The sequence below is a fragment of the Adiantum capillus-veneris genome, chromosome 24 (assembly GCF_014529385.1).
Source record: "Adiantum capillus-veneris isolate H3 chromosome 24, ASM1452938v2, whole genome shotgun sequence".
In the NCBI taxonomy this organism is placed as follows: Eukaryota; Viridiplantae; Streptophyta; class Polypodiopsida; order Polypodiales; family Pteridaceae; genus Adiantum; species Adiantum capillus-veneris.
In genome coordinates, this window is record NC_140954.1 from 131,880,589 (window position 1) to 131,952,677 (window position 72,089).

The following is a 72,089-nucleotide window of genomic DNA, read 5'->3' on the forward strand; positions in this document are numbered from 1 at the left end:
GTAGAGCCTATTAAAACTAACCCATTACGTATTTGCACCCTCCGTCATGATTTAGCCATTCTCCTTCAACCCATGCTCATATTCGTTGTCTTCAATATATGCAATGGCAAGGATAATCATTGCTCACAACGTTAGCTTCAATGGGTTCTTAATGATGCAAGTTGCATCCATGAAGCTCTTCAGCAGTATGAGGTAGAGGCATTGGGACAAGTGGGTAGCCAAACTATACTTCGAATAGGACTAGCCTATGGTTGGGCACATTGGACAGAGTAAACAAAGAGAAAATTCAGTAACGGTAGCTATGCAGGCAGGTGTATGTTGCTATTTTACCCTCGAACCTTGTAAAATGAGTGCAAATGTGAGCTATCATTGCAGCGCAGCCTATGTTTAATAAGTGGAAATGTGAGCTATCCTTTGAACTATGCTAAACATTGTGAGGAAATTTTGACATTTCTGCGAATTTTTACTATTTTACACCTTCCCTATGCGTTTTCTCACATGATTCTGTGCTATAGTTCAATGTTGCAGTGTGGATCATATATGATGCAGGTCATGGTTGATAGTCGATCAAAGCAAGCTCGAGGAGTTGGTGCCGAGCAAGAAGGGAACAACCAAGTTGGACAAGGAAGTTAAACTGAGGTTGGGCATGCTGATGTGTTTTTTGTGTAGCGTGCAGGAGCTACTTGCTATCGGCTCATATGTCACACTATCACCTCCCCTTGACACGTGGTGCTCTTGGGAGCATTTAGTGAGTGAGAGGGACGGAATTTTATTGAGGGCATCTGGCGAGTGAGAGAGAGAAAGACTTTATCGAGCCCATTCGACAAGTGAGAGCGAGAGGGAATTTATGGATAATACTAATGATGGGAATTTATGGTGGCGTTTAAACTTACTTCGCACGAGGAGTGCTTCAAGTTGCGAGAAAGAGAACTAACTCCTGAGAGCGACATGCACCACAAGCGCAAGAGAGAGATACAAAGCAAATCCTGCTCCAAGTTTGACACGCGAGAGAGAGAGAGAGAGAGAGAGAGAGAGAGAGAGAGAGAGAGAGAGAGAGAGAGAGAGAGAGAGAGAGAGAGAGAGAGAGAGAGAGAGAGAGAGAGAGAGAGAGATTGCCAATGCATGTGATGAAGGGGGAAAGAGAAATCTCTTTGATCATCCAAGCTACAATTATTGATCCAATCATTATGCCTAATCACTAGGATTCAAGGTGATATCTCATGAGTCATGAGTGGTGGCATCCGCTTCTTCCTTAACGGGTGGTAGGCTCCAGTGCTGTATGTGCAACCACGAAGCCTAAAGAAGGCTGCCTCAGAAGCCGACAGCTTTTGGAGATCTGGTTCAACAACTCTCAATAAGTTTCTGGATCCAAAAGTGGCTGCTTCTGTATGCTCAGTCTACAATATTTCGATGTCGTCGTAGGTGATGATGACGATGGTCAGAATTGGATGACCCAAAAAGATGTAGTTTGCCCATTAACGAGGGCCTAGCTCGTCGGGGTTTGACGGCCTATATCTACATTCAATCAATGGTCATCGCCATGGCTTGCAAGAGGTTAAGAGCACGGAGGTGCCTTGATCTTCGCCTATAACATAGGGGGCCTTGGGTGTTTATAGGTAACTTGAAACCTGTAGTTTCGAAGTTGTATCTGTCTGCAACAATATATTGAGGTTAGGATTAGCGCCCTTCATCAGTGAGAGGGAGAGATTGTGATTTTTGTGGGTGGGTCACAGTGTGTGTGTGTGTGTGTGTGTGTGTTTTGGGGGGGGGGGGGGGGGGTGGGGCTCATTGCGACCCGACGATTGTGCACGAGAGAGAGAGAGAGAGAGAGAGAGAGAGAGAGAGAGAGAGAGAGAGAGAGAGAGAGAGAGAGAGAGAGAGAGAGAGAGAGAGAGAGAGAGAGGCCGCCGGAGGTGGCTGGTCATACTAGTCATTACTAAGAACACACTGAAACGAACGTAGTGGAAATTGCACTATGTGGTGGGAATGGCACATTCCCTCGTATTATAAAAATTGGGGAGGACTACTCCCTTGTGCAAGGAGACTTGCATGTTTTCTTTTTTTTCCAAACATAAAAAGGGGACGACATCTAAAAGTGAACATATTTCAAACGATCCGTATCGTCACTTTCTATAAATTCTAACCCTTCTTATGGTTCTTTTGCGAGGTACCCGGCTCAAAATTGTTGCATCACGATTGTAGTGTACTTGAGAAGGTACCAATTAAAAAACAACAAAACTTGTTTTGGTGAAAGGTAACAAGCATACACCCTCTCTCTCTCTCTCTCTCTCTCTCTCTCTCTTTCTCTCTCTCCATTTTCTTCTCCAGAAATATATATACTTGTTGAATCTTCGAATGACACAACCACACTTGCACAAATGAATAGAGTGACATTGAATCAAAGAATTGATACGATTTAAAAGCTAAGGATATATTTAGACATATCAAAATTGGGACATCAAGATCGTGGTGTTGTAAACACAGAACCATGTCACCTTAAGGTAATAGGGAAAACAAAGCACAACCTCTCTCTCTCTCTCTCTCTCCTAACAAGTCTTGAGTTCCGGATAGATATTTCAGGTCTCTTTGGATAGTTTCCCACGACGTTAAAAATTCTCATCTTCTTCTCCTCTCTCTCTCCAAGCTTTTCTCTTCTAGGTTCTTGTTTTCTCCTCGTCAGATAGATCTTTAAGGTCTCTTGGGATAGTTTCCTACAACTCTAAAATTCTCTTCTTCTTCTTCTTACATTCGGACTCAGTTCAATTTAATACAAGGGAAAATTACCAAAATACCCCTCTAATTTGTGGAAATTCCCAAAATACCCTTGTATCTATTTTTGTTAGATTGTTCAAGATTTTCTCATCTCTATGCCTTTTTACAATTGAGATCTGGTTTTGAGTGCTTAGCATGTACTTTATCACAATTACCTAACCAAAAAAAGGCAATTATGTTTGAAAATAATGAAGCAATTCATCTCCAAAACCTTTATAACCAACTCAAATTCTATTTTTAGGATCTTGCATTGATAGACAATCAGTCTTCTTATGAAAAGCTACAACTTTTTTTATTTTTTGGAAATATTTATTCTCACAACTAGGGGTATTTCGAGACATTTGGAAAATTTGAAGGGCATTTTGGGAATTCATTGGGGGTACTTCGAGAATTTTTGAAATTTGAGGGGTATTTTGAGAATTTCCACAAATTGGTATTTTGGTAAATTTCCCTTGATACAAATGTGGCTATCGAAGCACTGTAGTTTGAGCTACGCAACACCAAACGGCTGCATGTATGCAGCACAACAGCAAGTGTGATTAGGGCCTATAAGGAGTGGGAATTGGTACAGACAGAGACTGGCTTTGGTCGAACCGTTTCAACGATTTGAAAAAGTCTGAAAGCGAAGGTATCCTAGCAAAAGTCATACACAACTAGCCCACACACACACACACTCTTTTTTTTTTGTAACCACACACACACACACACACACACACTCTACAGAGAGTCACTCACTCTCTCTCTCTCTCTCTCTCTCTCTCTCTCTCTCACACACACACACACACACACACACACACACACGCACACAAACACAAACACACACACACGCACGCCCACCCACACATGGAGCGCTCTGCATACAGAAATTTGTTCTTTTTTCCATAGAAAGCAGAGAGGACGGGCCGAGAGCTGATCATCATGTTTAAGAAGCTTTTCAAGAAGCCCAAAAATGAGCCCTCTGCTCTTGCTACGCTCGAAAGACTCCACGAGGTAACGTTTTTCTTGACCCTGGCTTTTCCAGTGGTTTGCAAGAGCGTTAGGTGGGCTCTTTAAGAATTGTTCTGCATGTATCATCCTGAAGCGTTTCATTGGTAATGGAGCTGAGCATATGTTTGCTCCTGGGTGTGCGCATGCACCCCTATTCGTACTGCCTTTTCTTCAGAAATACCGAATAGAAAACAAGGCAGAGCTCATACTCAAACTATTATATTTTCCAAATGATGAAATCTCAGGAATATGAAGTTTTTGTATGCCTGTTAACTTAGGGCCATGATTCTTACACATTGGCACCGGTTTGAGGGTCAAGCGCCAGAACTTTCACCTATCTGGCTCAATGGGACATTACTCACAACTGATGCTGCCGATGCCCATGTGGTGAAAACAGGGCAGAAAAAGAACACAAAGTGCAAGGCTCTGTGGCGCTTTGGGAGTGAGGGTGATGAATTGGCAGTGGACCATAGTGGGTTGTAGATCAGGGAACGTCAGAGGGCTGAAATGGCTGCCACCAATGGATGGCGATTAGTTCCAAAAATGCCAAAGATGGAAGATGGGGACGATAAGGATACAAAATTGCAGAGTAATAGCAGTAGTGCAGAGTGTCCAATGGATATGAGTGCAAGGCTACGGGTGTGTGGTCTAAGAAGTTGGGAACCATTTGTCGCAAAAAGTGGACGCGACAAATGGTGGACCGGCATGTTCCTCTATCCTAAATCTACATGGTTGTATTGCCAGATGCTGAGCGAAGTGTAATTGTGTTCGTCAAACCAATTTATGTGTCATGTGTGCATTGCGCTTGAGCCACGTTGACAAGCTGTTGCTATAAGTCAACATCTGTCTTCGTTAGCTTAGGATCTAGCCTGGAATTTTGTGAGCCTCTAAAAAGACATGCATGATCAAGCAGGTCATAGTTGCATACCCTCACTTGCACAATACAGTCACTTAAGCATTTATGCATACGAGCAATCACTTAAAGTCATTTATTAATAAGTCATGACATTTATAAAAGGTAGGTAAAAGAGTCACTTGGCTCCAAGTTTTTAGGACATCAAAAGCCGATACTTGTATGGGCATCCAGTACCCACCACACCTCAGTACCTAGCATTTCCATCGTAAGCACCCTATCATCATCATCGTTTTTGCATCAGCTCAGCCCAGCGTGAAACCGGCCCATATGGCGGTAGACTTTAGCTTTCACCCGATTCTTTACTTGAAAAACTTTACTCGAACTTTACGACACAGAGGAGGAACTTCACGAATAAACGTGTGACTAGAATAACACTTCAAACAAACCACGGTTTGGCAACTAGAGTGCTACCAAGCAGACAGCAACACCCTGTAGGCCCCAAAGACTGGCGCCCCTTTCGGTATTTCTTAATTCTTATTGCAAGTAGACGATCCAAACACTTTCACCTTACTCTCACCAAGCTGTCCAAACCTGTCCATGGCTGTAATTGCAGGTTTTTGACCCATTTTCGCCAGCATAACGGCGCAAAAACCTCTGTAGGTCAAAAGTACACGTCAAGGACACTTTCCCTTGCGATTTGGAAGCTTTCTAGTGAGCTGCAGGTCAATTTCAGCATGCTGTAATAAACTGTTTTGTCACTGTTAGGTGCCCAAAGCCTTGTTTAAGCATCCCAAGTCTTTTCCTGAGGGTCCCTTGGCAATGTCTTGCAATTTAGGTGTGAAACCCTAAACCTGCAGAAAAACACAGCATGCTGTAATTTTGTGTTTTGGATCATTTTGGGCAGAGCGAAGACGGCAACCCGTGTCTTAGGTGCTCCCGCATGCAATGGGACAGTTCCCCTTTGAATTGGATGAATTTTCTCGCGAGAAAACTCTCTGATTTCTCAATCCTTCATGATGGATTTGTGCGTACCTATGGGGATTAGCAATTAGCTAATCCGGTACGTGTTCAGAAGGCTCTTGCCTTGGCAAACATGCATGAAATCCCCAGAACTGTACATGGTCATTTGAGAAGCCCAACTAGTGGGGCAGTACCATATGTGCAAAGGGGAGAGAGAGATGTGCAAGAGCAAACCGTCGCGCTCACACACTGTAGTCACAATGTGATAAAATCAGCCTCTCTTTTCAATTTGGGGGCCCCCTCATGGATGAGGCTTCTCGAGAGAGTGTTTCTACTCTCCTACTGCCATGTGTCCAGTTTGCCTCTTTTCAATTAATTTCCTAGTACGCACCGACTTATAATGTGTAGCGAGGGGCTTAAATGACTTTAGCCTTCTTGAGTGCGGGTGAAACTCTCGGCCGTCGACCATTTCACACTGGCCACACAATGTCCGGCCCTTTGTGGCTTCAAAAAGAGGGTCCCAAAAATTAAAGAAAAATCAAGGGAAAGAAACCAACAACTAAGGTTAGTGGTTGCAGTAGATCAGCCTAGCGTTTTGCACCAACATTCAGTCCAACGTTTTGTAGCTCATTAGCATTCAACACTCAATATTCAACATTTAGCCATTGTATCAACATTTGTGCAAGTAATCTAAAGCAAGTACTTGCTTTGGCAACAGAGCAAGGGGGCTCTTGAGGGTGGTTGGTACCCGACATGCAATGTCGTGTCTCTCTCTCTCTCTCTCTCTCTCTCTCTCTCTCACACACACACACACACACACACACACACACCGCTCATATGCAGGAGGTAATGCTAGAGATTAGAGTGGCAAGGGAAAAAGGTAAGATTGCTTTTTGCCGAGCTGGAAGAGTGGTGATATTGGAGCCATGCTCCACATGACGGTGTGAGACCTATGGGACCACACTCAAAGTTGCTACCTGGAATTGTAATGGATCTATGCGTCTTGACGTGGGTGCTTTTGAGGAAAGTTTTAGTGGGAGAGACATCATCTTCTACTCTGAGACACATCAGGCCCTTGGGCAGTCTATGCCTTACATTGGTGGATACAGATGGGAGACCGCTTGTAGACAGGAGACACGATCAGATCACAAAGGGCGGGGCTCAGGAGGAGTGACAGTGTTATTCAGGGAGGAGTTGCAGCCATTGATACATATAGCTCGCAGGGATGAGCAAGCTAGGTACATGTGGGTGGGACTGAGAGCAAAGATAGACAGACATCTTTACATTGCTAACTGCTACTTTTCCCCAAGTACGTCAGTGTATGCACCACCTAGAGGACAGTCCCCCTTTTTTATTTTGGATGATGACATCTGGGAGTTCTCTAGAGATGGTGACATCATCATTTTAGGGGACTTCAATGCTAGGACTGCCCATCATCAGACAATTTTTTATGATACTTCAGAGGAGATGCTGAGAGAGCTGGGTGTTGCGGAGACGGGCCTATCTAGACTATCACAGGATGGGGAACATACTGAGTATGAATGACACTTGATAGACATGGGGACTGCACATGGATTGGTCATCTTGAATGGCCTACAGAGATTTCGCGATGCGGGAGGTTTTACATGCTTTCCACACAGACATGGAGCCAGCACAATGGATTATGTCATGGCATAGCCGAGTCTCATCTCTAGTATCCAGGATCTCACGGTTGGACCTTGACATGTTGGTGTTTCAGTGGATCATGCTCTTGTGTCGCTGACCATCTCTTTCCAATTTAGTGTAGCACACAGGCCACAGGTAGTAGCCCCTACTCGCTACACCTTCACGCGGGAGACGGACTGTGTATACATAGATGGGATCTACAGATGCCTGTGTACAGAAGAGCCAGGGCGACCTCTGGAGGAGCTTACTACTATACTGACACAGACATTACATGATGCAACAATAGAGGCATACCCACACACCCAGCCTGAGCAGAGACGCCGTTCTGGGAGCATGCCCCAGAACAACTGGTATGATAAGGAATGCCGCGAGATAGAGCTAGACTTCAGAGGGAGGTGCTTTTGGGGGACATCACTCACAGATAGTCACAGATTGACTTCTGGCGCCTAGTGCGGCGAAAGAAGAGGGCATTTTTGGCTCGCCTAGAGTAGGACCTATACCATCTATTCTTGAGTCAGGACTCACGTGAGGCATGGCGTGTTAGGTGCAGCGGAATGAATGTTGTATTTTCTCAAGATTAGTAATCTTTACTGCTCAAGGTTCCTTTTAGTTCTTAGGGAAAGAGAGAGCTTTCCGTCTTATGGAGAATGCTGTGATCACGAACAAAGTGGGTGGATATTGTGCGTGCAAGTGAATGAGACTGAGAGAAGGAGAGAGAAGAGATACGACACCAGAGACGTTGTAAAACCCTCCTCCGAAGGCCCCACTCTCGTCGGCGAGAGTGGTCTACTTTGATTGCAGAAAGGTGTACAATGCGTATGCAATGGACTGATGCAATGGGACTATGCCGATGACGACGACGATGGTGACGACGGCGACTTGGGCTGAAATCTGGGATCTTCTTGATGCTGAGTTTCTGGGACTGTTTCGGTGGCTGAAAATGACTGTTTTGGGCTGTGTTCTTATGGCTGAAAATGGGGAACCATCTGCAACCTTTTTGGAATGATCTACTACCTTTGCTAAGGCTGAAAACCTGCGTTTCGACTGCTGAATTTCTGATCCAAAAACGTTGGAATTTCTGATCCAAAAATGCTGGTTTTTTTAGGGTTTGATGCGTTTTTAGGGTTTGCTGAAAACGCTGGGATCTGCAGGTATTCCAAGGCTGAAAACGCTAATGAAGCTGAGGTTCTGCTGTGGATTGAAAACGCCAAGGGGAGTGGGAGGATGGCGCGGGGTCATAAGGGGGGTACTGCTGAGAAGTTGCCTGTTGAGCGGGAAGCTCCTGCTGCCTCTTCTGCCAGAAAGTGCTAACTTGGGTTTGCTTATATATTAACTTAGCAAAATTGCCCTACCTACTTTTGTTGGAAAGTCACTTAAAAATAATAAGTGAAAATACCAATAAATAGAAAAATAGACTAAATGCACTGGAAAATTCCCCTAACTGATGCTAATGGATTCTGATGGGAATTCCAATGATCATGCTGTGTGCAACCGGAGGATATGCATCTATGCTAAGTGACTGGGCATGCACGGTCTACGAATAGACTCACAAAAGTGCCAGATCATTGCTAATCTAGACTTGATTGAACTGAGTGAACCCTGCTGTGGTGTAGCTTGTCCACGGACACATAGGGTTGGGATGTGTCACGTGACATGGCGGCTCTTTCATGAGCACTCTTCCCTCCCTGCCATTACCTCTACAGAGGCATGGGGCCAATATGCGTCATCTCTGTACACAGTTCTTGGACAGCCGCCCCCTCCCGACCCCCCTCCCCGATTTATGCCCCCACACGTGCTTTTTTCACCGTTGAGATGGCGAGGAAGGCCATTGACAGGATGAGGACTGGGAGACATATGAGGGCTTGCCTGATACTTAGGGCCTATCTACTATTGTACCTATCTTCAAGTCGGGAGACCCTATGGAGCGTGGGAATTATTGCACTATCATGATCGGACACACATTGGCACGGTTTTACGCATCCATTCTTGAGCAACAGCTGAGCAGATGGACAGAGAGAGAGAGGATACGTGCAGCCGGGCAGACAGGGTTCAGGAGAGGTTTTTCTACTCTTGACCATATCTTGACACTCACAACCATCATTGAGGAGGGCAGATCACATGGGAGACGTATCTATTGTAGCTTTGTGGACTTCCGCAAAGCATTTGACATTGTACCCAGAGCTAGATTGATGCGCAGATTACAGGAAATGGGAGTACTCAACAAAGTTCATTTGGGGGGTCATGGCATTATACAGGTCACTAGTGGGGCATGTACGCACCTCAGAGGGCCTATCTACAACTGTTCACTCCACTATTGGGTGAAGCAGGGTTGCCCGCTCTCTCCTACTCTATTTGGTATGTATGTGGATGAGGTTTCTGACTACATTGAGAGAGATGGTGATAGAGGTGCACAGTTGGCAGGGACATGGATTCCACTATTGTTATATGCTGATGATATTGTGTTGATCTCCGACCCTCCGGAGGGGATCCAACGTCACTTGGGTGCTTTGCATAGGTTCGCCCATGAAAGTGGTTTGTCTGTCAACCTTGGTAAAACCAAGGTCATGGTATTTAATACCAGCCGAGTGGATCAGGAGGTCAACGCCTGCATTCACATACGGCCAGGAGACAGTGGAGTATACAGATGCTTACACTTACCTTGGAGTGGTTTTCAGTGGACCAGCATTTTCATTGAGGAGAGCAGCAGAGACTAGACTAACCAGAGCCCACGCAACGTTGGGTAGATTGGAGAGGATGTGTTCACAGGTTCAGTTTCAGGAGCCTCGGACGAAGCTCTGGCTTTGGTGGCTTCTTCTGCTCTATGGAGCTGGGATTTGTGGACCTTCATTGGACCATCACGGGAGGACAGGTCGCACTGATGGATGGGGGGACATGGAGAAGCCACTAGTCTCTATGATCTCGCGGCTCATTAGAGCCAAGGCTTCAGTACCACTTGCCATTATCTGGCAGAGCTAGCTGCCTCCCCACTAGTGGTGGAGGCGCTCACCAGATCTGACTCCTTCATACACCGCATGTGGGAACTTCCGAGAGACAGATATGCCCGCCTTGCACTTGAGTCCTCTCGACAGTTAGCCATGCAGGGAGATGCAACATACTGGTATGGGGAGATGACATCATGGTTTCAGGCGCATGTGTTCAACATAGACAGATTGCCCCCCTTCCAGTACTCATTGGATGCACCATCTCTGACTCTTACACAGTCCGAGATCACCAGGCTCATCCGCTAGGACCTGACTCAGCTAGACATCAAGAGGACATGGATAGAGCCAACATAGGAGTTTAGCACGAAGACGGCTTTCTACAGAGAGCATCTTCTCCAGCTTACGGAGGACGGTTTTGTGACGAGGCGCAGATACATGGACACCCACTTGTCTCATGAGATACGATGTGCTATTGGCCAGATACGCACATCTTCACACCAGCTGCGGATCGAGACTGGGAGATACAGTGGAGTACCGGCAGAGGCCAAGACATGCCTCTTGTGTGACATGGAGCCTGAGACAGAGTTGCACTACACTTGCCACTGCCCCGTCTACTGCGAGATACATGGCTGCTTCCACTGCTTGTTCTGAGAGGGCTTCGGACCACTCTCCAGAGTCATGCGGTACGAGGATCAAAGATGTGTCACGTGACACATCCCAACCCTGTGTCCGTGGACAAGCTACACCATAGCAGGGTTTCCGTCAAGTCCAGTCAAGTTAGATTAGAAGTGATCTGGCACTTTTGTGAGTCTATTCGTAGACCGTGCATGCCCAGTCACTCAGTATAGATGCATATCCTTTGGTTGCACTTTGCATAAGCATAAGCATTTCCATCAGATTCCATCAGAGTCAGTTTGCGGATTTTTCAGATGACTTTATCCTATTTTTCCCTATATTTAACATTTTTCACTTATTTATTAAGTGACTTTTGTTGGGTACTCAGTAGGGCAAATTGGGTAAATAATATGTAAGCAAACCCAAGTTAGCACAAATTGGCAGATGAGCCAAGGAGCACAGCAGGCTACCAAGCAATAGGTGTTCCCTCCCTCTCTCAGCAAGACCCTCTCCAAGCCATCTTGGTGAGGCCCCTTCCACCCGCAGCCATCAGCTTTTTTGCTTCTTGCATACCTGGTGTATCCACCCCCAACAACCATCGCCATCATCCTCATGCTCCTGGCGTTTCCCCCTAGCTCCAACATTAGCGACCTCATCCATTCACTAACGCTAGTAGGACACCTCATCAGCGTTTTTGATCATCCTTGGAACCCCTTCTAAGACCAGCATTTTTCAGCCAGAACCTCCCTGCTGTACCAGTGTTTTTTCAGCCAAAGAACTTCTCCAAAAACGTAGCCTAAAGTGCAGGAAAATCAGCGTTTTCCCCTCAGAAATTCAGCCATTGAATCGCAGCAGATACTCAGTGTTTCAGCCGGCAGTAGTACCTTCAAAAACGCAGCAGAATCCTAGGTCCTTCAGCGTTTTTCATCCTCAATTCAGCCCCGACAAAAGCAGTCATTTTCAGCCACGAAGAAGGTCACAGATTCCAGCCTAAGTCGCCGTCATCATCACCGTCGTCGTCATTGGCATAGTCCCATTGCATCAGTCCATTGCATTCGTATTGTACGCTTTTGTGCAATCAAGTAGACCACTCTCGCCGACGAGAGTGGGGCCTTCGGAGGAGGGTTTTACAACCTCTTGGTGTCGTATCTCTTCTCTCTCCTTCTCTCAGTCTCATTCACTTGCACGCACAATATCCACTCGCTTTGTTCGTGATCATAGCACTCTCCATAAGACGGAAAGCTCTCTCTTTCCCTAAGAACTAAAAGGAACCTTGAGCAGTAAAGATCACTAATCTTGAGAAAATACAACATTCATTTTGTTGCACCTTACAAGATGCTTGGGGTCTGTTTTCGCTGGAGGTACGCAGACATAGAGAGAGGCTGATGAGGGGAGAGGCTAGCCAGTCTCAAAGACGGATCACAGACTTCTTTAGAGTAGACACTGGACACCTGAAGGAGCTACCAACACAGGAGAGCTCGTCGCCTCACACCAGAGGCACACTAATCGACCGAGCTAGGGAGATCCAGACGCCCACGACTGCGGAGGACTACACATCATCGACGGAGGTTGCATCAGAGGATTTGGATCACTTTGGCCCGACATGCACGACGCACGGTCAGGCTATTGACCACGGAGGAGATTGATGAGATCTGCCAGCGACCGATGTTGGATCTTTTGTGATTTAGCTATCCCTCCTAGTTGCTTAGCTCACACCTAGTAGTTTAGGATTCCATAGTATTTTATTTTGTCATTTTTGTTACTTTGACGTTGTATCAGATCCACCACATTGTAACTTTTTGGTCTCATAGGTCACTTTGGCCTTTTGAAGACGTTAATATAACATTTCATTTCATTTCTCTCTCTCTCTCTCTCTCTCTCTCTCTCTCTCTCTCTCTCTCTCTCTCTCTCTCTGCCTCCTCTCTCTCATTGTGTTGAGTTCTCTCAAGTGTATTATAGTTGAAACCGGCGTGTTTAATCCAAAAAGGGCGGTAGACCTTAGACTTAAACCTTATTTGCTTTCACCCATTTAATTCGTCGCCCACTTTACCTGTACTTTCAAGACACAACAAAGGGGAAAGGGATACAGGTTGCCAGACTGCACCTGTATGAGAAGACTGACACCAGACTGACCCCTAAATTAGGCGCCCCTTTCGTATTTCTTTATTCTTTAAGAGAGGGAATAAAAGCTGTGGTTGCCTACAAGCTGCCCCGCACAATCTTGGGTGAATTTCAACTATCCTGGCTTGATTTCGGCAGCATAACTCTACTAGGACCCTTCACAGTCAGTATTCCCACGCATTGGATGACTTTCCCGACGCATACGGACACTTTGCAAAACCTAGCGAGAATCTGCCGCATGCTGAATTCTCTGTTTTCTGCCCCGAAAATGCGCCAGATCACCTGTACAGTGGTCCCCTTGTGTCCCCGAACCTCCTGGGGATATTAGGGTCCGTTTAGGGCCAAAACCCTAAACCTGCAAAAATACACAGCAGGCTGTAATTCACTGTTTCGGGCTTCGTTTTGCGTGCCGGTCGCATCCGTAGCAAGTCCCCGAGCTCCCGCATCTGTAGGGCTACTTGCCCTTTCAATCGGACAAGATTTCGCACGTGAAACCTCTCGGAATCACCTGTACCTGCGGCGGATTAGCTGCTAGCTAATCCAGTACCTGTGCAAGAGGCTCTTGCCTCGGCAATCGTGCATGAACCCATACAACTGTACATTGGTCAATTGAAAAGCCCACTAGAGGGGCATCACACACTGCCATAGGGGAGAGAGAGGGCAGTGTGTAGCGTGCAGGGCATCACTCCTGGCACCGCACTGTACATAAGAGGGAAAGGAAGCACTCCATAGCTCTCAACCTGTGACAAAATGCAAGTGAAGCCCTCTCCCGGCTTAAAAATCAGCACCTATTTTTCTGTAGGAGGAAAGTCCATGAGAAATTGACACTTGGTGCATTTACAAGCATTTTCCCGTTTCGGGGTTGCCGCCTAAAAATGTCCCGACCGGTTGCCCGGTTGACTTCACGGTAGAGTAATAAAATGTTTCCCTTGTCATTCCGGAGATAATGACGTGAACACATTTTCAGGTCCCAAAATAGCAGTTCCCTAAATTTTAGGAGATGCTGCCGTTGTATCTTTCTAGGCCATCTGACCCTCTTTGTACAGTGCAGCCACACCAAGAACTGAATGTAGCCTCTGTAGCAAAGGATTCCACTTTGGTTAGTCAATGACCCCACTTTGGCTAACCATAGTCCTTGTCCAACCTTAGTGCTCTCTTGCCCTCAGGCCTGGACTCCCTCTGAACAGTTCCACACTAGCTATGCAATGCAGGGCAGTTAGATTTCCCGAGGGGTGTTTCCAAAAAGTGAAAATGAATAAATAATAAGAAAGAAATCAACAGAAAAGGATAGATAGTAGTCACACGTTGGTGACATACCCCCCTCTTGAAATCTCAAACGTCCTGGTGTGTATTCAACACCTGTCGACACATGTACGACACATACATGCTCATTGTCAACTTTGGTGTATTCAACACCTCGTCGACACATGTATTGCCTGCGTGTGAACCCTGTCCCAATGACATAGTGGTAGCTTCGCACTCTGCCATTTCTTTGAGTCATTAACTTTCCAATAACAAAATGGTAGCTACGCATTTTGCCACTGTCTTTTAGTACACGTTGGATCCAGTAACACTTTCGAGCATACCCAAACCGACAGTTTAAGAATGCAGTTACACATGTACTCTTTAATAGAAGCAATTACTGTATCCTTGACAAACTGACAAGAAATACTCACTTCTAAAGCTCTAACCACACTTTTGGACATTCCGTAAGAGCAATTGCCAATTGACAATCTGTACAACTCTAACATTCATGTAACATGTACTTGATTTGAGCTCACTTTAAATACCATGTACATCATTTCTTTCAGAAGCCATTGTCACACTGACAATCCATGTAGCTTTGAAAGTCAAGGGGTCAAGGTAGGTTGCAAATCGAAGGCTTCAAGGTAAAGTGATAACACAGTTGGTGACTCTGCAAGTTCACCTTCTTCCATCCACCTAGCATCCATTGGTGGATAGTTTCTGAACTTCACCAAGTAACGCCTAGCAACCTTGCCTTTCACTTTTCTTTCTTTATGTGCCAAAATCTGTTCCGGGACCAAGATCTCGTCAAGTTCCTAGACTTCCTGTTGATCTTCAGCTGGCATATCTTCTGGCACATCACCATATCTTCTGGCACATCACCCACATAGGGTCTGAGAAGACGCATTGTGAATCTTCCAACTCTCAGGCAATTTCAGCCTATATGTATCATCATGAACCCATTTTTGAGAAGATAGTGTTCATGATGTTGTCCATCCATTAGCTGCTCGAAGACCCTTGCAAAATCTTCATCATTTGCATACTGTTCCCTCATATCATCAAGTTCATGATGATAAGGAATTGACACAGCTGAAATTTGTGGCTTCCTCGACAAGGCATCAGCCACAACGTTCTTCTTGCCTTCCACATGCACAATCTGAAAATGGAACATGGACAAGATATTTGCCCATCGCATATGCTTCTCAGATAACTTTGCCTGTGTCAAGAAGTATCGCAAGGTCTGATGATCCGTTTGGACAACGAAATCTGCACCTAGCAGGTAGTGTTTCCAACTTAAGAGCGCATGAATCACGGCCTGCAATTCTTTTTCATAGACTTGCATAGTCTTTTCTGGCCCTTGCAAGATTCTACTCTCATAGGCTACTACCCTGCCATGTTGCATTAGCACTGCACCAATGCTACTACCACAGGCGTCACACTGAACCACAAATGACTTCCTAAGATCTGGCAACACAATGACTGGATCTGAAGTCATCTTTTCCTTTAAGAGATTAAAAGCTGAAATCTCTTTCTGTGTCCATCTGAAGGTACTGCCTTCTTTTGAAGAGCATGTAAAGGTGAAGCAATCTCAGCGAAATTTCGGATAAACCTTCTGTAATAGGAGCATAGTCCCAAGAAGCATCGGACATCGTGCACCGTCTTCAAATCTGGCCATGACTTGATCGCTTCAACTGTTGCAGGATCCATTCTGACACAATTCTTTGAGACAATGTGTCCCAGAAAGTGAATCTCTTCCAGAAAAAATTCACTTTTCTTTGCATTGATGAGCAACCTATGGCTGCGTAGCTCTTTGAACACAATGGCCAAGTGATGCCTATGCTCCTCTTCATTCTTTGAGTAGACTATCATGTCATCAAAGAATGTACCAACAAACTACTGGTGTGGACATAAAATTCTGTCCATCATCCTATTGAACGTAGCAGGAGCATTTGTGAGACCAAAGGGCATCACTAGAAATTCGTAAAGGCCAAACGTTGTTCTAAAAGCAGTCTTGTGCACATCCTCTTATCTAATGCGGATCTGATGGTACCCACTCTTTAGATCTATCCTGCTAAACATAGCTGCTCCTTCTAATTTGTCTAGAATATCGTCAATTCTAGGTATAGGGAACCTATTCTTGATGGTATTCTTGTTCAGTGCACGGTAGTCGATGCACATACGCCATGAGCCATCCTTTTTCTGCACCAACAACACTGGAGAACAGAATGGAGATGAACTGGGCTGAATCAGCCCCTTTTCTAACAGCTCCTGTACTTAGCTCATTATCTCTTTCTGCTGAGCCGCACTAACCGTGTACGGAGGCTTATTTGGTGGGCTACTGCCTGGCACCAAATCTATCGCATGGTCCTCGGGTCTCTCTGGCGGTAATTGAGACGGTAATGAATCGGAAAAACAGTCACTATACTGTTGTAAAAACATTGACCTTTCTTTATCTAACACAGATAAATTTGACTCATCACAATTTGACACTTCACGTGCTAAAACCAAGTACGCAAAAAGATGCTTTTTCATTACAGAAGTAATAGTAGAAGCTGATACAGTGGGAATAGACACCCCTTTAAGCTTTACATCCAGAATGTGAGTCTTTCCTCTGCTCTGTACAGTGATCTTTTTGTTGTAGGCATCCATGATTCCCTGTACACGAAACAACCAAGGAATACCTAGCAACACATCACATCCGTCCAGTGGCATGATGTAAAATTCTTCAGCATCTACATAGGACTGGATATGTAGGCGCAACTTTCGGATGATGGGTGTCACAGCCTCTGTATTGCCAAGACATACCAAACCTGCCTTTGCTGTATACCCCATCTCTTCAGGTCTGATTCCCAACTTTGAAGCCAATTCTGGGGAAATGAAGTTGGCTTTGGCACCTGGATCAAAGAAGATAAGGACTGTTTGATCCCTGACCTTTCCCCATGCTCTGCAAAGCTCACTTACATCTAAATTTGGCTTGTCGCCCACCATATCTGGCACTAGACCAGCCATGGGCCTCTTTTCTTTCCTGTCCTCCTTATCTTCATAATCAGTTGGCCTTTTCTTTTGAGGATAATTGTAAGCAATGTGGCTAGGCTGCTCACAGATAAAGCATTTGTTCTCTGACCTCAGGACCTTCTTTTGCTCTTCTGACTTGCGAGGAATACGTCTTTTCCATTTCTTTGCTGTTCCCTTTTCTGATTCAGCCGTAGCTTTGCCTTTCCTTGCGTTGGCCGGCTCCTGAGTCGCTTTAGGAACCTCATTGGGAACGTACTTCTTCGCTGAATTTTTCTTGACTGATCCTTCCTTGACGCCAATATTAAATTCACAATCTTCTCCCTTGAGCAAACCATTGCCAGTGTTTGCTACCTCGATGAGTTGCGTCAGAGTAGTGACTTTGGTCTTCGTGCAGTACTTTCTCAATCCTTTGGGTAGGCCACAACAGTATTTTTCAATCTGTTCTGTCAATGGCACAAACCTATAGGAAGTTACTGGAAGTAGAGCTTTCCAAAACTTCCGATTGTAGTCATCCAGATTCTTGCAAGTGGTAGCATTAAGCTGGTGCCATTCTGTCATGACATCTGCTTCAAAGTCATCAGATAACCATGCTTTTGCAAAAATCTACTTGAAGTAAATCCATGTGGACGGAGCTTGCCCTTGAAGCAATAAAGTTGTCCACCATTGTCCCGCATTCCCTGTCAAGAAAGTGGCTGCCTTGTGGACCTTTGAAGCCTCTGTAAAGTTTCCCCCTGCATAGGCCTTGTCAAATTGCTGGAGGAATGAGGGAGCCTTCTTCCTGTCATCAAACCCTGTAAAGGTCGTGAATGTCACACCTTTGCCACCTTCTTTCTACGGAGTTGGCCTCTCCAGCGGCGTTAAGTTGTCATATGGAAGTGACTGAAACATGGGAACACTGTTAGGGTTCATTTGTGTTCCTTGACCGCTATTAAGTTGACCTGGTAATGCCATATTTGGCTGTTGATTTGTAATTCCAGCCATACCAAAATTTGCATGTGGCATCCCAAATTGCCCTGAATGCTTTGAAATCCTGGTAGCATACCCGTGACACCATACATGGGGTTAGGCATCATTGTTTGAGCACCCCCGAACACTGTTCCGGGGGTGTAAAATTGATTTCCAGGTGCATGACCATCCATGCTCTGGAATACCAATCCACCTCCAAAATAGCCAGGGTGTACTGAAGGTGGTAGGAAGACTTGTTGCATAGCCTGTAGGTGGCTTCCCTGCCCATTAGAACCAGCTATAGGTTGTTGAAAGGTGACTGGCTGAACTGGTACAGCTTGAAAGACTGGCATTTCAGCCACCTGTTCTTGCACCTTAGGCACAGGTTGTGGAGTGCATGTTCTCCGTCAAGTGTACAGGTGTTTCCATTGACTCTGCAGTATGAATCACATGTGCTTGAGCCTTAACAGGCTTTTGACTATGACCCAGTGACTCAACTTGTTGAGATGGAAGAGAAGGTTGCAGAAAGGCTAAAAACCTCGGGTTCTGCATTACTTGTGTGAACATAGCCACAGCAGTAGCCAACTGGGTCTTGAATGTATCATCATCCGTTTGTGGTGGTCTTGGAGACTCACCCACTTCATGTGTTTGTTGACCCTGCGAAGAGGAAACCTCTTCAGTCACATCATCTGGTCTGTCAGCCGTAATTGCAATTTCCTGTGTCTGGTCTATGATCCCCTGTGTCTTCAAGCCCAAACTGACCAAGGCTCACTTCTATGGGAAAAAGTGATTTAATCCCGGCGATGGAACCATGAAACCGGCCTGTTTAATCCAAAAAGGGCGGTAGACCTTAGACTTAAACCTTATTTGCTTTCACCCATTTAATTTGTCGCCCACTTTACCTGTACTTTCAAGACACAACAAAGGGGAAAGGGATACAGGCTGCTAGACTGCACCTGTATGAGAAGACCGACACCAGACTGGCTCCTAAATTAGGCGTCCCTTTCGGTATTTCTTTATTCTTTAAGAGAGGGATAAAAGCTGTGGTTCCCCACAAGCTGCCCCGCACAATCTTGGGTGAATTTCAACTGTTCTGGCTTGATTTCGGCAGCATAACTGTACTAGGACCCTTCACAGTCAGTATTCCCACGCATTGGATGACTTTCCCGATGCATACGGACACTTTGCAAAACCTAGCGAGAATCTGCCGCATGCTGAATTCTCTGTTTTCTGCCCCGAAAATGCGCCAGATCACCTGTATAGCGGTCCCCTTGCGTCCCCGAACCTCTTGGGGGTATTAGGGTCCGTTTAGGGCCAAAACCCTAAACCTGCAAAAATACACAGCAGGCTGTAATTCACTGTTTCGGGCTCCGTTTTGCGTGCCGGTCGCATCCGTAGCAAGTCCTTGAGCTCCCGCACCTGTAGGGCTACTTGCCCTTTGAATCGGACAAGATTTCGCACGTGAAACCTCTCCGAATCACCTGTACCTGCGGCGGATTAGCTGCTAGCTAATCCAGTACCTGTGCAAGAGGCTCTTGCCTCGGCAATCGTGCATGAACCCATACAACTGTACATTGGTCAATTGAAAAGCCCACTAGAGGGGCATCACACACTGCCATAGGGGAGAGAGAGGGCAGTGTGTAGCGTGCAGGGCATCACTCCTGGCACCGCACTGTACATAAGAGGGAAAGGAAGCACTCCATAGCTCTCAACCTGTGACAAAATGCAAGTGAAGCCCTCTCCCGGCTTAAAAATCAGCACCTATTTTTCTGTAGGAGGAAAGTCCATGAGAAATTGACACTTGGTGCATTTACAAGCATTTTCCCGTTTCGGGGTTGCCGCCTAAAAATGTCCCGACCGGTTGCCCGGTTGACTTCACGGTAGAGTAATAAAATGTTCCCCTTGTCATTCCGGAGATAATGACGTGAACACATTTTCAGGTCCCAAAATAGCAGTTCCCTAAATTTTAGGAGATGCTGCCGTTGTATCTTTCTAGGCCATCTGACCCTCTTTGTACAGTGCAGCCACACCAAGAACTGAATGTAGCCTCTGTAGCAAAGGATTCCACTTTGGTTAGTCAATGACCCCACTTTGGCTAACCATAGTCCTTGTCCAACCTTAGTGCTCTCTTGCCCTCAGGCCTGGACTCCCTCTGAACAGTTCCACGCTAGCTATGCAATGCAGGGTAGTTAGATTTCCCGAGGGGTGTTTCCAAAAAGTGAAAATGAATAAATAATAAGAAAGAAATCAACAAAAAAGGATAGATAGTAGTGACAAAAGTAGCCTTGTGTTTGTGTGAAGTGCTAGATCTGAGCTAAACTTTTAAACCCTTCCATTGCACTTGATATTATACAAGAGAGTTCCAAAATTGAAAAACCTAATCTAATGGACTTGTTCGGATGCACAAGTCTTGCAAATAGGCTAACAAAATTATGCTCTAAGATTTCCTATGCAAGTCCTACAAACTAGCTCACAAAATTCTCGGTACTAAATCTCCATGGCTACTATGATGGATGGACTAATCATATTAATGTTTGTTGCCATATTGTTCAGAATCACATTGAGAATGGTCATATCAATTTGGAGTATTGTCCCACTCTAGACAATCTTGTAAAGTGTCTCACCAAACCTCTCGCGCAACCTTGTCCTGGCTATCTTCTTCTATGGCGGACTAGAGTTGGGACCACTCATTTGGCGATGAAGGGGTCTGGAGATATGGCATCATCAAATGGAGCATCTTAATTTGCATCTCGTGGTTTTATCATGTATGGCCAATTTGGCGCTGGATATGTATTTTAGCCTTTTTAATGGTGACCATGGTCGGCTGAGCTGCATCCAGGTTGATTGTTGGATGCAGCTGCCGATTGTGGCCTCACCAACATCCTCTCTCCCCCCTTACCCCCAACTGTTGCTTGTTTGGGACAGAGATATCCAGAACGCGGAATAGGAACAACGACATGAATGGTGGAATGGTTGGGGGGCATAAAATGGGAACGGTGCGGAATGGGAGGCAAAAAAACACCTGAATAGTAAATGATGCCTTATATATATATATATATATATAGATAGATAGATAGAGAGAGAGAGAGAGAGAGAGAGAGAGAGAGAGAGAGAGAGAGAGAGAGAGAGAGAGAGAGAGAGAGAGAGAGAGAGAGAGAGCGCTTTTTAACGTCTATGTGAGGCCGAAGTTGGCATATGAGACAAATCAAATATACATGTATGTCCTTTGTCTATCGGAAAAGAAAAAATAGTTCAAACGGGTACAGAATAAAAGAAAAGGACTTCTGGTCATAGTTACATGGGACGGCGGGTCGGGGTCGGGAACGGGGACGGGGACGGGACGGCAAAAGTCAAGAAACGGGGATAGGGGTCGGAACGGCAAAAAAAAAAGAAGATTTTTTTTGGCATTTTTTGACCTACACACATGCAACACACATAGAGCATCACTTTGACCACAAATTTACACTAATTAGACCAAATAACATGAGTGATATAGACGCAAATGTGCTTATAAAACATCGAGAAATGAGGACCAAAGGGTGGCTTTTATAGCCATTGGGGTGCTTCAAAGTTCAAACATATGGCTATTGGAGAGGAACTAGCCACTAGAAATGATCAATTTTTCAAATTTTTTAAAAAGTCTCCTGCCGTCCCCTACTGTCCCCTGCCGTTCCCTGCCGTCCCCTGTCGTCCCGGGGACGTTTTGCCTGCGTTCCGGCCTGACAGCCCTTTTGCCGTCCGTCCCCACCCGTCCCCGCCCATCCCCGTCCCGGAATCGGGCGTCCCCCGTCCCTAGGGTCCGTCCCCTCCGTCCCCTGTAACTATGCTTCTGGTGGATGATGGGATCTATGGGGATGGGTGGAGCTCTAGTACTAGGAATATGTGCATGTCTATATGCTCAGGGTAGTACAATCATGCAAATGCATCAATCTAGCTAGCTCCATCCTGTGCTAACAATCAACAAGCCCACACCCCACTTGCGGGAATGCTCACAAATGGTCCCTCGAACACCAAAACAATGTTCCCGACATTGGTCAATGAAGGGAACGCCTCGGAACGTTCTGCCGTTCCATAGGTGCAGTTGGTACCAGAATGGAACGGCTAGAACGACTGGCCATAATGGGCAGTTTTGAAAAACAGACTTTTTAAGAGTGACCCCCTCCCACTTATAAAATATCCCTTCCCCCCACCCCTTTCACACAAGCTATCAAGCTCTCAAGCTCTCAAGTCTAAACATTTGTCACTGCACTTGTCTCATGGGATACAATGTGCTATTGGCCAGATACGCACATCCTCACACCAGTTGCGGATTGAGACTGGGAGATACAGCGGAGTACCAGCAGAGGCCAAGACATGCCCCCTGTGTGACATCGAGCCTGAGACAGAGTTGCACTACACATGCCACTGCCCCGTCTACTACGAGATACGAGGCCGCTTCCATTGCTTGTTCAGAGAGGGCTTTGGACCATTCTCTAGAGTCATGCGGTACGAGGATTAGAGATGCCTGGGTTTGTTTTTGCTCGAGCTGTGCAGACTCAGAGAGAGCCTGATGAGAGGAGAGGCTAGCTAGTCCCAGAGACAGATCACAGACTTCTTTAGAGCTGCCACTGGACACCCGGAGGAGTTACCACCATAGTTATCGGGGAACGCCCCCTAGCCCCCGTTCCGGCGTTCCGGGGGGGCAGTTCCCTTCCCGAATGTTCCAAAACGTCCCGAAACGTTTGACGTTCCGGGTGGCCAGTGCAAACCGGAACGGCCGTTCCGGAACGTTCCGAACGCCCCCAAAACGTTCCGGAATGCCCCTGGAACGGCCAACGGCTACAAACAAATTTGGCAAAAATTGAAAAAATTGAAGTAAATGTTTGGGCTTCTTTTTGAAGTGTGCAAGGCCTCAAGGACTCATAAAATGCACCCCCCTCCCCCTTTCTCTCCACAAGCTAATCCGCAAGGCTCAAGCTCTCTCCCTCTCACACTCTCGAGATCTCTCCCTCTCAAGACTCACTCTCTCAAGGCTCAAGGCTTTAAGCCTTCAAGCTCTCTTCCTCTCCCTCCCACTCTCTCAAATCTCTCCCTCTCCCTCTCACTCTCTCGAGTCTCTCCCTCTCTCTCTCTCTCTCTCTCTCACGTCATCTAGTCATAGCAAGATTGAATGGTCTTCAAAACGAGTTTTTTGTGAATATTAGAGTCAAAGCACTCTAATACTCCTTGTATTTAAACACAAGAAGCTAAAAATGCACTATTTGGGTGTTTTTTATACCTCCCGTTCCGCGCCGTTCTCGTTCCGAACCCCTAGCCGTTCCCCCGTTCCGCGGGGATCCCGTCGCCGTTCCCGTTCCGCGTTCCGGGTAACTATGGTTACCACTGCAGCAGAGCTCGTCGCCTCACACCAGAGGCACACTGATCGACCAAGCGACTGAGCTGGGGAGATCCAGGCGCCCACGATTGCGGAGGACTACACAGCATCGACAGAGGCTGCAGCAGAGGATTCGGATCACTTTGGCTCGGCATGCACGACGCCCGGTCAGACTACTACCATGGAGGAGATTGATGAGATCCGCCAGCGACCGATGTTGAATCTCCTGTGATCTAGCTATCCCGGCTAGCTGTTTAGCTGCTCAGTTCACACCTAGCAGTTCAGGATTCCATAGTATTTCATTTTGTCATTTTGTCATCTTGTTACTCTGACTTTCTATCAGATCCACCACATTGTAACTTTCAGGTCTCATAGGTCACTTTGGCCTTTTGAAGACGTTAATATAACATTTCATTTTATTTCATTTCTCTCTCTCTCTCTCTCTCTCTCTCTCTCATATCATCTATTCTTGAGTCAGGACTCACGTGAGGCATGGCGGCTCTTTCATGAGCAGTCCCCCCCCCCCCCCCCCCCCCCCCGCTATTTCCTCCACAGAGACCTGGGGTCAGTACGCATCATCTTTGTACACAGTACCTAGACAGCCACCCCTCCCCAACCCCCCCGACCCATGCTCACACACATGTGTTTTTTTCACCGCTGAGATGGTGAAGAAAGCTATTGACAGGATGAGGATTGGGAGAGCATATGATCATGATGGCTTAGTCGCTTAGCATTTCATGCATGCCAAAGACCTACTAGCAGAGCTTCTAGCAATTATGTTTAACCGTGCCATGTGTGAGGGCCTACCGGACACTTGGAGCCTATCTACGATCGTACCTATCTTCAAGTCAGGAGACCCCATGGACCCTGGGAATTATCGCACTATTATGATTGGGCACACACTGGCACGGTTGTATGCATCCATCCTTGAGCAACAACTGAGTAGATGGGCAGAGAGGGAAGGAATGCGTGCAACTGGGCAGGCAGGGTTCAGGAGAGGCTTCTCTACTCTTGACCATATCTTGACACTCAGGGTCATCATCGAGGAAGGTAGATCTCATGGGAGACGGATCTATTGTAGCTTTGTGGACTTCCGCAAAGCTTTTGACACAATACCCAGAGCTAGATTGATGCGCAGATTACAGGAAATGGGAGTACCCACAGAGCTCATTTGGGGGATCATGGCATTGTACAGATCAGTAGTAGGGCATGTACGCACCCCGGAGGGACTCTCTACACCGGTTCACTCCACTATTGGGGTGAAGCAGGGCTGCCCGCTCTCTCCTACTCTTTTCGGTATGTATGTGGATGAGGTTTCTGACTACATTGAGAGGGATGGGGATAAAGGTGCACAGCTGGCAGGGACATGGATTCCACTCTTGTTATATGCTGATGATATTGTGTTGATCTCCGAATCCCCAGAGGGAATGCAACGTCAATTGGATGCTCTGCATACATTTGCCCACGAAAGTGGTCTGTCTGTCAACCTTGGTAAAACCAAGGTTATGGTGTTTAATACCACCCCACAGTGGATCAGGAGGTCAGCACCTACATTCACATACGGCCAGGAGACTGTGGAGTACACAGACGCTTACACTTACCTTGGAGTGGTTTTTAGCGGACCTACATTCTCACTCAGAAGAGCAGCAGAGACTAGACTGACTAGAGCCCACATAGCATTGGGTAGACTGGAGAGGATGTGTTCGCAGGTTCAATTTCAGGAGCCCCGGACGAAGCTCTGGCTCTTTGACACCTTGGTGGCTTCAGCATTGCTCTATGGGGCTGAGACATGGGGACCTTCATTGGATCACCACGGGAGGTCGGGTCGCACAGACGGATGGGGGAACATGGAGAAACCTCTCGTCTCTATGATCTCGCGGCTCATTAGAGCCAAGGCATCAGTACCATGGGCCATTATCCGAGCAGAGCTAGCGGCCCCCCCACTAGTGGTGGAGGCGCTCACCAGATCAGTCTCCTTCATAAACCGCACATGGGAACTCCCCAGAGACAAATATGCTCGCATGGCACTTGAGTCCTCTCGACAGTTAGCCATACAAGGAGATACAACATGCTGGTATGGGGAGATGACATCATGGTTTCAGGCGCATGGGTTCAGCATAGACAAGCTGCCACCATTCCTGTACTCATTGGATGCACCATCTCTCATTCTTACACAGTCGGAGATCACCAAGCTCATCCGCCAAGACCTGACCCAGCTAGACACCAGGAGGACATGGATACAACCAACACAAGAATTGGGAACGAAGATGGCTTTCTACAGAGACCACCTTCTCCAGTTTACGGAAGATGGTTTTGTGACGAGACCCAGATACATGGATACCCATTTGTCTCATGGGATACGATGTGCTATTGGCCAGTTACGCACATCGTGTCACCAGCTGCGGATTGAAACTGGGAGATACAGCGGTGCCCCTTGTGTGACATGGAACCTGAGACAGAGCTGCATTATACATGCCGTTGCCCCGTCTACTACGAGATACGAGGCCACTTCCATTGCTTGTTCAGAGAGGGTTTTGGACCACTCTCAAGAGTAATGGGATACGAAGATCAAAGATGCCTGGGTTTGTTCTTGCTCGAGCTGCGCAGACACAGAGAGAGCCTGATGAATGGCGAGGCTAGCCAGTCTCAAAGACGGATCACAGACTTCTTCGGAGTAGACACGGGACAGCCGCAAGAGCCACTCCCACAGCAGAGCTCCCCCTCGTCTCACACCAGAGGCACACTGATCGACCGAGCGATTGAACTGGGGAAATCCAGGCGCCCACGACTGCGAAGGACTACACAGCATCGAGGGAGGCTACGTCAAAAGATTCGGAGCACGCTGGCCAGGCATGCACGACGCCCGGTCAGCCTACTAACCATGGAGGAAATTGATGAGATTCGCCAACGACCGATGCTAGATCTTTTGTGATTCAGCTACCTCAACAAGCCGCCCATTTTTGCTTAGCTCACATCGACCAATCTAGGATCCCATCGTATATATCTTTGTTTTGTACTGTTGTTAGGTTATTTTGTTACTCCGACTTTGTATCAGATCCACCACCTTGCAACTTTCTGGTCTCATAGGTCACTATGGCCTTTTGAAGACGTTAATATAACATTTCATTTCATTTCTCAAAAAGACAAGGCTGTATTACTGGGTACTATGGGGCCTTGAGGTGCTCAGGTCAGCCTGTCCTCACGGAGCTGCACAAATGACAAATCAGAACATATGTACAAGGACTCCATGTTCAGGGTGGCCTGTAAGAGTCATATAGAATTAATTTAGGGCGGTGGAGAGTAATGCTTGGTAATCTGGCGTTGTGACACGGAAAAGAAGGTAGTGGTGCGTGCCCACTGTATCAACAAAGCGTAGCGGGGCTCCTCTGCTGCACCTGTCTCTCTCATGTCGTGCGAGATCATATGCTCAAGTACATCTTTTCTGATGGTTAGCGCCCAAGGCCCCATGGTTTTTGCAAATATGAACCTGAACACATACTAAGGGGCACCAAAGTGGTTAACTGCTCACCAGGAACAGATTTTTGCCCAATATTAGTGTTGAACAGTGATATGCAGAGGGTACGTTGATATTCGTCGTTTAGAGCCAGCGACTCTGGAGAGGCATTTTGCTTCACGTAAGCTACTCTCTCTACTCTTTTTAGTCGTGTTAGTTTTCAAGATGAAGCTGCACTCATTACATAATTTTGTTATTCATTGCAGTGGCAAAAGTTGGTTACAACTTGAGAACTTGCATATCACATACATAGCATAGGAACCTTTGTCACTGAGTATCGACCATTTCAATATGGCATCAGTGCCCTGTTTCATCAAGTTTTAAACTAAAATGTGCAACTTTTTACTGGTTTTGTTTGAAGCTAAGCTTGAAATTTACCAGGAAAGCTCAACTTGAGCTTTGAAAAAAATACATTAAAGGGCATGAACCTTGTTTGGCATCCTCTCTACAATTTGGACCAGTCTTTACTGAAAAAAAAAAACTCTTGCAGTGAAGAAGAACTGCGCTTAAAAGTTTTTTGAGCTCATTACCATTCAACACACCCAAAAGAATTGTCATTGGAAGTTGATAATGTGCAATTAGTCTTTTTTTGTAAAGAAACTGTTGTAGTTAAGATAGAGAATGTTTGCAAGCTTTTTGAGCTCTCTACCATTCAAATACACCCCAACAAAGTGCAGTTCCTTTAATACTTTTTCTGGAAGTAGATAATATGCTCGACCAAACTCGATGCATGGGGAAGCCTAAATTCCACCCTGCTAGTCTCCAAAAGATATTACAACCCAATGAAGCAAACATGGTCGCGGACAAATTAACTTTTAAGTTGTCAAGGCTATGAGCTTCCATTGGCATTTCACTGTGACTTCCAATTCCAAAACACCAAATAGCAGTCGGTTCTACTCAAATTTTCCACTTAGCATTAGTTTCAATATATTGTCGCATTTGAATAACTAAGCTGTATTGAAGGTTTTCTTGTTGGTTAATATGCCAATCCAGCTTTTATTTCAAGCATCAACTGTTTCTGCTTTTTTTTTTCCCAGTCACTTGAGCTGCTGGAAAAAAAAGAGAGAGTGCTTCAGAAAAAAATCTCAATGGAGACAGAGAAGGCCAAAGAATATACGCGCTTAAAAAATAAGAAAGGTAGTGTGTTGCTCTTGCACGGATGGCATACATCCCCATATTTGCTTCTTTTATCTTCATTTCTTGCTGCAAAACTTTTTTGCAGCTGCAATTCTGTGTCTCAAGAGAAAGAAATTGTATGAGTCGCAAGTAGAACAGATTGGGAACTTCCAGCTTCGTCTACATGATCAAGTCGGTTTGCATGATTTTTGTGTTTTCCACTTGTAAAAGGCTTCAAGAAAAGCACAAAAGTGGACTCTTTAACTTTTGTTTGTTCTTGATGTGGCAAATTGAGTTTATGGAGGTGTATACATACTTCTTTGTAAATTATCAGTCCATGTACTTCTTTTAGATGATCTTATTAGAAGGAGCAAAGGCAACCACCGAGACAGTAGATGCTCTGCGCAGTGGTGCGCATGCCATGAAGTCAATGCAAAAAGCAGTGTATGTGTACATTCTGACTCACTAATTGTAGGGATGAGGATTCTTTCAGTCTGGTAATATGTTTCAAGTCTGCATTAAAGTTGAGAGAGAGAGATTCTGACAATATGCAGTAAAATTGATGATGTGGATAAAACGATGGATGATATCAATGAGCAAACTGAAAATATGAAGCAGATCCAGGATGTATTATCTGCTCCTATTGCTGGAGGAACTGAATTTGATGATGTAAGAATACATTGCTGCAAGACACACTAGCACACGTGCATGTATGCACTCTCTTACATGCGCATGTGCACACACCTGTAGACGTGCATGCACATCCAAGAATAATTGCACACATTCAAGAGTGCATGTAGTGACTTCTGCATGTACGCAAGCACACACAAGAATATTTCCGGAATTCCTGTAGTGACTTCTTGGGCTTGTTTAAGCAGGACGAGTTAGAGGCAGAGTTGGAGGAACTCGAGGAGCAAGAGCTTGAAAAGCAGCTTTTACGACCGGGTACTTCTTTGCCTCCAACAAGATTGCCATCTGTACCGGCGGTTGCACGTGCAAGTCACATTCCTGCACGGGCGCAACCCCAGCGTACGACGAGGGAAGAGGATGAACTCGCTGCTTTGCAGGCAGAGATGACGTTGTGATCAGCTTGAATCACCTGGCGATGCTTCCATTGCGCTGCCTGCAAGATGTTTGATAGCAGTCCACAAATGCAGGGGACAAAACGAAGAAGCAGCATTTCACCTAGTATACATTTGCCATATGAGTGATGTAAATACAGAACTGATAAGAGTGCTAGCAATGGGTTTCAACAGGGAATTCGACCCTCTTTTCTTACTTCAAAGCACTAGGGTTCACATCCTGTTGAAGTAACAATAACTTTATTGCTACCTGTCTTGTTTAGCTGACATTTTCAATCAATACAAAGAGAGGAGCATTTACTAAATCAAAGCTAAATTTAAATAAATCAATAAATAAATAATTGCTTGTAGCGAAAATAATCAAAGCTGAGTGGTCAATCGAAGTTGCTAGTCTTGCTTGGGTACCGTATTCACTTCCTGTTTTGCCTGTCTTGCCACACAGCAACAGCAGTGTTCAGACAATTGATATGTCCGGTGCCATCTGAGCGCAAAAGAATGCGAAACGAGCGCACAGATATGACTCAACGTCTTAACCTATGACCAGGTCATGCTACCTTATAGGAAAGATTTCTATCCTAACAACTGGCTTTATAGTATGACTAGCTTTGTGAAAGGGTGGTTTGTCAGTAAGAGCACATTTTTTTGGTATCAATTCCAACGTTATTATGACCCACAAACTAACCTTGGCTACTCTAGATTGCAGAATGTGTGCTTGGTGTCCCGCACTTCTGAGGATTGAACCCACCACTTAGGTGTTAAGTTGTACATGCTTTAATCACGTTGTCGGCAGGCACATGCTTTAATCACGTTGCTTGACATATACCATCTCCCCGCTTCGACCAACTTTGGCTGTACCATCATTGCCCAGCCCCCTTGTCGAACATTTATGTTTGACCAAAAGCATATGTACAAAACTTTAAACTGGCACACCAAACTGATGATTAAAAGCATTCACAAAACCATAACTGTATGTACAAGCTATGTACAAAAGCTTCATCTCCTTCCTTTCGCACCTTGCATGCTTTAGGTGGGTTGCTCACCCCCTTTGACTATAATTTGCTGTACTTCAGACACTAAATCCCTCTCGAAATACAGTTTAAGCTGCACACCATTTACCTTGTTCTTAAGAAGCTTGCCATTTGCTCTTACCAGTTGATAGGTCCCATTCGGAAAGGCCTTTCGTACCTTATACGGATCTGTCCACTTCTTTTTAAACTTTTTCTGGAATGTAAAATCCAGGTAGCTCTCGTACTTCCTGACCAGGTCTCCTTCTTCTATCTTCTTGTCTGGCAGGTTTTGATTGAACTTAGCAACCCGCTTGATGGTACTGTAGGGACAAAGTAATTTTGGGTACCTGAGATTACTTTCCTCAACAAGTTTCACGATGCCCGATTGATGTTTGGACCCAAGATTGAAAGGGGTCCTTAATCCCACTTTGTCATGCTTGTGTGACTTAGTGTTGGTACTTTTACAACCCCCCAAAAATTGAAAGGGGTCCTTAATCCCACCTTGTCATGCTTGTGTGACTTAGTGTTGGAACTTTTACGACAACATCCCCCCCCCCCCCCCCCCCCCCCCCCCCCCCCCCACCCACCCAAAAAAGAGAAACCTCTCCCCCTCCCCCACAAAACTAAGTTGCAAGCATTTGCTTGGCTCTTTAGTGGCAATGCAACAAAAGCAATTTGATTCACGGCTATCTCCCAAGAGCCATTCGTTGACGTTAAGGTACATCGGCCACTTGTTGATATGCTATTTGATTTTTTTTGAACAAAACTTTATCGCTAGCTTCTCGTTTGAGATGCCTTAAAGGTACTCACCAATAAGTGTTACACAACACACCACACCACACAGTAAAAGTAATCCACCATCTACTCCCTCAAAATTGAAAGCTTGGAGGGCAGTGAGTGAGTAGTAAATTTTCCAAGGCATTGGCTTAAAAGTGTTTGAGTTGTTCAAAATTGTGTAAGAAGGCTTAATGGTAAATAAGCAATTTCAACCAAGTGAGAGAACGCTAGCTACCTTCTAGTTTTGACAATTTTTCTACCAAAGGGCCACTAAAAGTTCATTGACTTCTTTTAATTAATCCGTTTTGAATTATGCGTGTTGTTGTAGATAGTGTGTTGTTGCATGTTCCAAAAATCAACATGCAATAAAGAACAACATGAATAATTTCAAGCTTTGTGAAGCAACGGTTCCTCTTTGTTTGCACGGCATCAAGTTTGGCATCAATTGGAAAATTCTAAATTGCACTACCAAGTTTCCAATGATAGATAGTTTCTTTGACAAATTTTTGTAGCAACCAACACACTCTCAATGAGTTGTTGTGTGCATCGAAGAAAAATTATTAGGTATTCTATCCTCCCCTTTTCTATTATTTTAGCATGATCTCATCATATGACTACATATTATGCCTTTTGATGCCACTTGTTTGAGTTTGACCAGCACAAGCATGCCAACTACTTGTTGAATATGATGTTCAAATGCATGATACTAAAGATGCTAAAGAGCAAGGAAAAAACAACAATTCGGATCTAGCTGGCCACTTCACTTGCTTGAGAACTACTTTTATGTGCATGAAAGCAAACTTTACACATGTCACAACCCTGCTCAAGCACTTGGTTACTAGTCTAATTTCAAGTGGTTTGATCAACACCCAAGACTGGGGAGGAACTCCATAAACTCCCCTTACGGAATTCAGCTCAAACCACTAGAACAAGTCAATGTGAGAATGTTCCTATGAAATTGATGAGCTTTGCATTTTTTTGTAATGCACACTTGGGTGCAATTAATCTTGTAGAGGCAAAGTTTATCACTAGAGAGCAAAGCTTGCAAATGGTCATCAGACTAAGGAATTATCCATTACATGGGCAACCGTAGAGACACTCTTTTCAATAGAAATTCCCTTGAAGAATAAGAAACACCAAATCAAATGGATTGGGATACATAGTTTGACACTTCGGCCAATGAATTTTCAAGTGCCAAAAAGTGGTAAGATTCATAATGATTATATAGATAAGAAAACTTTCAAGCTAGGTTGGGAGTCTAGATTTGCTTCTTCTCCTACTTGGCTCAACAAGAAAAAACATTGTGCTTCTCTACTGGAGGTTCTGGCACAATCTCAATAGTTCATGAAGCAAATTTTCTACCATATTTTGGTAGTGATTTGTGTGAACATTTATGAGTGTTGGAGCACTTTTTTCTCTCACTAAAAGGTCTTTCCCCTTAGGCTTGTATATATGCCTATCGTTCTAGGGCAATCCTTATCTTTGAATGTGCACGCTTAATAATGTTGCTTACTATTTTGTGTGCCTTTTTGAGTTTCTCATTATCCCTCCATCTTTGCATGCATTCTTACAATTGTAATTTCCCACAATTGGTACCGAAGCAAGCATTGACATCTAGGTAGTGTCACTAGTAGCCATCTACTCAACTTTCTCAGATCAAGGTGGGAATATGAATACCAACTCTCCACCCAACCATAGCTCTTTATAGGCACCCCCGAGATGCATTCAGACCGGCCCATCGTCTTTGATCCTTGGCTTGCCACCCCTTGGAGAAGCGTTTTCATTCTCGAAAACAAAAGTGATTCTTTTCTTAAGAATAGTAATGTTTTTCCAAGTGGCACCTTCCTCAGGTGTGTGTTTCCACCAAAGTGAGATAGCCAATCTTACGATACTTGATCTACTCAAGACTTATGTTACCGAAGTAGATCAACGCTCACAATGGGGAAAGTACTTACCTCTTGTAGAGTATGCCTACAATAATACTGTACATACTTCTACGAGAAAAGCACCTTTTGAGATCATTGAGGGAAGACCTAAAAGTCCCTTGCTACTCAAAGTACATGGGAAGATCTTTGCCGCCGATGAGTATAGCCGTGACCTACAAGAATCTTTTCAAAAGATTAAGGAGGCTATATCCATCTCTCAGCAACGGCAAAAAGCTGCTACTGATAAGCACAAAAGGGTCTTAACGTTCAAAGAAAATGATTGGGTCTTACTCAAGTTTCCTAAGGTTCGATTAAGGCAAACTACGGGCAAAAATCCTACGGGCCATCAAAAGTATTATGCTAAACTAGCAAAAAGATACTATGGTCCTTTTCAAACCTTGAAGCCCATTAATGAGACGTCTTATCAACTCAAGTTGCCCAACCATTGCCTCATACACAATGCCTTTCATGTAAGCCTACTTAAGCCCTACAAAGAAGAGCCACCAAGTGAACAAATTATTGAAGACCCTCCCAAAGTTGAAGACCAAAAAGAGGTGCTACAACCCGAAGATATCCTTTGGCATGAAGACAAGGTACTACGACATGGTAAGATTATCAGACGGTATCTTATTAAGTTCAAAAATTGTCCTTTTGAAGATGCTAGATGAATGCAAGGAATACAGCTTAAGGATAGTATGAACCTTGTCAATGCTTATAATTCTACATTAGAGTAAGCAAATGTACAAATTTCTTTTAAATGACCAATGTTTTTGTCTTATAAAACTAGTTCTCTTTTTATTGTGCAAAAATTTAAATAGTATGCATGCTTAGAATCATGTTTGCAATGACGACGTCTCTCAAACACCAAGTAGAATTTGTCACTCTACTTTGGGAGAATGAAATGGACTAAAGAGCAGACATGCTTGCGGCAGCTATGTCTCCCAAGCACCAAATGGATTAGTCATCCATCTTGGAAAGATGTCCTAGGGTAACAAGGGATCCTCTACCCGCTAAGTAAGATTGACTAATGACTAAGGCTTTATCTCTTCTACCTCATAGTCGAGGACAACTATGATTTCAAGAGAGAGGTAATGTCATAAAAACTAATATCTAACCAACCCAAATGGTTTTCTCATATTAAACTGATCACTTAATGTGGGAGAATAAACGGGAACAAGGGTTAAGATATTGAGATGTGTTTATAGATCCATCTCAACACAGCGCCAATGGTAAAGGGGCCCAAATGAGAGATGGTCTATCAAAGAGCAAGGCTAAACAATGGAGCATAAGACCTTAGGGTTAGCTTCATTGAAGACCTCCAATAGTGTCCTTTGACCTTAGGTAAGCTAGGGCTAAGCTTGATGTAAGAACCCGGCCCAAGCTTGAGGTGCTTGAGGTAGGAACCCGGCCCAAGCTTAAGGTGCTTGAGGTGCTTGAGATGCTTGAGGTGCTTGATGATTGAGATGCTTGAGGTGCTTGTCATGCTTGAGATGCTAGGGTTGCACTTGAGGTGAGAACCTAGCCCAAGCTTAAAGTGCTTAAGGGCCAAGCTTGTGGTGGGAACTAGGCCTATGCATGAGGGGCGTGAGGTGCCAAAAGGTCAAGATTCAATCCCTACAAGGAGAAGGTAAGACCTACAAGAGGGGGGATGAGAGAGAACACCCAGACACTCACACAAGGCATGCATGGTACAATGAAAGCAAAAGGGACACTTGTCAAGTTCCTCCTCATGTTGCTCTCATGGTGTGCCTGAAGCCTACTGGTTGGCCACCCAAGGGGTCCAATGAAAATTTAGGAGAATTAATTAATTGTCTTTGCATTTATCACGTCCTCTCTCTCAAAGGGAAAAGGGGGACACTTGTCCCAAGGCTACCCTTGTTGCTTGGTATGACTCCTGCTTATGATTGGCTAGGCCTGGAGGGGTCCAATGAGCTTCAAGCATGAGCTACAAGGGGGGGTCGGCCCAAGCAAGCTAGGGGGTTTCTTAGGGGGTATACTCACCCACACACACTCACAAACACTCTCATTGTGTGCTATACAAAGTGCAAGAGCTCCATCTCCTTCTCCAAGCTCCTTGAGAAGTTGAGAGCCTGTACCAACACTCTTGGCTATGGAGTGCAAATCCAACCAAGAGCCATGCTTCAATGCTTGAGCTTGCCATCTTCTCCATCTTCATTACTATTCTATTATGTATGCTAGCAAGAAGAGTTATGATAAGTGAGGAACTAATTCTTTCTCCTATGAAATGTTTCTTCTTCCTCTTCCCTACCCTCATTCCCTGCTAGCTCTCTCCACCTTTGAAGATGTTTGAGGTCTTTGCACTGAGGCTTGGGATAGTTAAATATTTCTTCAAGTTTATGTTATGCTTGTGTGCACGTCTGTCGCACGTGTCAATGCAAGGAACTTACCGATACACTGTGTGCGAGCCACAAATGGCTCCAAGCACGCAACTAGCCTAAACTAGCAAGCTCAAAGATGACAATGGTGTGTCACTCACCGCTCTACGCTTGCTGTCGTGGAGGATTCCTCGCCGCAAAGAAGAGGGAGACGCCGCTATGCCGCACTTAACCGCCTCACTGCCGTCGTGCCACCATCGCAATGCTCGATCACACACACAGTCTCTCTCTCTCTCTCTCACGCATACACACACACACACAAGGAGATGAAGAAGAAGAAGATGGAGATGGAACAAGAGCACTCTTCAATTTCACAAATGAGAGAATGAGTGAATTCTAGGTTTAGTTGACTTTTATATGAGCTCGCCCCATTCACACTTGGGCACCCATGCTTAGCCAACTAATCCCTTGAATGTTCCAGTTAGAGTGCGCCTCTCATCGGCGATCACTCTTACCCTTTTCCTATTGGACCGACAAGCCCGGTACTTGACTCTACCAAATAAGCTATACGGCATCCATCTTAGGTGATAGGAATGTACGTGAGGGTTAACATGCCCCCCTTCTTGATGTAGATTCCTTCCTCGAAAGCTATTGAGTTGAAGCTCGTTTGTCGAGGTGGAAGAGCATTTGAGATGAATGTCGTTAGTCTTCTTCAGTCACTGCAAAATCAAACAACATTGGCACAGTAATTGCATTCTCATATACAATTAAAAAGCATATGCAGTTGTACGCAGACAATTTGATTGGTAACAAAATTTTAAACCATTTGTCAGCAATAAACATTAAATTGCAATATAATCAAACGCATAAACAATTGTAAAGATAAAAAATTAAACAAATATGGGGTCGCTAATTTAACGATCGAAAGGCACTAAAGTTCGACTACTAATACCATGGGCAAGCTTCTCAATTTTCTCTGGTCAATTAAGTTGTTTAATTGCGAGAGCCAAGTATTTCATGTCCAAGGGTTGACTAGAGGTTATACCTAGAAGACCTCGTAGTTAAGCTACGATAAAAGGAATTCTCATGAAATCATCGCCTAACTTATTTACTTTTCTTTGACCCCCCAAAGTCTTTTCACAGTGATTCAATTTTGATGTGCGTGCTTATTTTGTATGCCTTGGGTTTTTTGCTTTTCAAGAAAAAGCACCCACACTGGGAACCTCTATGTTAGAAAATAAGACGTAGCTAAATAGATTTTTGAGTAGATTACTTAATGGAGAGAGATAGATTTCACACACAAGAGATTATAGAGTAGAGAGAGAGAGAGAGTACACACAATATACGTGGTTCACCCAATGTGGGCTAAGTCCACGGGAAAGCAGCCACTCAATGGCTTTAGCACTTCAAAAGAAGAAGTAGTTTACAAAGGGATTAAACCCTTGATAGAGCTCCCGCCTTACTTCACTCTCACCACCTCACACTCACCTTGTTGCATCAACTTCACACTATGAAATGTGTGTAGAAATGGCCTCCTTTTATAGGCCAAAAGGGTTGCCCTCTCTTATGAGAGACAGCCATGTGTAGCCGCCCTTGTGCGAATAAGTCCAAATTGGACCCTCCAATCCGCCCATGTGTGTCCGCCCTTGAGAAGACAAGTCCGCTTTTGAATTCGGCCACCAGCCATTGACTTCCGATCACCGGCCACCGTCCATTGACTTCCGACCATCGGCCAACCGACCGGTTGTTTTCCGACCACTTTCCGACCGCCGTCTGGCCATAATATTCCGACGAAAAAAAAGTCTCAAGGGGCCTCCGCTCCCAAGGCCTCTAAAGTTGCCCCTGATTCTTGTCCGTGAAAATTTTGGTTTCCGGTGAGTGATTTTCCTTCACACACGATGGCTTCTCCTCATAATGGGGGCCTTACAAATGTGCGCTTTTACCACAGACAATCACAAGGGTAAATCAAGCTCCATACTTAACAATCTCCCACTTGGAGACTGATCTCCAAACCAAACCTGTGACTGCTTTCCATTCTGGCTTCTTATCCTTGAATGCCGATTGAAGATGAGCAAAAGCTCAACTTCTCCTTGTTGACCACCTTTGTAAACATGTCTGCAGGATTTTCACTTGTATGCACCTTTCCTAGCTTTAGCTATCCCTCTTCCAAAAGAGTACGTATGAAGTGATATCTCACCTCAATGTGCTTTGTCCTTGAATGAAAGACTGAGTTCTTCTCAAGATGGATAGCGCTTTGCTATCACTATACAAGACACAATTGTCTTGTTTGAATCCAAGCTCTTCTAAGAATTTGTGAAGTCACATAATTTCTTTGCTTGCCTCCGTCATTGCTACATACTCTGCTTCCGTGGTAGAAAGTGAAACCACTTTCTGCAGCTTTGAAGCCTAGCTTACTGCTGTGCCTCCAACCGTGAACACATAGCCAGTAGTGCTCCTTCGAGTATCTTTGTCACCTGCCATATCTGCATCAGCATACCCTTCTAGAAAAATATCAGTTCCTCCAAAATACAAAGCATTTGTTGTTGTCCCTTTTAGATACCTAAGTATCCACTTCACAGCTTGCCAATGCTCTTTACCTAAGTTGTCCATGAACCTACTCACAACTCCCACTGCATGTGCAATGTCTGGCCTTGTCCAGACCATAGCATACATTAGAGAACCTACCGCTGCAGCATATGGAACTTTAGACATATAGGCTATCTCCTCTTGTGTCTTTGGACACATATCCTTCGTAAATGACCAGGCAAAGGTGTAGAAACTGGTTTTGCATTTTGCATTGCAAACCTTTCTAGTACCTTCTTGATGTAATCTTCTTGAGATAGCTTTATTGTTTTCTTCGTCCTGTCCCTTGATATTTTCATACCAAGTATCCTCTTTGCAGCACCTAAATCTTTCATTGAAAAAGATTTGGACAGCTCCTCTTTTAGGTCTTTGATGTCCTGCATGTTAGCACTTGCAATCAACATGTCATCAACATACAACATTAGGATGATGAATTTCCCATCTCCCAAATTCTTCGTGTAGACACAGTGATCCGAGTTGCATCTTGTGAATCCATGATCCAACATCCATCGATCAAACTTCAAGTACCATTGTCTTGATGCTTGCTTTAAACCATACAAGCTCTTCTTTAATCTGCAAACCATTTTCTCCTTACCTTTTACTTCATACCCCTTTGGTTGAAGCATGTAGATTTCCTCCTCTAAGTCACCGTGAGGGAATGCCGTATTTACATCCATTTGCTCGAGATTTAGATCATGAGCAGCCACAAGGCTTAAGACAAGCCTAATTGAGTTCATTTTTACAACAGGAGAAAATATTTCATTGAAGTCAATACCTTTCTTTTGAGAAAAACCTTTTACCACAAGCCTAGACTTGTACCTTTTCTTCCCACCTTCTTCTTCCTTCAGCTTGTACACCCATTTGTTTTGAAGTGCCCACTTACCTTTAGGCAACTCAACCAACTCCCATGTTTGGTTGCAATGTAGTGAGTCCATCTCCACTTGCATCCTCTTCGTCCATTCTTCTTTGGATTCATTTTGCATAGCTTCTTCATATGATTCCGGCTCTCGAGAATCTGAGATCAAGAGATGGTTGAAGGAAGGAACAAACCTTTTTGGAGGTCTACTTGCTCTTGTAGATCTTCGGGGAATAGGTTGAGGCTCCTCATTTGGTTGACGTTGTTGCACATTGTCACCGTTTGCAGTCCTTGAGTCTTCACCGTCCTCAAGCTCCATGTACTCATCACCTGTTTCTTTTGTTTGTTTTCTTTCCAAGTAATCTTTGTACATATTTTGTTCGTTAAAAATTACATCCCTACTCCTTAAGATTTTACCATCTTCAAGATTCCATAGGCGATACCCAAAGTCTTCTTCTCCATAGCCAATGAAGAAACTCTTTTTGGACTTTGCATCTAGCTTTGATCTTAAGCTTCTATCTATGTGCATGAAAGCCTCACACCAAACACTTTGAGAAATGCATAATTCACCGGTTTACCTGTCCATGCCTCTTCTGGAACTCCCCCAACCAATGCCATTGAGGGTGACCGATTGATTAAGTACACAGACGTACTTACAGCTTCCGCCCAAAGCTCAAGCGGTAGGCGTGCATGTAGCCGCATGCTTCGTGCTCGTTCCATGATTGTTCTGTTCATCCTTTCCGAAATCCCATTTTGTTGAGGTGTCCTTGGGGTTGTCCTTTGCCTCCGAATGCCATTGCTAGCACAAAAGCTTTCAAAAGCTTGGCTGCAATATTCGCCTCCATTGTCGGATCTGAGGCATTTAACCTTGGTACCTGTTTCATTCTCCACAAAGGCTTTCCACCTTTGAAATATTGAAAATACATCGGATTTATTCTTCATGACATAAACCCATGTTTTTCTAGTCGCATCGTCTATGAATGTTACATAGTACAATGAGCCACCAAGTGATGGTGTACTAGCAGGACCCCAAACATCAGAATGAACCAACTCAAGTTTTTTATTTTTTCTTTCATTTCCTGATTTTTGAAATTTTACCCTCTTTTGTTTACCATAAACACAATCTTCACAGAACTCTAAGTCCACTTCTTTCAAACTTGGTCGAAGCTTCTTTGTTTGAAGGATTTGCATTCCTTTGGCACTCATATGCCCAAGTCGGTAGTGCCACACCGCACTGTCAACTTCTGTAGTTGCTGCACAAGCTAAAGGTTGCATGCTAACAGTACACAAGTAAAGTGTACCAACTTTTTCTCCCTTGGCAATCACCAAAGATCCCTTTGAGATCTTCCACCGTTTGTTTTCGAATGCAATGTTGTGACCTTCATCGTCCAATTGTCCTGTAGAGATCAAATTTTTGCGAAGAGAAGGAACATGCCTAACATCTTTAAGCTTCCATTCATTTCCGTTAGCAGTTTTGACAGAAACTTTACCTTTGCCGACAATCTCACAAGCTTCATCATCTCCCAAGTATACATACCCAAAATTACCTTTGGTGTAGTCTTGGAAATGTTGCTTGTGTGGTGTCGCATGGAATGAATGTTAAGTATGGAGCCTGCATTACCCTTGTAATTTTCTGTGGTAAAAGCGCACATTTGTAAGGCCCCCATTATGAGGAGAAGCCATCGTGCGTGAAGGAAAATCACTCACCGGAAAGCAAAATTTTCACGGACAAGAATCAGGGGCAACTTTAAAGGCCTCGGGGGCGTAGGCCCTTGAGACTTTTTTTTCGCCGGAATATTATGGCCGGACAGCGGTCGGAAAGTGGTCGGACGGAGTATTTTTTTTCACCGGAATATTATGGCCGGAAAGTGGTCGGAAAACAACCGGTCGGTTGGCCGGTGGCCAGTAGTCAATGGCCGATGGCCGGTGGTCGGAAGTCAATGGCCGGTGGCCGAATTCAAAAGCGGACTTGTCTTCTCAACGGCGGCCATACATGGGCGGATTGGAGGGTCCGATTTGGACTTATTCGCACAAGGGCGGCTACACATGGCTGTCTCTCATAAGAGAGGGCAGCCCTTTTGGCCTATAAAAGGAGGCCATTTCTACACACATTTCAGAGTGTGAAGTTGATGCAACAAGGTGAGTGTGAGGTGGTGAGAGTGAAGCAAGGCGGGAGCTCCATTAAGGGTATAATCCCTTTGTAAACTACTTCTTGTTTTGAAGTACTAAAGCCATTGAGTGGCTGCTTTCCCGTGGACGTAGCCCACATTGGGTGAACCACGTATATCGTGTGTACTCTCTCTCTCTCTCTCTACTCTATAATCTCGTGTATATAAATCTGTCTCTCTCCATTAAGTAATCTACTCAATTATCTATTTAGCTACGTCTTATTTCCTAACAACTCGTATCAGAGCAAGGTTTTCTCGTAGCTAAATTATGTCAAGGAAAGGATTCCTTGAATTGAGTGGGAGTTATGGCGGAGGAAGGGAAGCTCAAGATTGAGAAGTTCAACGGCAAAAACTACCAACATTGGAAGATGCAGATTGAAGACTATCTCTACCAGAAGGATCTCTATTTTCCACTAGGCGGTCTTGCGAAGAAGCCCGCAACAATGGCAGATGAAGCATGGATTATCCTTGATCGAAAGGCACTGGGAACAATCCGGTTAAGCTTGGCGTCAACGGTGGCCTTCAATGTTTCGGAGATGAAGACCACGAAGGACTTGATGAAGTCACTTGACGACTTCTACGAGAAACCATCGGCATCCAATAAGGTATTTCTTATGAAGCGCTTGTTCAATCTAAAGATGGCAGAGAATGGTTCAGTTGCAGAACACCTAAATGACTTTAACACAAACATAAGTCAACTTCGATCAGTGAAAATCGATTTCGATGACGAAGTGCGAGCTCTCCTTATACTATCATCTCTACCGGATAGTTGGGACAGCCTTGTGATGGCTGTAAGTAATTTTATCTCTGGCACAAATACTCTTAAGTTTGATGATGTTGTGGGTGTTCTCCTAAGCGAGGAAATGCGAAGGAGAAGCACAGGAGAATCATCAAGTGTTGCACTATCAGTGGAAACAAGAGGAAGGCTTCAGGAGAGGTTCAAAAACCAAAAGGGTCGTGATCGCTCAAGGCGGAGCAAGTCACGCACAAAGTCAGTTCTTGAATGTTGGAACTGCGGCAAGAAGGGCCACATCAAGAAGGATTGTTGGTCCAAGAAGAAGAAGGAGACAGAGTCTCAAGACAACAAGCCAACATCGGAGGCCAATGTGGCAGGTAAAGTAGAGCAAGATGCTCTAATTCTCTCATTAGACAATGTGTCTAATTCCTGGATAGTAGATTCCGGGGCTTCATTCCATGCGACACCACACAAGCAACATTTCCAAGACTACACCAAAGGTAATTTTGGGTATGTATACTTGGGAGATGATGAATCTTATGAGATTGTCGGCAAAGATATAGTTTCTGTCAAAACTGCTAACGAAAATGAATGGAAGCTTAAAGATATTAGGCATGTTCCTTCTCTTCGCAAAAATTTGATCTCTACAGGACAATTGGACGATGAAGGTCACAACATTGCATTCGGAAACAAACGGTGGAAGATCTCAAAGGGATCTTTGGTGGTTGCCAAGGGTGAAAAAGTCGGTACACTTTACTTGTGTACTGTTAGCACGCAACCTTCAGCTTGTGCAGCAACTACAGAAGTTGACAGTGCGGTGTGGCACTACCGACTTGGGCATATGAGTGCCAAAGGAATGCAAATCCTTCAAACAAAGAAGCTTCTACCAGGTTTGAAAGAAGTGGACTTAGAGTTCTGTGAAGATTGTGTTTATGGTAAACAAAAGAGGGTAAAATTTCAAAAATCAGGAAATGAAAGAAAAAATAAAAAACTTGAGTTGGTTCATTCTGATGTTTGGGGTCCTGCAAGTACACCATCACTTGGTGGCTCATTGTACTATGTAACATTCATAGACGATGCGACTAGAAAAACATGGGTTTATGTCATGAAGAATAAATCCAATGTATTTTCAATATTTCAAAGGTGGAAAGCCTTTGTGGAGAATGAAACAGGTACCAAGGTTAAATGCCTCAGATCCGACAATGGAGGCGAATATTGCAGCCAAGCTTTTGAAAGCTTTTGTGCTAGCAATGGCATTCGGAGGCAAAGGACAACCCCAAGGACACCTCAACAAAATGGGATTTTGGAAAGGATGAACAGGATAATCATGGAACGAGCACGAAGCATGCGGCTACATGCAGGCCTACCGCTTGAGCTTTGGGCGGAAGCTGGAAGTACGTCTGTGTAATTAATCAATTGGTTACCCTCAATGGCATTGGTTGGGGGAGTTCCAGAAGAGGCATGGACAGGTAAACCGGTGAATTATGCATTTCTCAAAGTGTTTGGGTGTGAGGCTTTCATGCACATAGATAGAAGCCTAAGATCAAAGTTAGATGCAAAGTCCAAAAAGTGTTTCTTCATTGGCTATGGAAAAGGAGACTTTGGGTATCGCCTATGGAATCCTGAAGATGGTAAAATCTTAAGGAGTAGGGATGTTAATTTTTAACAAACAAAATATGTACAAAGATTACTTGGAAAGAAAACAAACAAAAGAAACAGGTGATGAGTACATGGAGCTTGAGGACGGTGAAGACTCAAGGACTGCAAACGGTGACAATGTGCAACAACGTCAACCAAATGAGGAGCCTCAACCTATTCCCCGAAGATCTACAAGAGCAAGTAGACCTCCAGAAAGGTTTGTTCCTTCCTTCAACCATCTCTTGATCTCAGATTCTGGAGAGCCGGAATCATATGAAGAAGCTATGCAAAATGAATCCAAAGAAGAATGGACGAAGAGCATGCAAGTGGAGATGGACTCACTACATCGTAACCAAACATGGGAGTTGGTTGAGTTGCCTAAAGGTAAGCGGGCACTTCAAAACAAATGGGTGTACAAGCTAAAGGAAGAAGAAGGTGGGAAGAAAAGGTACAAGTCTAGGCTTGTGGTAAAAGGTTTTTCTCAAAAGAAAGGGATTGACTTCAATGAAATATTTTCTCCTGTTGTAAAAATGAACTCAATTAGGCTTGTCTTAAGCCTTGTGGCTGCTCATGATCTAAATCTCGAGCAAATGGATGTAAATACGGCATTCCCTCACGGTGACTTAGAGGAGGAAATCTACATGCTTCAACCAAAGGGGTATGAAGTAAAAGGTAAGGAGAAAATGGTTTGCAGATTAAAGAAGAGCTTGTATGGTTTAAAGCAAGCATCAAGACAATGGTACTTGAAGTTTGATCGATGGATGTTGGATCATGGATTCACAAGATGCAACTCGGATCACTGCGTCTACACGAAGAATTTGGGAGATGGGAAATTCATCATCCTAATGTTGTATGTTGATGACATGTTGATTGCAAGTGCTAACATGCAGGACATCAAAGACCTAAAAGAGGAGCTCTCCAAATCTTTTTCAATGAAAGATTTAGGTGCTGCAAAGAGGATACTTGGTATGAAAATATCAAGGGACAGGATGAAGAAGACAATAAAGCTATCTCAAGAAGATTACATCAAGAAGGTACTAGAAAGGTTTGCAATGCAAAATGCAAAACCAGTTTCTACACCTTTGCCTGGTCATTTACGAAGGATATGTGTCCAAAGACACAAGAGGAGATAGCCTATATGTCTAAAGTTCCATATGCTGCAGCGGTAGGTTCTCTAATGTATGCTATGGTCTGGACAAGGCCAGACATTGCATATGCAGTGGGAGTTGTGAGTAGGTTCATGGACAACTTAGGTAAAGAGCATTGGCAAGCTGTGAAGTGGATACTTAGGTATCTAAAAGGGACAACAACAAATGCTTTGTATTTTGGAGGAACTGATATTTTTCTAGAAGGGTATGCTGATGCAGATATGGCAGGTGACAAAGATACTTGAAGGAGCACTACTGGCTATGTGTTCACGGTTGGAGGCACAGCAGTAAGCTGGGCTTCAAAGCTGCAGAAAGTGGTTTCACTTTCTACCACGGAAGCAGAGTATGTAGCAATGACGGAGGCAAGCAAAGAAATTCTGTGGCTTCACAGATTCTTAGAAAAGCTTGGATTCAAACAAAACAATTGTGTCTTGTACAGTGATAGCCAAAGCGCTATCCATCTTGCGAAGAACTCAGTCTTTCATTCAAGAACAAAGCACATTGAGGTGAGATATCACTTCATACGCACTCTTTTGGAAGAGGGACAACTAAAGCTAGGAAAGGTGCATACAAGTGAAAATCCTGCAGACATGTTTACAAAGGTGGTCAACAAGGAGAAGTTGAGCTTTTGCTCATCTTCAATCGGCATTCCAGGATAAGAAGCCAGAATGGAAAGCAGTCACAGGTTTGGTTTGGAGATCAGTCTCCAAGTGGGAGATTGTTAAGTATGGAGCCTGATTTACCCTTGTAATTTTCTGTGGTAAAAGCGCACATTTGTAAGGCCCCCATTATGAGGAGAAGCCATCGTGCGTGAAGGAAAATCACTCAACGGAAACCAAAATTTTCACGGACAAGAATCAGGGGCAACTTTAAAGGCCTTAGGGGCGGAGGCCCCCTGAGACTTTTTTTTTCGTCGGAATATTATGGCCGGACAGCGGTCGGAAAGTGGTCGGATGAAATATTCTTTTTTCGCCGGAATATTATGGCCGGACGGCGGCCGGAAAGTGGTCGGAAAACAACCGGTCGGTTGGCCGGTGGCCAGTAGTCAATGGTCGATGGCCGGTGGTCGGAAGTCAATGGCCGGTGGCCGTTGGTCGGAAGTCAATGGCCGGTGGCCGGTGGCCGAATTCAATGGCCGGTTGCCGAATTCAAAAGCGGACTTGTCTTCTCAAGGGCGGCCACACATGGGTGGATTGGAGGGTTCGATTTGGACTTATTCGCACAAGGGCGGCTACACATGGCTGTCTCTCATAAGAGAGGGCAGCCCTTTTGGCCTATAAAAGGAGGCCATTTCTACACACATTTCAGAGTGTGAAGTTGATGCAACAAGGTGAGTGTGAGGTGGTGAGAGTGAAGCAAGGTGGGAGCTCCATTAAGGGTATAATCCCTTTGTAAACTACTTCTTGTTTTGAAGTACTAAAGCCATTGAGTGGCTGCTTTCCCGTGGACGTAGCCCACATTGGGTGAACCACGTATATCGTGTGTACTCTCTCTCTCTCTCTCTCTCTCTCTCTACTCTATAATCTCGTGTATATAAATCTGTCTCTCTCCATTAAGTAATCTACTCAATTATCTATTTAGCTACGTCTTATTTCCTAACAATGAAGCCCCGGAATCTACTATCCAGGAATTAGACACATTGTCTAATGAGAGAATTAGAGCATCTTGCTCTACTTTACCTGCCACATTGGCCTCCGATGTTGGCTTGTTGTCTTGAGACTCTGTCTCCTTCTTCTTCTTGGACCAAAAATCCTTCTTGACGTGGCCCTTCTTGCCGCAGTTCCAACATTCAAGAACTGACTTTGTGCGTGACTTGCTCCGCCTTGAGCGATCACGACCCTTTTGGTTTTTGAACCTCTCCTTAGGCCTTCCTCTTGTTTTCCTGATAGTGCAATACTTGATGATTCTCCTGTGCTTCTCCTTCGCATTTCCTCGCTTAGGAGAACACCCACAACATCATCAAACTTAAGAGTATTTGTGCCAGAGATAGAGTTACTTACAGCCATCTCAAGGCTGTCCCAACTATCCGGTAGAGATGATAGTATAAGGAGAGCTCGCACTTCGTCATCGAAATCGATTTTCACTGATTGAAGTTGACTTATGTTTGTGTTAAAGTCATTTAGGTGTTCTGCAACTGAACCATTCTCTGCCATCTTTAGATTGAACAAGCGCTTCATAAGAAATACCTTATTGGATGCCGATGGTTTCTCGTAGAAGTCGTCAAGTGACTTCATCAAGTCCTCCCTGGTCTTCATCTCCGAAACATTGAAGGCCACTGTTGATGCCAAGCTTAACCGGATTGTTCCCAATGCCTTTCGATCAAGGACAATCCATGCTTCATCTGCCATTGTTGCGGGCTTTTTCGCAAGACCGCCTAGTGGCAAATAGAGGTCCTTCTGGTAGAGATAGTCTTCAATCTGCATCTTCCAATGTTGGTAGTTTTTGCCGTTGAACTTCTCAATATTGAGCTTCCCTTCCTCCGCCATAACTCCCACTCAATTCAAGGAATCCTTTCCTTGAGATAATTTAGCTATGAGCAAACCTTGCTCTGATACCAGTTGTTAGAAAATAAGACGTAGCTAAATAGATTTTTGAGTAGATTACTTAATGGAGAGAGATAGATTTCACACAAAAGAGATTATAGAGTAGAGAGAGAGAGAGAGAGAGAGAGAGAGAGAGAGAGAGAGAGAGAGAGAGAGAGAGAGAGAGAGAGAGTACACACGATATACGTGGTTCACCCAATGTGGGCTACGTCCACGGGAAAGCAGCCACTCAATGGCTTTAGCACTTCAAAAGAAGAAGTAGTTTACAAAGGGATTAAACCCTTGATAGAGATCCCGCCTTGCTTCACTCTCACCACTTCACACTCACCTTGTTGCATCAACTTCACACTATGAAATGTGTGTAGAAATGGCCTCCTTTTATAGGCCAAAAGGGTTTCCCTCTCTTATGAGAGACAGCCATGTGTAGCCGCCCTTGTGCGAATAAGTCCAAATTGGACCCTCCAATCCGCCCATGTGTGTCCGCCCTTGAGAAGACAAGTCCGCTTTTGAATTCGGCCACCGGCCACCGGCCATTGACTTCAGACCACCGGCCACCGTCCATTGACTTCCGACCACCGCCCAACTGACCGGTTGTTTTCCGACCACTTTTCGACCGCCGTCCGGCCATAATATTCCGACGAAAAGGAATATTTCGGCGGAAAAAAAAGTCTTAGGGGGCCTCCGCCCCCAAGGCCTCTAATGTTGCCCCTGATTCTTGTCCGTGAAAATTTTGGTTTCCGGAGAGTGATTTTCCTTCACGCACGATGGCTTCTCCTCATAATGGGGGCCTTACAAATGTGCGCTTTTACCACAGAAAATTACAAGGGTAAATCAGGCTCCATACTTAACACTCTAGGGCTCTAGTACCATAGGCGATACATGTGAGTAGAGTACCAAATCAAGCTGAGGTTTCTCTTCAAACTTAAGATTTTACATTGTGGCACTTTGATTTTTTTGTTTGTTCGTTTTCAACATTTTCATTTTGTAACTTTGGGGGGTTATATAACACTATTACCCTCCGGAGGCTCATCACACTAGTAAACTCCCTTTATCATACTTAAGCTAAAGGTCAATAGGGAGTGAGCCCACTAAAAAGCCCTAGTACATTTCACACAATGTTGCCTAAATCGGATTAAGAACCTAAGTAGCCATTGATTATTAGGAAGGCATTCCCCATGGTATTAAGAGAAGATCTCTAACACCTAGCTTGGTTAAACTAGCTTAGTCAGATTGCTTGTTTTTTAAACCTAGACAAGTGATTATGACAAAAAATTGCATTGAATTTAATGTTTGGTACTAAGCAAATGTGCTGAATATTATACTACCAATCACAATTAAAGCAGACAAACATAGGTGCAAAAAAGATAAGGGGCCATGCTAATGGACAAGAAACACCTGTTTGTGTTGATAATCGCGCTTGATTTGAAGAGTGAACGAGAGAAAGATCCCAAGAAGGTCCAAATCCTAACAACAACAATACGTTATTGTATACACGAGGAAACACAAAGAATATCTCCAGGAGGTACATCAGTGGGAAGAAAGAACTTTGCTAATCACTAAACTCTAAAATAGAAACACTCCTATCGTACTAATCTACCTACCCTCCATCACTCGAGTGATGAGGATCAAAGGTGTTTTATGACATAGTTTTTGTTTCAGTGTACTGGATGTGAATGTGTAGGTCTGGGTCAATGTTTTGACTTTTATTGTGCATACTCGTTTGCTAATTGCTCTTGCTCTTTATTTTTTATTTTTTTTTGTGAGTATAAGGCTTTATATATACATTCCCTAAGATTGGGAGATTGAGAGGTCATGGAGGAAGGTTGAGAGGGGAGTGAGTGAATGATGACTGTTAGCAAACACTCCCCCCTTCCTTGGGTAGATCATACCGTTTGAAATGTGCTCGTCACCCTTTGAAACCAATTGTTCCAGTTGGTAATAGGTGAGGATTTTTGCCAGTAGTTTTCTATTACCTTAGGTGCCTCGTCGAGTTGCAAGGGTGGTAAGGTACTCTCCCAGGATCGAACTTGAAGTGGTTCATCAGGTGATTCTTGAACACTGGGAGGTGTGGATTCCTTTGTAGCTTCATGGAGGTCCACTATTGTAGGTGGAGGCTGTGGAGAAGCTTTTACCTCTATGGATGCATTACATGAGGAGCTAGAAGCTTCATGAGACTCCCTGCTTCCTGAGCTAGGTGGAACAAATCGTTCTTTCTTCGGTACCCAAACTAGCTCTGGAGCGGGTGTGTAGCATTCTGTGATTTTTTTCTTTCCGCAATTGTCAATTCATTTTGGAGCTACAGGATTGGGCTCACATGGGTCAGGTGACAGGTAAGAACACAATTTACGTTTTGGCACCCAAATTTGATCATTTCCTTGATAGTAGCCTTAGGCTTCCAATAGTCGTTTAGGAATGTACCGCCACATTTCCTTACATTTCTTAGAGCGAGTGGGACGTTTCTTACAAGGCTTCTTTTTTTTAGCACTAGCTATGGTCGCTAAAGAAGCTTTAGGGACCCACTTATATGTTTTCTTTGTTATATTAGGATGAGTCTTGTCAGAAGCTATATGCATTGCTTCTAGCATATTTAAGGGTACGAGTGGTGGCATTTCATCCCCCTATGGTGTTACCCAGGTTGTCCCCCTGTTTCCCCAAGTGTCTATGGTTGCCACTAGGTGGATCCAATCCTTATTGTCCGACTCAGTCATCCCAGGTAGTACATCCATATAAGGAGAATCTTCCCCAACATCAGTGTCCGCTTTACACGTATAATAATACTGCAATGGGACCGAGTGAACTGTGGTGTCAAATGATCAATTATAAAACTGTTTCCTAGGGGATGTGCTTGACCAGTTACAAGATCCACTAGAATGACAGAATCTTGGAACTGCAGGTAGACATGGTTTTTAGACCAGTCATGCACCATTTTTGCTTCCCTCATAAAAGGACATCCTAAGATCATCTCTGATGCCATAGTGTGCTTGGAGAAATCCATAACAATGAAGGTAATTCTTATTTTATGTCCAAAGACCTTGATCTTGAGATCTTCTAGCATCCCAATAGGTTTAACAATAGACCCATTGGCCATCTTCACTACTATGTTTGTGGTCGCAAGGTGAGGCCTTCCCATAGTTTCCCAGCAATTTTTAGTCACAATGCTAACTCTAGCGCCACCATCAAGGATTCCCTTCACAGTGAATCCCTTAGTAGTGATTGGTATGGTCGCATTGGATTCATCACCCTCAAAGTATTGTCCCAACTTGTTAACAGGTATTTCACTAACAAGGTTCTCATCTAGGTTGGGTTGTGGATCTAAGTGTTCCTCCTCTACTGTCATCTCCCCAGCTCCATCCATCTGTGCAAATTGTGGTAGCCCAAACTTCAGTTCTCCATTGAGGAAGGCTTGAAGAGCTGAGACTAACAATGTTTAACGGCACCTTTTGGGCTTCAATCCCTTGACGTGGGAAAGATGGGATCTCCATTTGTTCTATAGGATCAGGTAGTCCCTCTGTAAACATTCTTTCCATCAAGAAGTGAGTATGCCCACTTTCCCATGACTTTAAGTCACTTTCTTCTTGGATGACACTAGGTATGGCTAAGGGTCTATGGACTTGGTGAGGTTGTTGTTTCGTAGGGAATACGGTGTCTGTAATCTGGATCTGCCTAGGTGCTGGTTCTAGATCCCTTTGGGTATCTTCTACCAAAATCCTTAATTGCTTGACTCGCTCGATCTCCTCTATAGGGTTTGGATAAGTTCCTATCTTCTTCTTGGATCCTGGCCATTGTGGCTCATGAAGATCTTCCTTGTTGGTTTCTATCTTAGTGGTCGTTTTGGTCTCCATGGTCTCACCTGAATCAGAATCCTCTTCAGCGTCGTTCATATATACGGGGTCGTCACCAATCCCTATGTTGGTCTTTGAACTGGGGTCTGACTTCGCTGCTTTTTGCGATCTCTTCCTTCATGTTTTCTTCTTTTTTTGAGATTGGACAATTGATGCCGTGTCTCTTTCTTCAAGAATATATATATATATTTTTTGGAGCATCAATCATGTGAGTACGTTTATTGGTACCACAGGTGTACTTTGTGATGGCTCCTCGGTAACCTCAATCAAGTTTAATGGCATGAGTTTCGGTGCATTTGGATTATTTGGACATTGGGCAATCAAATGATCTATGCAACATCAATTACACATGAGTATCGGCATTGTAGACGTGCTTGCTTGATTGATTTGCATTAGTGTGGCGTTCTTTTGTAGCCTAATAGGACACTCGGCCTCACAATGTGGACCTCCACACTCATAGCATTGAAGAGGTAGTCTCTTAGCAGTGTAATTGATATTTTGGCCTCTTGCAGCAAGAGCAGCTACTTGATAGACAGGTTTGACTTGTCCCCAATAGTCCTCCATGTAGTATTGTGGACTTTCTTCAAGCGCATCCATCCCATAGGCAATATCAGGGTCTATATCTTCCTCACATCCTCCCAAACAAGTAATAGATGACTCACAACCCACTTGATTCACATAAGTGATTCTCGGATGTGGTGGTTGCGGTCCTAGCACTGGAGGTGGTAAGGGTGTTGTTTGAACAACATTTTGGACCCTAGGGACCATGTGTTGTGACGTTTGTTCAAGAGGTGGGGCCGGAATCAATGCAGGCACTCGAGGTGTGTCTGTCCATGATAAGGTTGGTCTATTGGCCATCACGAGCTTAAATACTATGCAATCCTTAGCTTGATGACCATACCTCCCACAGGCATTGCAGTTCCCATTGAATTTTACTCTAAAAGTAGGGCATTCACTGGTACTATGCGGTCCATAGCATTCTGAGCACCATTATTGCTCCCTTCTTGGATACATATGATTGTTTTGCAGAGCATGATTGTCTCTAAGACTCTCTTGAATGGCCTTGGTGAGATCTACTTAAGTAATCTCATATATCTTTGGCTCCTTAGCAATAGGGTTTAGGGTCATTGGCTGATGCCCCAATGCTTGTGAGCTAGTAGATTTAGGCTTAACAGACACTCTTTCTCCTTGAATCGTTAAATTATCCTCCAATTGGATCGCATTGGTGGTGACTGCTTCCCAAGTGGTGATACCTATAATGACTAGGCCATTGTAGATATCCTCATGTTGTAATACCCTAATGAATCTATCAAGCAATTGGTTATCGTTGAAGCGTTCGTTGGGATTACAACAAGAATTCAAATGCTTCAAGCGACTAATAAAGTCTCTCACCGACTCTCCTTCCTCTCATTGGGCTTTCTGGAGCTGAGAGGCTACACCCTAAAGCACTCCCTCTTGTATGTATTATTTCAAGAACAGTCTCCTAAGAGTAGGGTAAATTGTTTTTTCTTCCACCCTTAGGGTTCTATACCAATCCCTAGCCTTTCCACTTAAGGTTAGGCTTAAAGCATTACTCTTATGCAGGTCATTGTGTTATCCTAGATAATTGCATATTTGTTCGAACACTTTGATATGCTTTCTTACATCCCAGTCTCCACTAAATTTTTGTGTGAGCTTGGCTATTTGTATTGCCTTACTTCTAGGTTCTCTATCAGGCCTGTTACGCATATTCTCAGCAATAGATCGACCGATAGCTTGAGCAAATGTTGCCAAGTCACCTAAGTGAGCAGGAACCATGGGTGGAGGTGCTCCAAAGACTACATGTGGAATAGGTATTGGCATTGGGCTTGGCGTATAGGAAGCCCTTGGGTTCGACGTTTGGTACGGTGTTGCACCATGTAGCGGTCCAAAGTTCATATGTGTGGCCCTAGGTATAGCAGACGTCGGACGTGACATGCTAATGCTAGCCGGTATGGTCCCATGGAAATAAGAGCTTGGGTGTTGTGGTTGTGGAGCATAGGCAGTTGAAACAATGGGAGGGATAGGGACTATATGAGTACGAGGACCTATAGGTTTATACGATTGGTACACACTTGTAGGTACTGTTGCAGGCATTGAGCTATCATGTAGCGGTGCTTTACTAACAAATGAGGTCCATGGCGTGTTTCTTGGCATGCCCATCATTGGGGTAGGCATGGTAGCCATGGAGTCATCAAGGGAAAGATGAGCTAGACTTGGAAAAGTAAAGATATCACTGGTGGGCTCAGATTGCATTGAGACCCCTGGCGAAACAACATATGGGGGATCCATCGGACTTACCGAGGGAGTCTCCATTTGCGATAAGGTTGGTTGTTTAGCCTTCCTTGTATCCAAGAATCTCATGAGACCCTTTGAAGGCATGTGGATCCCCTTGTTTTGTCTCTCTATCTCAATGACTCTATGGATGACCTCACAAACACTTTGTTGTTGATCCTCCACACTAGTAGCACCCTTTGTGGATTGTAGGACATCTAACCAACCCATGTGATAGGTGTGACCTATGTATAGGTCAGTTAGAGTTTTCGTTTGTAGTTCATACTCCCATTTCTCATTTAGGAACACTCCATCTAAGCTTGAGGTGCTAGGGGTGTCCTTTGAGCTAGATGCAATGTTGCTCTCTATGGGTTGGCTCTTAGTGGTTGCTAAGTCAGGCGCACTCAATTGCTCTCCTAGCAAGGATATTGACATAGGAGCTTTTGCTTTTAACTCTCTTCATTGCTACACCTTGCGTAAGCTCTCAATTTCCTTTTCCCTAGCAGCGATGATATATCGCTCAACCTCTTGCACTTCGGCAAGGCTTCTACCATCAGGTAATATAACCTCTTGCACTTCGGCAAGGCTTCTACCATCAGGTAATATAACCTCTTGCACTTCGGCAAGGCTTCTACCATCAGGTAATATAACCTCGGAGGGAAATAACTTTGAAGAGTCAAGGGGTGCAGTGAATGGAGTATTCAAGTGCACATTCTCTAAGAGCTTAGGTTCTATGTTGGTCATGAATGGCGAATTTACTTCCCCGCCCCCCTTATTTACATTGTTAGCTCCATATTCAGAGCGAGTGGCTCTACTAAAGGTTTCCTTCAAGGGGCTAAGCACGCTTGGCCCGGACCGTGGACCCATGGCATGCATGTCTTGGCTTGAGCTATCGGGATTAGGCATTGGGAAACCCTCCATGACGTCGTAGTCAGAGGAAGAGTCACTAGCTGCTATGTTTGGGTCTTGATTTGTACTACCTTGGGTCCCTGCCGAGGGGCCGGAACCTAAGGTAGGTGGATATTGAGAACTCGCGAAAGTCGAAATGCTCTCTAGTTGCTCCGTCTCTAGCACACGACCAGAGCGCAGATGCATGTGCCTTTGGCACCCTACAAGCATTCGCGAATAACCTTGAAGGTTAACCGCTTACTTTTTTAGGCGTCCGTTTTCACTCGTTTTTTGATGTTTTTTAATGATTAGTTTTTTGATTAAAGTGTGTGATAGCTCAAAATGAGCGCATCACTCAGAGGGTCGTGGTGTGCTTTACAACACAACATTCGGTCAACTGAAGCTCCATTGGTCCTAAAAAAAGGTTGATTTTTAGCTACGTGTGAGGCTAAAATACGTAATTTTAAAGGGCGACTGAGGCCTGAGCCTGAGTGTGAGCTTAGGCTTGGGTCTGGGCTTAGGTCTAGGGGTTATTTCCAATCCCGGTTCTACCTTTTTTTTTTTGGAGATAAGGTCATTGCAGTCGCTATGTGCGCGCGAGCACCCACACACCTAAGCTACCTATTTATCTACTGTTACACACTAACACACTACTATAGCAACTCACTACCTAACAAAAGTACTTACTGTACTTTACACAGAACTAACATTATGGATCTACAACCTTAATACTAACACTTTATCACTGAGAAAACACAATACCTTTCAAAACCTTATTAACAAAGAAAACACAGTACCTTTCAATTCCTCATTAACAAAATAATACACAACAGCAAAACAAACTCCTTCTTCTCAACACACACACCTTCCTTCTCTACCTTTCCTACAATTGAAATTGTACCACAAAGAAGCACAGAGTGCCATTCAATCTTAGTGTATGGAATTTCCCCGGCAACGGCGCCAAAAATGTGCGTGTATGTCACACGTGTCAATGCAAAGGACTTGCCAATACACTGTGTGCGAGCCACAAATGGCTCCAAGCACGTAACTAGCCTAAACTAGTAAGCTCAAAGATGAAGATGGTGTGCCACTCAACGCTCTACGCTTGCTGTCGTGGAGGATTCCTCGCCGCGAAGAAGAGGAGACGCCGTTACACCGCGCTCAACCGCCCGACCGCCGTCGTGCCACCGTCGCAATGCTCAATCACTCTCTCTCTCTCTCTCTCTCTCACGCATACACACACACAAGGATATGAAGAAGAAGAAGATGGAGATGGAGCAAGAGCACGCTTCAATTGCACAAATGAGAGAATGAGTGAATTTCAGGTTTTTATATGAGCATGCCCCATTCACACTTGGACGCCCATGCTTAGCCAACTAATCCCTTGAATGTTCCAGCTAGAGTGCGCCTCTCATCGGCGATCACTCTTACCCTTTTCCTATTAGACCGACAAGCCCGGTACCTGGCTCTACCAAATAAATAATACGGTGTTCGTCTTAGGTGATAGGAATGTGCATGTGGGTTAACATCTTGTGACGCATGAAGCTTTCCATCTTGTGATGCATGAAGCTTTCCATCTTCATTGCATCACCTAGGTCACAAGGAACACAAAGATTGTATTGTAACAAGTCTCGCTTAATGGGAAAAATCATAATACAGATGCCTATTGGAGGGGGGACCGGCTTTACATAAATCCGGTCTTCAACTGTGGTCATGTTCTGTAAATTCTCTCTCTTGTAAAAGTATTGTTCATGCCAAGTTAAATAATTGTTATGGTTATGCTGCTATCTTCAATTATGTTCACCCACTATGCTCACAAAGTCATTTCTCAAAAGTACTCTCATTAATTTCTGCTACTCTCAAGTTAAATAGGCCAATTCCATTACATATGCTATGCTAAGCAACAAGAGTGATGATAAGTAAGGAACTATTTCTTTCTTGTAAGAATGCTTCTTCTTCCTCTTTCCTACCCTCATTCCCTGCTAGCTCTTGCCACCTTTGGGGACAAGTTAAAGCTTTCATTTAGCTAAGTTACGGGCATAATTGTTGTGCATGAAGCCCTCTATCTTCATTGCACCATCAAGGTTTCAAGGAACACAAAGCTTGTATTGTACCGAGTCTTTTTTTATAGGAGAAACTATAATACAAAAGCCTTTTGGAGGGGGGACCGGCTCCACATAAATATGGTCCTCAACTTTTGTCAAGATCTCTAATTCTCTCTCTTGCAAGGTATTTTTCATGCCAAGTCAATTAAGTATAATGGTTATGTTGCTACCTCTAATCAAGTTCACCCTCTATTTTCTCAGGGTAGTCTCATAAAAATGCTCACTATAGTTCTCTTCATTATGTTATTCATAATGTTCATAGGCCATTTCCATTACATTGGTATTAGAGCTATTGGTTTCTCTTTTCTTGCTTGAGAAGAGAGGTCCTTAAGTTGTCAATGAAGGGCTGGACCTGTTCATTGCAAGAGGGTAAGTGGGACATGGATCTATTATCCTGCTCGAAAAGGACTTAGTTTGAGGTACACTGTTGGGAACTATAGACTTAATAATGGAGTCTCTTGGGGTTTGCCTTTGGATTAACCATTATTGAGCTACTAGCAAGCTCAATAGGAATCATAATCAACCGGGCAATGTTAGACCCTCTCCACTATTCTTTGCAATCAACAGTTTCTAAAGCATGAATGTGGCTGCTAGAGAGCTAATTTTCAAAGGTAAAGAAGAGTAGAAACTAAGGTTTTTGAGGGTGCCAAAGCACAAAGCAGCATACACATAAGTTTAATTAGCATGGGTGACAATAATCAAGAGAGTAGAATGAATATTGACAACTTTGATTTTGCACATGAAGGTGCTACTGATGATGACCCAATGTTTGTGAGATATCTTGTTACTAGGTTGCAACAAGCTATGGGCAACCCTGCCTTGCAACCCAAAGTTACTCAACAACTTTGTGCTTATGGGATTTCCCTTCCTCTCCAAGAACAGAGAGAGAGCTTAGGAAGCCGCTTATCGAGACTTCCAAAAGAAGTCTCTCACCGATAAGAGAAAAGGAGGAATCCAATGAACGAGAAAGAAGTGAATCTCCAAATTCCTCTGAAGATGTGGTTCCACGAAGATGGTGGTCTGGACAATCTCCAACTCCTCCTAAGAGGAAAAGATCATCCTATAGTCCTTCTCCTTGTCACCCTAAAAGGGAAGAGAGGAAACAAAGGAAGAAAAAGGCAAGAAAGAGGTCACCCTCTTATCCTTTTTCTTCACCTTCCAGGTTATTGTCCTGGAGAATACAAGAGGAGAGGATATTGCATATCCTACCCTGCTTGGAAAAGGCCCCAAAAGCTTAAGAAGTTCAAAGAGGGAGGAAAGAGTATCTCTTTTCTCACCTATGATGGCACCTTTGGTGCTACAGGAGAAGTATTGGCCTTCATCCAGCAATTTGATGCGGCCTTTGGAGACGAGGACATCATAGAGTCCTCCAAGCTACACCATGTAGCTATGCACTTTCAAAAACCTACTCGTCAATGGTGGGCTAGTCTCCGCGGGAATGGAGAAGACCCAAGTACATGGAGAACTTTACGAGTTTCCATAATGAAGCAATTCCTTGCAAGCGATGCCAAGGACAAAGTGCTTACTGAATGGAGGAGCTTGAATCTACTTCCCACGATTCTATCCACAAATATGTAGACAAGTTTTGGGATTTACATCTCAAAGCTACAGTCTTTCAAAAGATAGACTTCGCCGAGCAAAAGCAAAATTTTTGTGGGAGATTACCTGAAGAAATGGCCAAGCGTGTCAACTCCCAATAGCTTGGTTCTATCACCGAAGGCATCCACCACACTATGGTTGCATCTTGTATCAATTTCCAACAAGGGGCTAAAAGGAATTCTAAGACCATGGAAAACAAAGATCGAAATGATGCAAAGGGGAAGAATAGTTCTTAAATTTCTTTCCAAGGCAATTCCAACAACAACAACAACAACATCAACAAAACCAAGGAGAAAGGAGTTTACAAAGGTAAAAACAAACTCTCTCCTCAAGAGCTATAGGCTTTTCAGAAAGATCACAAATGATTTAAGTGTGGGGAGCAAGGACATGGCTATCGTTCTTGCCCCAAAAGAAATGCCCGCAATGAGACTCCTAGAGATTCTACGATCGAAGCTCCAACTTCATCCTTTTTGACCTTGGCTCTACTCACAACTTCACATCAATGGAGTTGGCCACTAAGCTGGGCATTCAAGATTTTGATATGGGAGATATTGTAACTGCCGATGGGACAACAAGCCTCTGTTAATCCCTTGATTGGGAAGTTGAGGCTTCATGTCCAAAGTGACATCAACAAAGAAGACTTTCGCATCTCTCCTCTCCAACATGAGGATGTTATCCTAGGGGCATCATGGTTCAACCGCATGGCTGCCAACATGAAGTTCCCTGAAAGGAGAATCTACTTCACCTACAGGTAAAAGAGCATGTATATAGATGCTAATGAGTCCGGTTGTACTATACCACTTGTAAATTCACTTGCTTTGATAAGTCAATGAAAAGCTCAATTTCCTTGTACATAATTTTTTTCAAAGAGTCGCTAAATGATGCTAATGTTTTAACAAAACAATGGTAGAATCAAGAAGAATTAGACTTGTCTAATTTTCTAAATAGATTCCAAGATGTATTTATCGATGACATCCTATGGAGTTACCTCGTTTTGGAGTTACCTCCAAAACGAGGGGATGATGACCATGTGATAGAGCTTCTACCCGGGAGCTCATTGCCTAATAAACCTCCTTATAGAGTTTCTCAATCTCCATAAGAGGAGATTATGAGGCAAGTACATGAGCTGTAGACAAGGGGATGGTGAGGCCTAGCTCCTCTCCCTTTTGTTCTCCAGTCTTTTAAAGCAAAAGAAACATGGTACATAGCGCATGTGTGTGGACTATTGAGCACTAAATTGTATCACTATCAAAAATAGATTTCTCGTACCGAGGGTAGAAGATTTGTTTGATAAGCTACAAGGTTTGACCTACTTCAGTCGGATTGACCTTAATAGTGACTATCATCAAATAAGGATAGTGAATGAAGATATTGTAAGGATTGTGTTTCGTACAACTTTTAATCTTTATGAATATCTTGTCATGCCTTTTGGTTTGACAAATGCTCCAGCCACGTGCAATTGTTTAATGGAGAAAAAGTTTTAGACCACACTGCAAGTTTACTCGAGTGTTCTTTGATGATATCATCATCTACTCCAAGTCCTTGGAGGAACACAAGCAACATCTCCAAGTAATTTTTCAAGCTTTGATGGAGAACAAGCTTTTTATCAATCAAAAGAAGAGTGAATTTTTCCTTCAAGAGATTCAATACTTAGGTCATATTATCTCTCAAGATGGTATCCGTATGGATCCATCAAAGGTGGAGGTAATAAAAGAATGGCCTAATCCAAGGAATCTACATGAGCTACAAATTTTTCTTGGTATGTGTGCATACTATAGACGTTTCATAGCAAAATTCTCTCAAATAGTAGGACCATTACATGACTTAACTAAGAAAAATGTTAAGTACTCATGGACTGCTAAAGAGCAAAATGATTTTGACAAGCTCAAAGAGAAGCTTACCTCCCAACCAGTGCTTATAATTTTGGATCTCTCAAAGCCATTTGAGGTCCAATGTGATGCTTGTGGTGATTTCCTTGGAGCACTTTTTCTTCAAGAAGGGCATGCCATAACATATGAGAGCCGAAGGCTCAATACCAGTGGACGGGTCTTGGGAATATATGAAAAAGAGCTTTTAGTTGTTCTACATGCCCTAGACACATGGAAGCACTATCTATTGGGGACTCCATTTATTTTGCGAACGGACCACCCCAAAATCTCAAGCACTTCATGATGAAAACCAAGCTCTCCGACAAACAAATGAGGTGGGCAAATTTTCTTTTGGAATTTTATTTTTATATTCCTCACGTTGTTGGTAAGCATAATGAAGTGTTCGATGCACTATCATGTGGTGAAAGCACATATTGGTGGTGCAAAAAAAATATCAATTTTGAATTCACATGTTTGGTGGTGCTTTGTTATGGCCATAAAACCAAAGATGGCATATTCTTATTTTTTGGGGGGGAAACTCCCAATTTTATATTATGAGCTACTTTTGACTTAAAACGTGTCTGTGTGGTGTAAAAATTGCAAGGACAACCACTTCAAATTATTCTCTCCCACGTGTGAGATGAGCTATCCTTAGTGCTTGGAATTGACAAGCCGATTGGCCTTCCTATTTTCACATCACAAGTTTCCTCTGCATTGAGTTGTGTTGTGAGGACGTCCTCTTTGCTGTACTCATCCCAATCTCTTCTTTGTGTCCCCTTTGCTGTTACTATGAGGTCTCTGCCCAGAGGGATGCTGCTACTAAGTCCACTATTGAGAGAGCAACGCCATGCCTACCAAGGGCAACTGCAAGCTCATGTCTCCTCGCATCACCAAGACCACACCGACTGTGCTGTTTGAGGAAGTGAGGACACCGAATACTCACGCAAGCAAGTTGAGTTTCTCAATCGTGCAATCTGAACATGGAGGGTCTTCTATCCTTTTCAACAACGACAGGTCTACATCAAAGAGAACCACCATCTTCTACACAGATTACAATAAATTTTTCTTGAGGGTACACTTTTGAGAGCTGCCATGCTGCGAAGAAAGACCCTATAGGCCACACTGTGGCATGTGCCAAGTTTGGTGAGAACTTTATTCAAATGTGCAGAGCAAGAAGAGGGGGGTTAGAGCAGAAGATTGAGGGTTGGAGAAAGGAAAATGGTGCCTCTGAGGCTACCCATAATAGCGGGAAAAATCATCGCATTACACAAGCTAGCAACAACTTGTGCACGGAGACATGGCCAACAGCTGCTTATCGGCATAATTTGCCAGTTTGTGACTATGTCGTTGATTTGGAGTTAATGGTGGAGAGGATTCCATCCAAGATCAAGCACACTATGGATAGGCTCTTTGAGATGAGGACCTCAATCCAGCTAAAAAAGGAGGCGCTTCTTAGGTGTGAGGGATCCAAAAGTGTGGCTAAGCAGATAAAGGCGGACATCGAACTGTATACAACGTGACTGCAAGAGCTCCAAAACCAAATTCTAATTAATGATGAAGAGGTGAATGAGGTGGAAGCTAATCTTGCAGCAAACCAAAACATGCTACAAAGCCTAGGGGTCATTGAGGACATAAAAAAGCTCCAAATGAAGGTTGAGGAGGAGCAGGTATGGTAAATGCTCTCTTGGTCCTAGTTTGTCTATCTAACTAGGGACTCCTATGTTTTACATTAGGGCATTTAGGTACATTTGATACTTCCTTGGTAATTGTGTAATGTATTTTGGTAATACATCTTGCAATTTTGGATTGTGCATACAATCAAAGGTTTCCCTTATACATCAACATCCTTGGTCTTTGGTGCATACAATACTCTTTGGCACTATTTACTACTATAGGATTGACTTTGGTACCTTTCCATGGTCTCCTTGGTATTTATAAACACTACCCCATCTAATTTTGGTACAACTTCTACCTAACTTTGGTAGTTTTCTTAGTCTTGGTACTGCCTTGTCTGGGACTGCATTGGCATTTCCCTGGTCTTTGGTGCATACAACATTGTTTGGTACTTTTAATGATTGTAGGGTTGTCTCGGGTACTTTTCCATGTTCTCTTTGGTATTTATAGGTACTACCTCCCACTGTATTTGGTATTGCTTCTAGCTGGCTTTGGTATGTTTACTTTGTCTTGAAAGTGCCTAGGTAGTTAGACGTCTAGGACGGTACTGCCTTGGTGCTTCCTTGTTATAGTACCAAATCTAGTTTTGACTAGAAGATTCCTTGGTATGTTCTTGATCTCTTTGGTGCATAAGTACCCTTGGACTCTTAGGTACAGATTTTGGTAGTTTTTGTAGGTAGTTTTGGTTCTTTGATTTGTTTTGGTAGTGCCTTGGACCTTATGATTGTAGGATTGGACTGCCTTGATACTTCCTTGGCATAGTGCCAATCGTTTAGTCTTGGTACCTTTCCATAGTCTATTGGTGGTTTTTAACTCCTGCCTTCTAGTATTTTTGGTATTGTCTCTACCTGCCTTGGTGCTCCCTTAATATACCACCACAATCATAGATTTCTCTAGGACTGCTTTGGCATCTCCTTGGTCTTTGGTGTATACAATATTGTTTGGTACTTTTAATGATTGTAGGGATATCTCGAGTACTTTTCCATGGTCTCTTTGGGATGTATAGGTACTGCCTCCAACTATATTTGGTATTGCTTCTAGCTAGCTTTGGTATGTTTACTTTGTCTTGAAAGTGCTTGGGTACTTAGACATCTAGGATGGTACTGCCTTGGTGCTTCCTTTTGTTATAGTTTCAAATCTAGCTTTGACTAGAAGATGCCTTGGTATTTTCTTAATCTCTTTGGTGCATAAGTACCCTTGGACTCTTAGGTACAATTTTTGGTAGTTTTTGTAGGTAGTTTTGGTTCTTTGTTTTGTTTTGGTAGTGCCTTGGACCTTATCATTGTAGGATTGGACTGCCTTGGTACTTCCTTGGCATAGTGCCAATAATTCAATATTGGTACCTTTCCATGGTTTATTGGGTGGCTTTCAAATCCTGCCTGCTACTTTTTTTGGTATTGTCTCTAGCTACTTATTGTACTAGTGCCTAGTTATTGCCTTGGTACTTTTCTTGGTAGTCTTAGTGGTTTTGAATCTAAGTAGCAAGTCCAAATCTACATGGTACCTGCTGGTGCAATGATTTATATTTTGTGTGCAATGTCTAGCACATGGCGTTTTCTGTGAGATTGATTATTTTTCTTTTGTTGTGTAACAGACAGAAGTTGGAGGCCTCCTGCAAGGAGGGACAAGTCCATTGCCAATTTGTGAATGGGATGCTCAAGGAAGTGAAGTAGGAAAGAGGTTCACCCTCTTCCTTAGGCCACCCTTTGTAGATATTGACTAAACAATCCATGTGTTTGGCACATGTGCTGCATACGAGGAGTATCTAAGGTGGTGGATGTTGTGGGCGGCTTCATGTTAGAGTGCATGCATCAATACCACCCTCTCTGCTTCAGTGCACTTTTGCACACTAGTGGCACATGTGTGAAAGAGGAGTGTGGCATGGTAATTCTTGCAGTGGCAAAAGCGTATAATAGTGGGCATTATACTGTAAAGGGTAAGTTGGCACTATTATCAATACGTTGAGGCTTTCTACTTTTGGATTACGATGTTGATTGAGTGAGTCATTTGTGATTGTGTAGATGAGGAAGATGTGACTCCTGCAAGCCAAGATGTGCAAGGAAAAGACACGATGGGTGTGAAGAATGGTGGGCTTGGACCAACAAAGGTTTCTATTAAGGATGTGGAGGACCTTGCCAATATGGAATGGGTTCAAGACATCCTCATGGACTTGGAATCTGGTTGGAGTAAGGAGAAAGTGGAGGGGTAGGATGTGTACACAATGGTTGAAATCCATGGGGTGGATACTGCTATGGAGAAGAGGGAGGTTGCTAAAGGCCAAGATTGTTGAGGCCTCTACAATGGACATGGACAAGATACAAGAGGAGAAAACCAAGTTTGATGAACACGATGCAATTGATGAGGTGCTGCTAACTGCTGCAGCTGAGGCCATGGCAGGGCAGGGTGCTGTTGAAGAATGGAGAGGGAGCGATCGATGGTGTTAAGAAAGCAGACAATAGTGAGGATGGTGCTAAAGGTGGGATTGCTGAGAAAGATGTAAACAAGGAAAAAGTTCAGGATAAGGTGACTAATCCGATTGATGTGGATGTGGAAGCTACTAATCCGGAGAAGGTGGCCGGCATGATGCCGTCTATAGGTGATTTCACCTTGTTGGACTTGTTATCTGTAGTAGGAAGAAAGCGAGTGCATGGACGAGCCAACAAGTCCCGTGCTTGCAAACTTTAGCTTATGTATACCCTTGTAATTGACAGTCTGTGTCTTGATGTAATGCGTTGAGATTATATTTTGGTCTCCATCTAGTACCATATGTTTTAAGTACATGTTACATTTTCCTTCTTATATTGTGCTCTCTTGTGGTAGACTTTGACCCTTTGATCTTTGAATTGACCCTGTAACTAGGTTGTTGTAGGATCTTCATTGTGTGCTAATTGACTCAAAATATTATTGGCACTGTAGAAATTGATCCATGGTGGCTAACAAAAAAATCAACTGACACAAAGCTGCCAAAAGATGTTATGCCTATAGGCAGGTGGATGATTGTATTTGATGTGAATGGTGTGCTCTTAAAGAGCTACAACCAACCACCACCAAAGATGCAGTTTTTGCGCCTCCCAGTGGAGGTGATACCATTTGTATATCGTATGGGTCGAGATTTATGGTGTGCGGTCAGGCCGGATGCAGAGGGTGTTCTTGTAAAGTTGTCCAGGCAAGCAGATATTATGATATGGTCTTATTGTAGAAGAGAAAAACTATTGCACTTTCTGGGAACATGCCTACCATACTGTCGTACTATAATGGTCAAAGGTATACGTATGACCCTCTTCTTGCCTCATGCTAATTACTAGTGTGTACTGTTAGTAACTCTGCTTAACTTTCCCATACTCTTACAGATGTGTTCAACCAAGAAGATTGTGAGATGTGGCTACCCAACATCCTTGATGTCCCGTGTGTGCCAGGGGATGTTGGTGATAAGCTTGTCTTTAGGAAGATGCTGAGATTAGTGTGGGAAAAACACCCATCGTATGATGCTAGCACTACCATACTTGTAGATGACTCTAGATATCTTTTAGGAATGACTATGAGAACTGTGTGGCCATTCGGTCATATGAGCCTTCTTAACTTGATCCCTACTATCCCTTGTATTTCACGGACTTGGTCAAGCCCTGGATGGAGGGCAGGATTTATGCTCCCTACCCAACAACATATAGTCGTCAACACCCCCTCTTTGATGTAGAAAACGACCTTAGCCCTCTCGTTGGTGATTATTTCATTCTATGAGAAGGATACGCTTATCACTTTGACACCCTGTCAACCCATAATTTGTGGAACAAAGAAAGAAAATTTTCTTGGTGAAATCTGCTATGTATTCATCTTTATGTGAAAATGAAAATCCACTAATGTCCATTTAGTCATTTTTCTTACAGTATGCTTCTGTGGTCATTTTCTCTTGATCTTTGGATTTGGTACTGGTCTTCTCATTGTAGGGTGATTGTAGCTCATGGAAGATCCATTGTATGAACTTTATATAAGAGTTTGTTTTGGAAAAAAATACCATTGTGGGCCTGGGAAATTATAATTACCAGTATCGAATTGAAGCCTTTGGTACTGGGATTGACAACTTTCAAGCTTTGGTACTGGTAAATTGGGTACTGTAAAGTACCAAATTTGGTGCTGATCATCTCACTACAGGGTGATTGTAGAAGAAAGCTTATTTTGGAGAGAGATTATTTTGGAAAGAACAATATTATGGGCTGGGGAAGTTAGGTACACCAGTAAAAAATTTGGTGCTTGTGATACTGACATTGGAAACTACCAAATTTGGTACTGTGAAGTACCAAATTGGGTGTTGTTCATCTCACTACAGGGTGATTGTTGAAGATAGATTATTTTGGAAAAAAAGAATATTATGGGATGGGGAAGTTAGGTATACTAGAACAAGATTTGGTGCTTGTGATATTGGCATTGGCAACGACCAAGTTTGTAATTGTGAAGTACCAAATTGGGTGTGTTCATCTCACTACAGGGTGATTGTTGAAAATAGCTTATTTTGGAAAAAAAAAAAAATGGGATGGGGAAGTTAGACATACCAGTACAAAATTTGGTGCTTTTTGTTACTGGCATTGGCATCTACCAGATTTGGTTTGTAAAGTACCAAATTTGTTGTTGGTCATCTCACTATAGGGTGATTGTAGAGGAAATCTTATTTTGGAAAAAAAATATTATGGGTTGGGAAAGTTAGGTATACCAGTACAAAATTTGGTGCTTTTGATACTGGCATTGGAGACTTCCAAATTTGGTAGTGTAAAGTGCCAATTTTGGTGTTGGGCATCTCACTACAGACTGATTGTAGAAAAAAGCTAATTTTGGAAAAAAAATACTATGGGCTGGGGAAGTTGTAATAACAATACCTTCTAAGTCTGATTATTTGTTGACTCTGATATTTGGTCAGTTGGATATTTACTGACTCTGATTATTTGCTGAGTCAGAATATTGCTGAGTCGAATTCTTGCCGAGTCAGATTATGCTGATCTACATGTTGTTGAATCACATGTTGAGTCTGATATTTATTGAGTCAGAATATTTGCTGAGTCAAAATATTGCTAGGTCAAAATATTTGTTGAGTCGGATTTTTTCTAGGTCGGATTTTGTCGAGTCTGAAATATTATGCCAAGAACAATTTTGGGTTGGACAGTTATAACCATCTGTTGGTATTTGTATTTGGACAATTTTTGAGTAGGAGAATGACAGAGAAGCTTTAGCCATGGTGTTCTTTGCTCTGTCTAATCTTTTCTCTATGTTCTATTTGCTGACTTTGACTTAATGTAACTGTGTCTTTAGCTGAGTCTGATCATGGAGTGAGTATCTATTCTCTATTTGAGAGCATGTGTGTGTGAGATATTCATGTGTTGCTGAACCCTAACACACAACAATGCATATCACAATCACGAATCTCTTTATCTTTAGACTAATTTCATCGGCAAGTGTTTCTCTTTTAGAAATTGGGTGTTGTTCTATCCCTTATTTGCATCAATTATCTTAATATATTTAGGATACAGTTAAATTGTTATTAAATTCAACAATAAATCCTCTTAATTGCTTTATCATTAACTTGCACCTTTTGTAGATAACACTAACTACAATGCTCCTTATCTAAGATCCTTCAGACATTTCCACAAGGCCATACCCAAGAAACTTTGCAACAAAACAGAGCACTTGTTCTTCTAAATGTCATCATCACTAATTTGCTTCTAATTTTTTGCGACAATCATCAGTGATTTACAACTTACTCTCACATATACAATATACCTCACCAAGCACACCCTCATCTCACACAAACCCCTTGGTCACATTACCCAACACATTAGTTGAGACATTGTACATTGTTATGGAAAGGATCTTATGGGTTGAACTGAACTGAAATGACAGAATTTCTACACATGTTAGAGCTCCTACGTCTGAAGAGGGTAGGACTCTCTGTTCCACACCTTGTTATGGAAACTTATGATTATTGACACGTATATTAGAGTGCCTATACCTTGTGAGGCATGACTCTTTGTTTTACAATAATATGCTTGATTGATAGCATTGTAAGGTTCTAAAGTAAAAAGCAAGGTCGTTTCCATGTATCAGTAGGTTAGACGGACGTTTGGTTCAGTTTTGGAAAAATCCGCTATTTTTAGCTTTTTCATGCTTTTTATGCTTTTAGGTGCTTTTTTGCAAAAAGCAGGGTCGGATTCTTAATCTACCTGCTCCAAAAAAGCTATGATTTAATTTTATAAAAACCTGCTTTTCGAGTGCTTTTCACACTATTTTTAGCTTTTCATGATTTTTACTGAAAAGCGGGTCTATTTTCTTATTCCAGTGGACAAGGGGAACCCGTGGTTCAATTTCTTAAAAAAATTCTTTGTTTTGCTTTTTACGCTATTTTTAGCTTTTCGTGCTTTTTGAACAGCAATATGCTTTTTAGGATGACCTAAGCATAAAAATATTGATTTTAGTCTCCGTCAGACTTAAAAATGATCAGCCGGAGGAAAAACGGGACTAAAACGGGATTTCTACGGGACTTATTTTTATAAAAGGAAGTACCGTAAATACACCGGGGTAGTACGAGAAAGTCATAATTACGTCTGAACATCACGATGCGGCATAGTCTAGCCAAAGTTCCATTAGTTGGATGGATACTGTTCAAATGATCAATTTTACTGTAAAAATTGGATGGCAAGTGGGAGAGTTGACCACCAAAAGCCAAGCCATGTTTTTAGCAAAGTTTCCAAAAAGCTTGCAGCTATTCTTGGCCCAAAAATTAGCGTGAGTTTTCTGCTTGGGACTCACTCCAGCCTGGCCTAGTGCCTATAAATTCACCTGCAATGCTCAGTTTTCAGTGCCGTCGGTTGCGTCTACTATCGCAAGGCAATACTTACCTATTGTACGGAGTGGTGCAAGCTCTTCATCACCATCTCCATAAGCTCTTGTCTCTCATATACGGGAAGAAGAAGAAGAAGAAGGATACTCTCTCTCTACTTGCTTACTATCTCCTCTCTCGTTTCACGGTGTATGCGCTCTCTGAAAGCTCTTGTGGTGAATACCTCTACGTAGCTCTTATGAACATTCTCTTACGGCAAAGCAAGAAGCCTTTTGACCGCCCCCGATCAATTCTAAAGCACGGTGAGAAGCTCTAAACTCCATAGCCATCATCATCTCTCTCTCTCTCTATGTTGTTTTCTTTAGTAGCCCGAACCCTTTTATGCCAGAGATAAAACGCTCATTTAGAACATTTTCTCTCTGATGTGTCATGTGAAAATCACGCACGAGCTAAGAGATATGGTAAAAAAAAACCTTGCCGCCCACTGCACTTAGTCAAGATTTTGGACCCCAGGCTCCTTCGAGAACCACCATATAGATTCACTGGATGGGCAAACCCACTTAACCAACTGAAAATCTTGACTAAACTTGATGGTAAATGTATTTAGGTCTCTGTTATCACCTTGGGTATACAAGTTATTAATCAAATTTCACAACCGGTTTTTACCTACGCGTGTAGGGGTGCTACCTAGGGGGAGTACCATATGGCGTTGCTAGTTAACCGAGCCGCTTATGTATGATTTATGGTTTATTTTGGTGAGTTGATTTCAGCTATTAGATGTTCATAAACTCATTTGAGGGTATATGGTTAGTCAACCTAAACCGCATAGACAATTATGAATAAGGTGGATTTCTTTTTAGGTTACCTTTTGTTGTGTGAGTATCATATGGTTAAAGTGATGTGATAGGATGTTAGTCTATATTATGGAGCTGAGCTTGATGCATTGGATTGAGGTTAAACAATTTCATTTGCATGTTATGCATGCTCCCAGAAATGGCAAAAAGTTGTTTTTGCATATGTGTGAAGTTATGGTTTATGGTTGACCTAAATGTCGGAGTTGTTTTCCATCATGTTTATGGTGATGGAATGATATCTTATGATGTATGAAACCTTATGGGTTAATGTGGATGCCTCATGTGCATGGGTATGATTCCTTTCCACCTTTTTAGGTCAAAACTAGCTCTATGTGCTAGAGATGGAAGTGCAGATATGATGCATCAACTTTGCATGGTTATACGTTAATTGTAATAGATTGCACGAATTGGAAGCGATAGAAATTCACATCATGTGGATTATTCATTGTCAAAATTGAACTTTTATAACATGTTTAGTTGCTGATCGGACTTATTTTATGCATGAAAAGCTCATGTCTTAAGAGTCATGTGTGTGGACTCCAATTGACTGCAGTAGATATGTCAAAATCCAAGTCTAGGAGTTTGTTCAATATGAATATGATTTGTAGTTAAGGGCTGAGATCCCTCATGGATTATGGTTGTGATTTTTTGGTGGAAGCCTGTGTGGCTCTTGGTTTTTTTTCTGGACATGGTTATGCTGCTGAAATTTTTACAGCCATGTTATGTTCTAAAGTGGTTATGCAGGATTGGTTGTGCCTCACCCGAGTTGGGTGGAGTGCTCACCCATGTAAAGTGATTGGATTATGGTTTATGGTTTTGGGATTAGATCATGAAGTGGTTTGGATGGTTTATGGTAGACGTGTAAGGGTAGAGACCCTGTACTGTCTGTAATGGAATTGGCCTATTTAACTTGAGAGTACCGGAAATTAATGAGAGTACTTTTGAGAAATAACTTTGTGAGCATAACGGATGAACATATTTGAAGATGGAAACATAACCATAGCAATTAGTTAACTTGGCATGAACAATACTTTTGCAAGAGAGAGAATTCAGAGAACATGACAACAATTGAGGACCGGATTTATGTGGAGCCGGTCCCCCCTCCAATAGGCATTTGTATTATGATTTCTCCCATAAAGAGAGACTTGTTACAATACAATCTTTGTGTTCCTTGTGACCTAGGTGATGCAATGAAGATGGAAAGCTTCATGCATCACAAACATAGCATAACATAAACTTGAAGAAAGCTTTAACCATGCCAAGCCTCAGTCCCAAGACCTCAAACACCTTCGAAGGTGGAGAGAGCTAGTAGGGAATGAGGGTAGGGAACAGAAAGAAGAAACATTTCATAGGAGAAAGAAGTAGTTCCTCACTTATCATACTCTTGTTGCTAGCATACATAATAGCATAGTAATGAAGAAGAAGGAGATGGCAAGCTTAAGCATTGAAGTATGGCTCTTGGTTGGATTTTCACTCCATAGCCAAGAGTGTTGGTGTAGGCTCTCAACCTCTACTTGCTTGGAGAAGGAGAGGGAGCTCTTGCACTTTGCCTAGCACACCATGAGAGTGATTGTGAGTGTGTGTGGGTGAGTATACCCCCTAAGAAACCCCCTAGCTTGCATGGTTGACCCCCCCTTGTAGCTCATGATGAAAGCTCATTGGACCCCTCCAGGCCTAGCCAATCACAAGCAGGAGCCATTACAAGCAACAAGGGTAGCCTTGGGACAAGTGTCCCCCTTTCCCCTTTGAGAGAGAGGACTTGATAAATGCAAAATCAATTAATTAAATATCCTAAATTATCATTGGACCCCTTGGGTGGCCAACCAATAGGCTTCAGGCACACCATGAGGGCAACATGAGGAGGAACTTGACAAGTGTCCTTGCTGCCTCTTCAAGCTGGGGTTTCCCTTGTGTGTGTGTGTGTGTTCTCTCTCATCCCCCCCCCCTTGTAGGCTCGCCCCCCTCCTTGTAGGGATCTTTTTGACTTTGGATGAGCAAGCCCCTTAGTCATCAAGCATGACAAAGCACTTGAAGTAGGGGGTGTTCCCACAAGCATCTCGGGCAAGCTTCTCAAGGCACCTCATCAAGCACCTTAATCATGCAGCAAGTCAAGCACCTCAAGCATGGAGCCAGTCAAGCACCTCAAGCATCTTAATCAAGCACCACAAGCACCTCAAGCACGACAAGCACCTCAAGCAGAACAAGCACCTCGAGCTTGGGCCAGGTTCCCACCTCAAGCTCAGCCCTAGCTTACCTAAGGTCAAAGGACTTTTACACACATTATTGGAGGTCTTCAATGAAGCTAACCCTAAGGTCTTATGCTCCATTGGATAGCCTTGCTCTTTGATAGACCATCTCTCATTTGGGCCCCTTTACCATTGGCCCCGTGTTGAGATAGATCTATAAGCACATATCTATATCTTAACACTTGTTCCCGTTTATTCTCCCACATTAAGTGATCAATTTAAAATGAGAGAATCATTTGGGTTGGTTAGATATTAGATTTAATGACATTACCTCTCTCTTGAAATCATAGTCGTCCTCGACTATGATGTAGAAGAGATAAAGCCGTAGTCATCAGTCAAGTCTATTTAGCGGGTTGAGGATCCCTTTTTACCCTACGACATCTTTCCAAGATGGATGACTAATCCATTTGGTGCTTGGGAGACATAGCTGCCGCAAGCATGTCTGCTCTTTAGTCCATTTCATTCTCCCAAAGTAGAGTGACAAATTCTACTTGGTGTTTGAGAGACGTCGTCATCACAAACATGATTGTAAGCATGCATACTAGTTAAATTTGTGCACAATTAAAAAGAGGACTAGTCTTATAAGACAAAAACATGAGTCATTTTAAAAGAAATTTGTACATTTGCTTACTCTAATGTAGCATTGTAAGCATTGACAAGGTTCATACTATCCTTAAGCTGTATTCCTTGCATCCATCTAGCATCTTCAAAAGGATAATTTTTGAACTTAATAAGATACCGTCGGATAATCTTACCATGTCGTAGTACCTTGTCTTCATGCCGAAGAATAGCTTCGGGTTGTAGCACCTCTTCTTGGTCTTCAACTTTGGGAGGGTCTTCAATAATTGGTTCAGTTGGTGGCTCTCCTTTATAGGGCTTAAGTAGGCTTACATGAAAGGCATTGTGTATAAGCCAATGGTTGGGCAACTTGAGTTGATAAGCCGTCTCATTGATGGGCTTCAAGATTTGGAAAGGACCATAGTATCTTTTTGC

The 72,089-nt window shown here is 43.6% G+C and overlaps 1 protein-coding gene across 1 annotated transcript; it reads left to right on the forward strand.

Moving 5' to 3' along the window:
- The first annotated feature begins 3,250 nt into the window (after nt 1-3,250).
- On the forward strand, nt 3,251-29,498 carry LOC147427157 (vacuolar protein sorting-associated protein 32 homolog 2-like). The gene is made up of 7 exons (XM_086498314.1): nt 3,251-3,400; nt 3,658-3,762; nt 28,028-28,127; nt 28,213-28,298; nt 28,459-28,550; nt 28,661-28,775; nt 28,985-29,498. Exons 2-7 carry the CDS (start codon nt 3,691-3,693, stop codon nt 29,189-29,191), a joined length of 672 nt encoding a protein of 223 aa, XP_086354440.1. The 5' UTR covers nt 3,251-3,400; nt 3,658-3,690; the 3' UTR covers nt 29,192-29,498.
- Nucleotides 29,499-72,089: the final 42,591 nt, after the last annotated feature.

Bases quoted from the DNA above. Each gene is read 5' to 3' on its own strand.
- LOC147427157 (XM_086498314.1), top strand. From the start codon at position 3,691: ATGTTTAAGAAGCTTTTCAAGAAGCCCAAAAATGAGCCCTCTGCTCTT. The intron at 3,763-28,027 runs GTAACGTTTTTC...TTTTTTTCCCAG, and splicing joins CGCTCGAAAGACTCCACGAG to TCACTTGAGCTGCTGGAAAA. The intron at 28,551-28,660 runs GTATGTGTACAT...GACAATATGCAG, and splicing joins AAGTCAATGCAAAAAGCAGT to TAAAATTGATGATGTGGATA.